This window comes from Oncorhynchus nerka, linkage group LG25 (assembly GCF_034236695.1).
Source record: "Oncorhynchus nerka isolate Pitt River linkage group LG25, Oner_Uvic_2.0, whole genome shotgun sequence".
Lineage (NCBI taxonomy): Eukaryota > Metazoa > Chordata > Actinopteri > Salmoniformes > Salmonidae > Oncorhynchus > Oncorhynchus nerka.
Genome location: NC_088420.1, coordinates 19,403,205 through 19,475,293, shown reverse-complemented (window position 1 = coordinate 19,475,293; position 72,089 = coordinate 19,403,205). Strand labels below are relative to the sequence as shown.

The 72,089-nt window shown below is 41.0% G+C and overlaps 4 protein-coding genes and 1 long non-coding RNA gene across 6 annotated transcripts in view; 1 reads left to right on the top strand and 4 right to left on the bottom strand.

Annotated features, from left to right (window-relative positions):
* Positions 1-11,329, bottom strand: part of pde4cb (phosphodiesterase 4C, cAMP-specific b) — a 154,867-nt gene extending 143,538 nt beyond the window's left edge. Inside the window, exons 1-2 of one of the 2 annotated variants that reach the window (XM_029633768.2) lie at positions 11,168-11,329; positions 2,445-2,513 (exon numbers count right to left, since the gene is read on the bottom strand). In XM_029633768.2, coding sequence (XP_029489628.2) covers positions 2,445-2,465 — 21 coding nt within the window. In that variant the 5' untranslated portion in view covers positions 2,466-2,513; positions 11,168-11,329. Of the gene's footprint in view, positions 1-2,444; positions 2,514-11,167 lie in introns of those variants that run through there. The other variant, XM_065009642.1, reaches the window with a different exon arrangement.
* Positions 11,330-12,948: 1,619 nt separating this feature from the next.
* Positions 12,949-16,919, bottom strand: LOC115108867 (uncharacterized). The gene is made up of 4 exons (XR_003860409.1): positions 16,807-16,919; positions 14,316-14,732; positions 13,903-14,063; positions 12,949-13,559 (listed from the first exon to the last, which is right to left on the bottom strand). It is a non-coding gene; the product is annotated as an uncharacterized LOC115108867 (long non-coding RNA).
* A 10,103-nt stretch (positions 16,920-27,022) lies between these two features.
* On the bottom strand, positions 27,023-30,652 carry LOC115108866 (mpv17-like protein 2). The gene is made up of 5 exons (XM_029633432.2): positions 30,229-30,652; positions 29,696-29,857; positions 29,095-29,171; positions 28,818-28,946; positions 27,023-28,255 (listed from the first exon to the last, which is right to left on the bottom strand). Exons 1-5 carry the CDS (start codon positions 30,416-30,418, stop codon positions 28,154-28,156), a joined length of 660 nt encoding a protein of 219 aa, XP_029489292.2. The 5' UTR covers positions 30,419-30,652; the 3' UTR covers positions 27,023-28,153.
* A 1,608-nt stretch (positions 30,653-32,260) lies between these two features.
* rab3ab (RAB3A, member RAS oncogene family, b) lies at positions 32,261-52,200 on the top strand. The gene is made up of 5 exons (XM_029633431.2): positions 32,261-32,358; positions 40,405-40,629; positions 42,419-42,537; positions 45,650-45,774; positions 46,235-52,200. The coding sequence occupies exons 2-5, from the start codon at positions 40,405-40,407 to the stop codon at positions 46,423-46,425; spliced, it is 660 nt and encodes a 219-aa protein (XP_029489291.1). The 5' UTR covers positions 32,261-32,358; the 3' UTR covers positions 46,426-52,200.
* Positions 52,201-54,829: 2,629 nt separating this feature from the next.
* On the bottom strand, positions 54,830-57,308 carry LOC115109145 (transcription factor JunD-like). Its single transcript, XM_029633767.2, has one exon. The coding sequence runs from the start codon at positions 56,161-56,163 to the stop codon at positions 55,348-55,350; it is 816 nt and encodes a 271-aa protein (XP_029489627.1). The 5' UTR covers positions 56,164-57,308; the 3' UTR covers positions 54,830-55,347.
* Between the last annotated feature and the right edge of the window lie 14,781 nt (positions 57,309-72,089).

The window sequence follows — 72,089 nt, the reverse complement described above, 5'->3', positions numbered from 1 at the left end:
GTTATACTGGTATCGTGACAACACTACAGCCACCCACATGCAAAAAGAGAGGTTGAGACCGAGATAGGCCGAGAGTCAAATAACCCACACCCACCCCAATTATTATCAAAACCAAAAACCTTAAAGCAAAGTCATTGACTTTATTAGGTTGTTTTCCCCCAGCTGAATTTCTGATGACATTACCACAGGAGTAATAGAGTGTGAAACTGACTTTTTATTCAGAAAATAAATATTGATTCATAAAGTCATCACACGTTACGAGAGATAAGATCACCTGTGGGCTCCACAATAATTACCTCCAGCCACTAGTGAGGTTGATAAGAACCATTTGCTTACCGTACTGTTCAGAAGGATGCAAGCACCTTCACCTGCATTTGTAACCACTGTTGCATTCTGAGGGTAGCTATGTTTCGAATGGCAGGATTTACATACAGTGCCTTGAGAAAGTATTATTCACTTATTCCACATTGTTGTGTTACAGCCTGAATTCAAAATGTATTCAATTGATTCTCTCACCCATCTACACACAATACCCCATAATAACAAAGTGAAAATGTATATAAAAAAATGCAAATCTATCGAAATGTAAAAAATGTAATACATAAATAAGTACTCAAACCCGAGTCAATATTTGTATTAGCACCTTACACAGAAAGACTCACATCCGTAATTGCTGGCTAAGTCTCTAATAGCTTTCCACAACTGGATTGTGCAGCATTTGTCCATTATTCTTTCCAAAATTCTTCAAGCACTGTCAATTTGGTTGTTGATCTTTGCTAGACAACCATGTTCTGGATTTTCAAGTAGATTTAAGAAAAAAAATGGAACTTGGTATTGGATTTGCCCCAAACATAACACTTTGTATTCAGGACAAAAAGTTAATTGCTTTGTCACATTGTTACTTTTGTTGCAACAGGATACATGTTTTGGAATATTTTAACTATACAGGCTTTCCTTTCACTCTGTCAATTAGGCAAGTATTGTGCAGTAACTACAATGTTGTTGATCCATCCTCAGTTTACTCCTATCACAGCCATTAAACTCTTTTTAAGTCACGATTGGTCTAGGTGAAATTCCTGATCAGTTTCCTTCCTCTCCGGCAACTGAGTTAAGAAGGACGCCTGTATCTTTGTTGTGACTGGATGGTGTATCAATACACCCAAAGTGTAATTAATAACTTCACCATGCTCAAAGGGATATTCAAGGTCTGCTTTTTTGTAATTTTTCCCCATCTACCAATAGGTGCACTTCTTTGCGAGGCATTGGAAAACCCCCCTGGTCGTTGTGGTTGAAGCTGTGTTTGAAATTCACTGCTCGACTGAAGGACCTTACAGATAATTGTATGTGGGGTACAGAGATTAGTTAATGTTTTCATGAGTATGTTAAACACTATTATTACACACAGTAATTCCATGCAACTTATTAAGGAAATCTTTATTCCTGAACTTATTTAGGCTTGCCATAACAAAGGTTTTGAATACGGACTGACTCGAGACATTACAGCTTCTCATTTTTATTACATTTGTAAAAATTACCCAAAACATAATACCACTTTGACATTATGGGATTGCGTGTGGGTCAGGGACAATTTTTTTTCTTTCAATTTAATCCATTTTAAATTCAGGCTGTAACAACAAAATAGGTCAAATAAGTCAAGGGGAGTGAATACTTTCTAAAGGCACTGTAAATGATCATATACTGTTGCTATTTTAAGTGTGTGTTTGTATCACTCTTTCTTACAGCTCCACCTCCTGGGGAAATCAGCAGGAGGTCCCTTGACTAAATGTCATAATCAAAATAATTGATTCCATTAGCGGGAATGGAAAAACCCGACAGAATGAGAACATGAGCTGTGGCGTCAAGAGGTCTCATTAGTGTTACATGTGCAAACACCATTATTTACTTAAGGAAATTCAACTCTTAATGAATTCAACCTAATTAATTCACAGCTCTAATCCTCTCTTTTCCATTCAATTATGCAAGAATGAATAGAATAACTTAATTTTCCTCCATGGGAGGACACAAACCTCCTTGACACCTCAAAGATGACATAAGAGCCTTTTAGTCTCGTGAAATCATTTCACCCTGCACCCCAGAGGTTCAGAGGACTGTGTGTGCGCGTGGTTTGGAACCGCAGAGCCCTGTGTCACGAGTGAGGAATGCCCTGGAGGCACAGATAAGGCTTTATGACAGTGGCCTTTCATGTTCACCCACAATCACAAATCGCACACATACTTGAGCAAGACTTTTGACGGAGATAGTAATGCATTAACACATAGACAATTCACAGCCAGTGATGCAATAAAGAGCAAACAGCACAATCGGCTGTGATTCATGTTTTATGATTATCGCCCAAGATTATCGCACAAGGAGCTTCTCAGGGCGATAAGGTAGGGAAGGGGGGGGGGGGGTGGGATGGGAATACAGCTTTGACTCATAATTACCTCTGTCGACGGCCTAGCCATTGACGCAGAAGCTCTGGGACACCTTCACCCGGTGTGGTAGGACTGCAGCTGAGGGAGGCAAACAGAGTTGGGTTGCGATACATTTTCTAGTCCCATATTTCATGCTTTACTTATACAGCAACAAAAGAAAATCCATATTTTATAAAAGCGCAGAATATCTTTATTCTCAACATACCTCATGAAAAAAAGTTGAATATTCTCTTTCAATAGGACCTATGTGGCTTGTTTCCATAGCAGTGAATGATAATGATAATAATGTCTATGATTCATGATATGCATTGATTTGGTTGCTCCTTGGAATGTGAGTCAATATGTTATCCTGTAAATATTGTCCATGATTCATAATATGCAGTGATTTGATTACTCCTTGGAATGAGAGTCAATATGACAACCTGCAAATCCCATGTGGCTTGTGTGGTTCGGCGGTTACAGCCGCTGACCCCGGAACACATGTATGCCAGAGTTCGGTATGGGTTCAAATCCAGCCCACTGACGTTTGACTCATCCTCCCAGGTCTTTCCAACATTTTATTATCTCTTCAATAAAGCAAAAACAATTTACAAAAAAATGGGACTGCCCCACTCCTTAAAAAAAAATACATATATACTGTGAATTCAAAACACAGACCAACTTATTACAAGACATCTAGGCCTATCTATTTTGAAGGTCTGTCCTTGTCTTTTAAATAATACAATACAGTTAATGCCTAATACTGAACTAGGGAAGGGCATGACATTTTTTGACTGTTCCAGTACTCGCATGATTTATTTCAGAGTACTCACATTTTTTTTTTTACAACACAAAAAAGGTCCACACGCACTGGTTAAAAAATAAGTGCACATTTATCTAAAGGCCTATACCAACAGTGAGCAACAATGCCTAATTTATCATAGCATTACAGATAACAAACTGGCCATTGAGTGTATATGGGGAAATTTAGCATTTGTTAGGTACACCATCCAGTTCACGAAAATGGTTTGCTCCTCCAGAAAGTGAGTCACGTGGCCGTGGCCTGCTATAAAAAAAAAAAACAATGCACCAAATACAACACATACAAATACAACAGGTGTTACCGTGAAATGCTTACTTACAAGCCCTTCACTGTTATTTTTCTTAATTGCATTGTTGGTTAAGAAAATATTTACTAAATAAAGTTTTAAAAAGTTACAATAACAAGGCTATATAAAAGGGGGTACCGGTGCCTAGTCAATGTGCGGGGGTACAGGTTAGTTAAGGTCATATGTACATGTTGGTAGAGGGAAAGTGACTATGCATAGATAAAAATAAAAAACACAGCAAGTAGCAACTGCGGGAATACTTTTTTTTTTTTAAAGCTAATAGTAGGGGTTTGATTAATTGTTCAGCAGTCTAATGACTTATGGTGGAAGCTGTTAAGGAGCCTTTTGGACCCAGACTTGGCGCTCCGGTACCGTCTTCCGTGTGGTAGAAGAGGCTTGGGTGGCTATAATGCCAAATGCCGAGCAGTTGCCATACCAGGAGGTGATGCAACAAGTCAGGATGCCCGCGATGGTGCAGCTGTAGAACTTTGAGGATCTGGGGACCCATGCAAAATCTTTTCAGTCTCCTGAGAGGGAAATAGGCATTGTCGTGCCCTCTTCACAACTGTCTTTGTGTTTTCGGACCATGATAGTATGTTGGTGATGTGGACACCAAGGAACTTGAAGCTCTCAACCAATTCCACTACAGCCCAGTCGATGTGAATAGGGGCGTGTTAGGCCCTCCTTTTCCTGTAGTCCACGATCAGCTCCTTTACCTTGCTCACATTGAGGGAGAGGTTGTTGTCCCGGAACCACACGGCCAGGTCTCCGACCTCCTCCCTATAGTCTCTCATCGTTGTCGGTGATCAGGCCTACCACTGTTGTGTCGTTGGCAAACTTAATGGTGGGTGTTGGAGTCATGCTTGGCCACACAGTCGTGGCTGAACAGGGAGTACAGGAGAGGACTAAGCATACATCCCTGAGGGGAACCAGTGTTGAGAATCAGCATGGCAGATGTGTTATTGCCTACCCTTACAACCTGGGAGCAGTCCAGGATCCAGTTGCAGAGGGAGGTGTTTAGTCCCAAGGTCCTTAGCTTAGTGATGAGCTTTGTGGGCACTATGGTGCTGAATGCTGGGCTGTAGTAAATTAATAACATTCTCACATAGGTGTTCCTTTTGCCCAGGTGTGAAAGGGCAGTGTTGAGTACGACAGGGTGATATGCGAATTGGAATGAGTCTAGAGTTTCTGGGATGATGGTGTTGATGTGAGCCATGACCAGCCTTTCAAAGCACTTCATGGCTAAAGACATGGTGAGAGTCATTTAGGCAGGTTACCTTAGCGTTCTTGGGCACAGGAACTGTGGTGGTTTGCTTGAAACGTACAATACTGTTCAAATGTTTGGGGTCCTTAGAAATGTCCTTGTTTTTGAAAGGAAAATGAGCTTTTGTCCATTAAAATAGCATAAAATTGATCAGAAATACCGTGTAGACACTGTTAATGTTGTAAATGACTATTGAAGCTGGAAAATTTCTGATTTTTAATGGAATATCTACATAGACGTACAGAGGCTTATTATCAGCAACCATCTCTCCTGTGTTCCAATGGCACGTTGTGTTAGCTGATTCTAGTATAATTTAAAAAGGCTAATTGATCATTAGAAAACCCATTTGCAATTATGTTAGCACAGCTGAAAACTGTTGTTCTGATTAAAGAAGGAATACAACTGTTCTTTTTTTACACTAGTTGAGTATCTGGAGCATCAGCATTTGTAAGTTTGATTACAGGCTCAAAATGGCCAGAAACAAAGATCTTTCTTCTGAAATTCGTCAGTATATTCTTGTTCTGAGAAATGAAGGCTATTCCATGTGAGAAATTGCCAAGAAACTGAAGATCTCGTACAACGCAGTGTACTACTCCCTTCACAGAACAGCGCAAACTGGCACTAACCGGAATAGAAAGAGTGGGAGGCCCCGGTGCACAACTGAGCAAGAGGACAAGTACATTAAATTGTCTAGTTTGAGAAACAGATGGCTCACAAGTCCTCAACTGGCAGCTTCATTAAATAGCACCCGCAAACCACCAGTCTCAACATCAACAGTGAAGAGGTGACTCCGGGATACTGGCCTTCTAGGCAGAGTTCCCCTGTACAGTGTCTGTGCGCTTTTGCCCATCTTAATATTACATTTTTATTGGCCAGTCTGAGATAAGGCTTTTTCTTTGCAACCCTGCCTATTAGGCCAACATCCCGGAGTCGCCTCTTGCCTGAAACGGGGCTCAATTTGGCAAGTTGAAAGAAAAAATAATAAGAAAAAAAATTCAGGGTTACAAACTAAAATCATTCTTCTTTTCGATATAGAGACTTTGAATTGAGTTTATTCTGCCAGTTCTTTGGAATTTTCTAAATGGATTAACAATTCCACATTGCATGATGATGAATTACGGCCATGACATCGAAAAATAGACTTCCCGCAATTATTCAAAGACTGCAGTTTGTTGTTGGAAGACATTTTCCTACTTCAATCAACCAGTCCATTTTGAATTTCTGATAAAACTGTTGTCATTTAGCAAAGAATGTAGCTTGTGTATCCCATCAGTTTGATACTTTTTTATAGACATTTATTTCTGTAGGCCTAACAGGAGCTTGTGTGTGCGCAGTCGGAACACAATTGAGTAAATGAGACATGGAGGGGAAAGCGATTTTAGGGAGAGGATCTGTGTGATGCTTGGCTTCTTTTGTTGTGACCCGCAAATCAACAAGTACAAATGGAACACTAGAGTCAAAGCAAATAAATGTTGTCTTCAAAAAAAAATTTCACTTACCAGGTCAGGCAGCCACAAAGCACATTTCACCAAATAGTAGTACAGTATTAAAGATGGTTAAAGATCGAGCTTTGACGTCCGTTCGAGTACTCGTGCCCATCCCTTCACTGAACACACTCTTAAATATTAACCATGCTCTCTCCTTACCCCTTATAACAACTGCACAGGCCCCATATTAACATCCACAATCAGGTGTCATAAAAATACACAAAGGAACTCTTTTGAAGTTCTCTGCGTAGTGACGCACACCACTGTTTCATAGCAGATATGTTTGTTAATTCCTAACAGGGCTAACCTCAGCATGTCAAACCTTTAGAAGAAGGTGATAAGAACTGCAAAACATGCACAATGTCTTGACTTATAAGCAGGACAAACATTCACATCCTTTTTTGGATACTGTACGACTACTAAGGATAGATACAAATGTTGGTTGAACTAAGTTAGCCAAGCCAATCCCAATATCATTAAGGTTTAAAGTCAAATAGAATTGTCCCTAAGCAAAAGATGCATGTGTATCATAAAGTTTGGGCTGTGAAAGATAGTGATAAGACAACATAAGCAGCAACACCCTAAGATTGGCACTGAAATTACCATGTTCTAAACAGTGCCCTCCATACTATGCCACGGAAGTTATGTAAAATAAAGTTATCGTACCTAGCATTTATAGTGCCTTCACAAAGTATTCATACCCCTTGACTTATTCCACATTTGTTGTGTTACAGCCTCAATTCAAAATGAGTTTTTTCCCCCTCTCCCATCATCTACACACACAATACCCATAATGACAGTGAAAACATGTTTTTAGGAATTTGTAATATATAGAAAAATAAATACCTAATTGACATAAGTATTCACACCCTTGGCAGCAACTACAGCTGTGAGTCTTTCTGGGTAAGTCTAAGAGCTTTGCACACCTGGGTTTGCACATTATTATTTTAAAAAAATGTCAAGCTCTGTCAAGTTGGATGTTGATCATTCCTCGACAGCCATAGATTTTAAAGCCGATTTAGGTCAAAACTGTATTCAATATCGTCCTGGTAAGCAACTCCAGTGTATATTTGGCTTTGTGTTTTAGGTTATTGTCCCGTGAAAAGTTCATTTGTCTCCCAGTATGTTGGATAGCAGACAATGAGGTTTTCCTCTAGGATTTTGCCTGTGTTTAGCTCAATTTAGTTTATTTTTATCCTAAAAAAAACTCCCTTGCCGATGACAAGCATACCCATAACATGATGCAGCCACCACCTGCATGAAAATATGAAGAGCGGTACTAAGTGATGTGTTGTTTTTGCCCCAAACATAACACTTTGTATTCAGGACATAAAATGAATTTATTTGCCACATTTTTGGACAGTTTTACTTTAGTGCCTTGTTGCAAACAGGATGGATGTTTTGGAATATTTGTATTCTGTACAGGCTTCCTTCTTTTCACTCTCTCATTTAGGTTAGTATTGTGGAGTAACTACATTGTTGTTTTTTCCTATCACAGCCATTAAACTCTATAAATGTTTTAATGTCCTCATTGGCCTCATGGTGTAATCCCTGAGCGGTTTACTTCATTTCTGGCAACTGAGTTAGGAAGGACACCTGTATCTTTGTTGTGAATAGATGTATTGATACACCATCCAAAGTGTAATTAATAACTTCACCATGCTCAAATGGATATTCAATGTCTGTTTTTTAAAATCCATCTACCAATTGGTGCCTTCTTTGCGAGGCATTGGAAAACCTCCCTGGTTGTTGAATCTGTGTTTGAAATTCACTACTTGACTGAGGGAGTTTACAGATAATTGTATGTGTGGGGTACAGAGATTAGGTATTGATTAAAAAAACAATGTTAAACACTATGTGTCTATGCAACTTATTATGTGACTTGTTAAGCAAATGTTTACTCCTGAACTTATTTAGGCGTGCCATAACAAAGGGGTTTGAATACTTATTGACCTAAGACATTTCAGCTTTTCATTTTATATTCATTTGTAAAACTTTCTAAAAACACAAATCCACTGTAATTATGGGGTACTGTGTGTAGGCCCAGTGACACAATCTAAATGTAATACATTTTCAATTCAGGCTGTAATACAACTCAATTTTGAAAAAGGGGTGTGAATACTTTCTGTAGTCACTGTATATTGTTTAGTTTCCCACATTTACATCTCTGTATCAAATTAAAGCCTGCAGTTTTGTGTTTGACATCAATTTCCAAGTAGTGTCTGTCTGCTAACGTCATCTGATACTGTAGCTCCAATGATGGTGAAACCAAATACATTTCTCTCTTCATTAAACATCAAGACTGTCACACAGGTTGCGAAACTACAAACAGCGCATATTTGGGCATCAGTTTTGCAAATATCCACTAAGCAAGCAGTTAAGCTCAGACTGCATCTTTTGTTTGACGGTTAATGGGAAAATCTGTTGAAAAGTAGTAGTAGCCCCCCATCTAAAGGACACACAGGTAATCTTTCAAATCAAGGAGTGCTGGTACCGAGTCAATGTCAGTAGTCTTTCTCAGAAGACTACCATATACTGTGCATCCTTTACTGAACAAAAATATAGAACAAACATGCAACAATTTCAAAGATTATACTGAGTTACAGTTCACATAATGAAATCAGTCATTTGAAATAAATTGATTAGGCCTTAATCTATGGATTTCACATGACTGGGCAGGGGTGCAGCCATGGGTGGTCCTGGGAGGGCATCGGGGAACCCACGTAGCAGCCAGGCCCCACACACTGGGGAGCCAGTCCCTGCCAATCAGAATGAGTTGTTTTTCCCACAAAAGGGATTTATTACAGACAGAAATACCAACCCCCCTCAGATGATCCCACAGGTGAAGAAGACAGATGTGGAGGTCCCTGGGCTGGCGTAGTTACAAGTGGTCAGCGGTTGTAAGGCTGGTTGGACGTACTGCCAAATTCTCTAAAATGACGTTGGAGGCAGCTTATGGTGGAGAAATGAACATTCAATTCTCTGGCAACAGCTCTGGTGGACATTCCTGCAGTCAGCATGCCAATTTCACACTCCCTCAAAACTTGAGACATTTGTGGCATTGTACTGTGTGACAAAACTGCACATTTTAGTGGCCTTTTGTACTGAGCACAAGGTGAATCTGTGCACAATTTTTTTTGTTGTACTTCCAAAGTTGTGGCAAAATGGCTTATAGAGTCAAGGTTTTGGAGTGTCCCTCACAAAGCCCTGACCTCATACCTATAGAAAATTTGTGGGCAGAACTGAAAAAGCGTGTGCGAGCAAGGAGGCCTGCAAACCTGACTCGGTAACACCAGCCCTGTCAGGAGGAATGTGACAAAATTCACCCAACTTATTGTGGGAAGCTTGTGGAAGGCTACCCGAAACGTTTGACCCAAGTTAAACAATTTAAAGGCAATGCTACCAAATACTAATTGAATGCATGTAAACTTCTGACCCACTGGGAATGTGATGAAAGAAATAAAAGCTGAAATATAATCACTCTCTCTACTATTATTCTGACATTTCACATTCTTAAAATAAAGTGGTGATCCTAACTGACCTAAGACAGGGAATTTTTATGTCAGGAATTGTGAAAAACTGAGTTTAAATGTATTTGGCTAAGGTGTGTGTAAACGTCCAACTTCAACTGTATGTGAACCAATGTGAAATGTTTCTACGGGATGCACAGGGACATACCATAGACCATGCTGCCCACACTGCATACCCATCACAAAATGATCAGAATAGCTACAATAAAATATCCTGAATGGGACACAGGGTTACAATAGGTTACAAATGTTGGCTTTAGTTTCTTTGCACTGCATACAAACTCCAGCAGAGGCTGAGGACCTTCTGTTTATACTCAATCCGCAGAAATTTTGTGAACTAACACTCGCCCCCTAGCTCTGACTTTGCTGGTCGTAAGTACATTTTTCCTCAATAAAGTATATTAAGATGAATGCAGCACTAACTAAGTCGCTCTCGATAAGATACTACAATGTGAGTGAGTGAGTGAGTGAGGACAAGATGGAGCAAGAGAACGACAGAGGGAAATAGAGATCAAAAGGAAGCAGACAGTTGAACAGAAAGACAGGGAGATAAAGAGTGGGAGAGGGGGAATGTATAAATGTTTTTGAGAAATGCATTCCAAATTCATATGATAATGTCTGATTTCAAAAAAGCACTTATGAGCTGTTCATAAAAATGTATTACGTTCAGTACACAATCTAAACAGTCTTCAAACAAACATATTGCCAAATATAATCATCCATGTTAATTATGCTAGCACAATCTAAAGTCTCTGAATTTAACAGAATCTCTTAAATTAAAGTAGCCTGGCCAATAATGTGGCCTAAGTTACATGGAAGGGACAGATATGAAAGGATAAGTTTTCTGAAGACTAGTTTCGAAATAAATTAGATTTCACTAGGCTGCTATAAATATACGACAACTGATGCGTAATTAATGTATAACTAGCCGTACACCAAGAAATAATCGTGTATATATATAAAAAAATAAAGATACGAATGAATTATTGGACCTATATATCTATATTACAATCGTATTTAAATACCATGAGAATGTTGATTAAATATAAACAACTGGATAAAGAAAACAAGACACATAAGTGACTCCACCTGCCAGAATTGATTAAGGCAAGTAGGCTAATCTTCACAGTGAGTGAAAGACATATTTTGAAATGAAAAGTGTTGAAAAACAGCCATTGTGGAGCTAATTCCCCATACACATGGAGTAAAAACATTTAAATAAAAAGTATATTCAATACCCATTTGATTTAGTTCCTTGTCGAATACAAATCACACATTTCACTGCCTGTTTTCGAAATGTAGGTGTTACTTTTTAAAGTCTCGCGCCGTCGAGAAACATCTTTGAAAAGTTTCACTTTCTTACCTTTGGTCGCTCGACTTCTTGAGTATTTAGAGAAGAAACCCACGGCAATTGCAGGTTATGAAGGAATATTTAGTTCTGGTCTCGTCATTGAAGGTCGTTGTCTTTATCATACATTTTATTGCTTTTACTTAGACTTCAAACTCCGTGAATGCTGATTTCGTTGCGAATGACGTTGATTTAGTCACATGCCAGGAAATGTTTGTGGATGTAAACAATGTAAGCGTGCAACCAATGATTTATATATATACTAGATAACTATTTTGGGGCGCTGGGTTGAGGCCACTGCGCCTCCATCTTGGCACTCCCCCACCGGTATAAAAAAATATATTTTTGAAGCTACAGAAATGCACGTATTAATGTCTACATTCGTTTTTTACACATGTATTATATTACAGACAACTTAATGCATACTTTTAAAGTATATTATGTGAGCTAAACATTTAAACAAATTAAATCCTTAAAGTATAATTGTATGTACATTACTAATGTTACTGTCCCCAATTCAACAAAAAAGATAGTTACTTAAATACATTTAATTTAAATACTGTAGAATTCCATTCATTCCTATGGAGGACTGCTCCTACTGGGGAGTGGCAATATGGCCGACTGGCGGCTTCAGAGCCTGTTAATGGCCAACATATATCGACAGCAAGGCAGGGTTTATATGTCATTGCGTGCAACCAAGCCGGACACGCTGTTCAACCAAATGATGGGAGGCTGGGAGGGCAACTTTGTTGCTTCTGAAAAGTGAGAACTTTGTTGCGTAGTGACGAGTTCAACTAATTATTTTATCTCTTTAATTTCACTGTCTTGTCAATGACAAGCCTGGAGTTTATTGAGAAAGTGGTCTATTATTGTCAATTTTCCCGGCTGGCATCCGACCTACTTTAGTTTACAGGTAAACAAGTCTAAAAATAAGCCTACTGCCTGGCTGTTTATGTGGTTCACTAAAAATTATCTTGAAATAATATAACCCTACCACTAATCATAAGAGAATATACATAGAGCGCTTTGTGACGTCAGCTGATATTTAACTAGGCAAGTCAGTTTAAGAACAAATCCTTATTTACTATGGTGGCCTACTCAGGCCAAACCTGGACAACGCTGGGCCAATTGTGCGCTGCCCTATGGAACTCCCAATCACGCCAGATGTGATACAGCCTGGATTCGAACCAGGTACTATACTGACGCCTCTTGTACTGAGATGCAGTGCCTTAGACCGCTGTGACAATCCGGATAACTAATTTACTAGCTGACATACACTGAGTATACCAAACATTATGAACACACTTTTTGCCCTCAGAACAGCATGGACTCCACAAGGTGTCGAAAGTGTTCCACAGGGATGCTGGCCCATGTTTACTCCAATGCTTCCCACAGTTGTCAAGTTGGCTGGGTGTCCTTTGGGTGGTGGACCTTTCTTGATACACATGGGAAACTGTTAAGCATGAAAAACCCAGCAACATTGCAGTTCTTGACACAAACCGGTGAGCCTAGCAGCTTCTACCGTACCCCATTCAAAGACACAAATCTTTTGTCTTCCTCATTCACCCTCACACATACACAATCCATGTCTCTAGTGTCTCAAGACTTTAAAAATCATTCTTTAACTTGTCTCCTCCCCTTCATCTACACTGACAAGTGACATCAATAATAGCTTTCACCTGGATTCGCCTGGTCAGTCTATGTCATGGAAAGAGCAGGTGTTCTTAATGTTTTTATACTCAGTGTATCTTGATCCAATATATAACACATCTCATCTGGAGAAAAAGAGAACACAATTCAATGCAATCATTTATTTATTTCAACCCATACAAAAATTAGGCCTGTTTGTCATAGTCTTTTCAAGAAACAGAGAATTTGGCTTTATTATAGCTTTTTTCATAGCTTTATTTCTAGTGATACCTGACACATTGGCTGTGTTTATAAAGGCAGACCAATTCTGATATTGTGCCAATAATTGGTATTTTTGACAAATCAGATCTTTCGCTAAAAATTTGTCAAAAGATCAGAATTGGGCTACCTGTGTAAACGCAAACATTGTCTGTGCATCTTCTGTATTCAGTTCCTTGATGCATCCATCCACCTGTGAATGAACAGTACCAACGATCGACTTCAGTATGCTGCTGACCAACCTGGGAGGAGATATTCTTTACCACATCACAGGATTGCTTTTAGTGCCTATACTGACTTCCTTCAAACACACGTCACTTTCCAGCAGCCAGACAAAATAAACAAACAAAAACAGGAACATAAACATGATGGTGGGTGACACGTCCTCATGAACAACATTGTCTGAACCCCAAATAGAATACCTTCTCTCATGATGTGTTTTCTTTCAGAATTGTTTTTCAGGGTAACGGGCAAATGGAGACTCTTCATTTATTTTGCCCTGAAAATAGGAATTAAAAGGAAGATTTACAATTAATTTGGATTCAAAGATTTGTACCTTTTGAATGCATTGCATTTGAGACAAAAGACTGGAGCACAAAGTGTGTAAAGCACATAATTTAAAAAAGAAACCATCTTTGCATAGAATTGATCATCAATGTCAATTATCTGATAAACTGGCCTAATTCTCATGTGTTAAAGAATACATGTTGGCTTACATGACTTTGGTTTCCTGTGTGTTAAACAGCTTTTCTTCTGTCACTTCTATATCCGAATGTCCTGTTCATTGAACAGGAAGCTCTTTTGCATGCAATATCTATACCACGAATACAAAATCAATTCACCAATGGCACATCTTCAAGCCTCTGAAATGTTGAACCTCTGGGAGTAATGAGCTTTGCAATTCCAACAGCCAGCAGAAGACCCAGACAGATGCAGAATATGCAGAGGACTGCTACGAGGCCCGGACTCCTTGATAAGACATGTCTCCCATCACTTTCTAAGGCTAAAGAATGAATAACAGTGATAAAGTATGGTTACAAAAATATATAAATCAGTTCTCTTAAAAGTAAATTTAATCTATTAAATCAGGTGGCATTTCAAACATGAACATGCTGTTCTCTTGAAAGCTTAATTACAACAGAACCTATGTGTCCACTGGTAACAGTTTGCTTTACCACTAAGACTCATTGTCTGCAAGGATTATTAATTTGATTAATTCAATAATATATAAATTATTTTCATGTGAAACACACACCTGTGCTTGAGCTCATGTTCCCTGTCGTAAAATCAGAGCTTGGCGACAAAGTTGATGAGAAGATTGAGGATGTTGAGTCATAACCAACTATTCCAGTTAGGGTCTGATTCATAGTAGTGTCAGCTGTAAAACCTGTAGAGGTTTGTGTGGTGGTGCTGCCATTGGATGATTGTGATGGAGTTAGTGGCTGAGAGTATTGGGAAGGCTCAGTTGCAGGTGATGAAGTTGATGATTCCATTGGGACTCTAGTGTCACCAGTAGGATCTGTATTAGGTGCTTCACTGACTGATGAACTTGTCCTACTGGTTGGCATGGCAGGGGCCACTGTGGGGATGGTGACAGACAATGTTGGGGTATTCCTGGTGGTTGCCTTCATTGGAGTCACTGTCAAGGTTGATGATGGGGCTCCAGAGGACCCTGCATTAAAGGAGTGTTAGTATTGGATCATTTCATATTTACATACAGGCATATTCATATTTTGTTATGATCTGAAACTGGGTCATCCCCGATAACAAATCTGCATCTGAGTCCAATGTTTTGAGACAATTTGTTTGTGGTAAAACAAATTGAGCCAAAACCTGGTATGCATTTGGGTAGTCTATTGTGATAAACCAGGGATGGGAAGGGGGGTCTCAACTTACTGTTGAGAGTTAGAATAGTAGAATACACAAGGTGCAATTTTGAAATTTGGTTGTGCATCAGCAGTTTCTCTTTTTATGTCAGTCAATATTTTTTAGATCGATAAGTTAGCTCGCTGCTAAACTATCTAAGCTTGTTATCAGTCTCACTCTGATACACTAAATGACCAAAAGTATGTGGACACTTGCTCGTCAAACATCTCATTCCAAAATCATGGGCTTAAATATGGAGTTGGTCCCCACTTTGCTGTAGTAACAGCCTCCAATCTTCTGGGAAGGCTTTCCACTAGATGTTGGAACATTGCTGCAGGGACTTGCTTCCATTCAGCCACAAGAGCATTAATGAGGTCGGGCGCTGATGTTGGGCGGTTAGGCCTGGCCCGCAGTCGGCCTTCCAATTCATCCCAATGGTGTTCAATGTAGTTGAGTTCAAGGCTCTGTGGAGGCCAGTCAATTTCTTCCACATCAATCTCGACAAACCATTTCTGTATGGACCTCGCTTTGTGCACGGGGACATTGTCATCCGCCAAACTCAGATTTGTCCGTTGGACTGCCAGATGGTGAAGAGTGATTCATCACTCCAGATAACGCATTTCCACTGCTCCGGAGTCCAATTGCGGCGAGCTTTACACCATTCCAGCCGATGCTTGGCATTGCGCATGGTGATCTATTTCATGAAGCTCCCAACAAACAGTTATTGTGCTGACGTTGCTTCGAGAGGCAGTTTGGAACGCAGTAGTGAGTGTTGCAACCGAGGACAGACAAGGACAGCACTCGGCGGTCCCGTTCAGTGAGCTTGTGTGGCTTACCACTTCGCTGCTGAGCCGTTGATGCTCTTAGATGTTTCCACTTCACAATAACAGTACTGACAGTTGACCGGCTGTGTGCTCGATTTCATACACCTGTCAGCAACGGGTGTGGCTGAAATAGCCATATCCACTAATTTGAAGCGGTGTCCACATACTTTTGTATATATAGTGTATCATATTAAAAACTGCAAACATTTCTCTCCCTTCCATAGAAAACTTGCTTTAAAGCTGTGACATTTTCTCTACACCCCAAATGTGTAGAATTGCACAAAATGAACCCTTTTTTTTTTTTAATTGTCAAGATTGCCAATAAAACGTTTGGCTTGTAATGTGGTGGTGAGGGAAGCACTCATGATGAGTTCAGATTTTTTGTGGCCCCCCACCCCCATCAAAGTTGCTCATCCCTGTGATAGACTGTTACTGGCCAGTGCACACGCAACATTTGGTTCTGTACTGGGTGCTGAGATTAGCATTTGGGTAGCACAACTGGGTCGATTGACAAGGTTACATGTAGAGCTGGAGTGTAAAAGAGAAACGTAATGTCTGTTTTGCTGATGAAGAACAAGACTTCACATGATTTGCATATTATGTAAGTAATACTACATTTTGCAATATCTAAAATGGTAGATGTAAATAACCCAGATGGTGCCATTATATTAACAGACTACTACAGATTCAACTCATCCCAAACTCATATTTGCTTGGAGGCATGCCCCTGGCCTTTTAGGTTTCACTGGAACGTTCTTCATTAGTAACCTAATGCCCTATGACCTTAGAAAACCCTGGATTAAATTCAGACCTTTTTATAGAATACTTTGTAGCTGCTTGTATGTATTATACAAAAATAAACCTATATAACTTGACCTGAAACCATGTCCTGTATTGTGTTAAACAGGTATTTCCTAGGCACGTTTTATGTTTACGGTATGACCCTAACCTCAATTGTTGCATAATTTGCATATACAATGAGCCCTCCATCCAGTTTAGGTAAATTATTCTCCAAGTAAACAGGTTTCACGAAGAAAATGTAAAATATTGACTTACCAAGAGCGACGGCTACCGAAACAAATGATATAAATATAGTGACACCCATTATACCTAACATGTTGCCCTAGAGGTAAAGACACTCAACTCAACAACACGTCCACATCATTACATCCTTGAAAGCAGGATGTTGGTAAATGGCCAGGGAGGTGTGCTTATTTTTTCAGTGCAAATTCAATGGCTGGGGCTGGCGAGTCATTGTTTGAACAAGTATGTTAGCTCAATAATAAAATGCGCCGCTCAAATTTACCACCTTCAAAGTGTCGGGAATTGAATGGCAGGCAACAGTCTCGAGGCTTTAGGTGGGATTCATTTGTCACGCCCTGGCCATAGAGAGGCTTTTTATTCTCTATTTTGGTGAGGCCAGGGTGTGACTAGGGTGGGCATTCTATGTTCTTTTTTCTATGTTTTTGTATTTCTTTGTTTTTGGCCGGGTATGGTTCTCAATCAGGGACAGCTGTCTGTCATTGTCTCTGATTGAGAACTATACTTAGGTAGCCTTTTCCCACCTGTGTTTTGTGGGTAATTATTTTTCTGTGTGTGTTTGTGTGCACCTCGGTTGCGTCACGTTCTTTGCTGTTTACCTGTTTGTTTTTTGGTTGTTCCGGTTTCACTTTCATTAAAAGGGTGCCATTAAAAGGGCGCCAGAGCCGCCCTCCTGTCCGGAGCCGCCCTCCTGTCCGGAGCCGCCCGTCAGCCCGGAGCTGCCGGACAGGAGGGCGGGTCTGGAGCCCTTTTAATGGCACCCTTTTAATGGCACCCTTTTAATGAGTGAAACCAAAAAACAAAGAGGTAAACAGCAAAGAACGTGACGCAACCGAGGTGCACACAAACACACACAGAAAAATAATTACCCACAAAACACAGGTGGGAAAAGGCTACCTAAGTCAGTCCAGAGCCGCCAGAGCCGTCCTTCACACCGGAGCCGCCCTTCACTCCGGAGCTGCCAGAATCGCAGCCCCTCAGTCCAGAGGCGCCCCTCAGTCCAGAGGCATCCTGGACTGAGGCCGCCGCCGTAAAGAAGGCCCACCCGGACCCTCCCCTTTAGAGTCAAGTTTTGCGTTCTGGGTCCGCACCTTTGGGGGGGTACTGTCACACCCTGGCCATAGAGAGGCTTTTTATTCTCTATTTTGGTTAGGCGTTGGTTGTGACTAGGGCATTCTATGTTCTTTTTTCTATGTTTTTGTATTTCTTTGTTTTTGGCCGGGTATGGTTCTCAATCAGGGACAGCTGTCTGTCGTTGTCTCTGATTGAGAACCATACTTAGGTAGCCTTTTCCCACCTGTGTTTTGTGGGTAATTATTTTTCCGTTTGTGTGCACCTTGGTTACGTCACGTTCTTTGCTGTTTACCTGTTTGTTTTTTGGTTGTTTCGGTTTCACTTTCATTAAAAGATGTGGAACTACATGCACGCTGCGCCTTGGTCGATTTATGACAGGGAGTTTGAGGATAGCGAGTGTGACATAATTATTCTACAAAACAATTAAAATCCTTCAAACATCCATTCACATAACTTTCTTAATGCGTCAGCTATTGTTTAGTATCTACTGTTTAAAATTATTTGAAAAACATCAATTGAATTCCTAAAAATACAGACAACATACCTAAATAAAGCAGCATTGTCTGAGAAAATAATCACTAGCTAGGTTTCCATCCAATTGGCGACAGATTCTCATGCGACTATTAAAAAATCTGCATAAAGAATACATTTTCATGTACGGAATAAAAAACAGTTCAGTGTATTTTCAACCCTAACGAACTCTACAAAAACTGTTGCGTTAAATAGCAAACGTGCCCAGTGGCGAACCGTCATTCAGAGCCCCACCTGTTTTGAGCCCCATATTTTTAACAAAAAATAAAATATATGTTATTGTTTTGGGTGGGGGCATGCCTGTTTTGCATGTTATTTTGGCATTAAAACATGTCACAAATCAGTTTGGAAACAATGTAAAAAATATATAATTGAGTTAACAAAGCCGCATACAAACATGGTTTCTTTTTTGTTTTCTTGAGTAAGGCAGCTTCTAAATGCAGGTGTTTCAGCCTAGCTCTGTGCTTTCTGTGGTGGTGGGGCAAGCCAGCAGAAACTATGAACCGATTTGGCCATTATTGGCTCAGTGTTTTGTCAATCATGGGGACACTACATTCCCATGAGTTAGACCTTGACAGTGGCGATTTTAGCATGTAAATCTTGGTGCGGCAAACTCAACAAAGAAAATGTTTTGGGATGCATGCCAGCAAAGCCACTAAACAATACATTAATTGTATTATAACGGCATCAAGCGGAGCCCACCAATTGTTAGGGCCTACATAAAGCTGTCCAAACAGCAGAGATTTCTTTCCAGCACAATGGAGTGAATCCTTACCACGCTACACCTGGCTATCAGCGGAGCCTTGTCTGGCAACGAAACAATTCATTCAGCCTCGTTTACTGCCTTTTTAAAAAACATAGCTGATATGGCTGACCATATCTCCCTGGCATATTACATCATTTATGCAGCAGCATATAAGACATTTTTGGACTCACCATGTTGTGTGCGGCAGTCCTTCAGTTGGCAAATTTTGTCATCAAAGAAAGAGATTTACAATTCCGAGTTGGATGACTGTTCAAAACGTATTTTCCCAGTCTGACATCCCAGTTGCAATGCTTGCGGTTTGCCACTGTCACCGATTCCTTCCTTACAACTCATTGTTGAATTTGCGATTTCCAACTTATTGTGTAATATTTATGTCCAATGGAGGTTGAGCACTGATACGTTTGATCTATTATTTATCATCATTATTTCTCTTCACATGAAAAGGATTTGCCAGTAGATTGTCTACTTGGTTTATCATGATGACTGCTAGCTAAGATTTTGAAAGTAAGATGTTGACATGATCAGTCTAATCAAAGCTACTGTAGATATAATGTGATTTGACGTCATTTTATATGTGGCCAATGATCTTGAGCCTTATTGGAAGGGCACTTCTAATGTAACTCCATGGCAGCACCCAAAGGGCTCATATTCTTGATGTCTATCCTTACTAAAGGCGGGTGATGTAGTGTCCCCATGAGTGACAGAACAGTGAGCCAATCACGGTGCAATGCTGAGCCAATCATGGTGCAATGCTCCCATTTTCTGCTAGCCTGCCCCACCACAGAAAGCACTGAGCTAGGCTGAAACACCTGCATTCTGGAGCTGCCTGTTTGTATGCGGCTTTATTAACTCAATGATATATATATTTTTTACATTGTTTGCAAACTGATATGTGACACGTATTAATGCCAAAATAACATGTAAACAGGCAAGCCCCCCCCAAAACAACATATATACCTTCCCCCCCCACCTGCCATGAATGACGGGTCACCACTGGACCTTGAAAATTCTCACCCCTTGGGTGCTTCCATAGAGTTACATTAGAAGTGCCCTTCCAAGAAGGATCAAAGTCATTGGCCACAAATAAAATGACGTTATATGTACAGTAGCTTTGATAGGACTGATCATGTCAACGTTATACTTTCTAAATATTAGCTAGCAGTCATCATCATGAATCAAGTCGACAATCTTTTTTTATTGTTTTTAAAAATGTATTTCACCTTTATTTAACCAGGTAAGCTAGTTGAGAACAAGTTCTCATTTACAACTGTGACCTGGCCAAGATAAAGCAAAGTAGTGCAACAGAAACAAAAACACAGAGTTACACATGGAATAAACAAAAGTACAATAACACAATAGAAAAAAAAGAAAGTCTATATACATTGTGTGCAAATGGCATGAGGAGGTAAGGCAATAAATAGGCCATAGTAGCAAAGTAATTACAATTTAGCAGATTAACAATGGAGTGATAGAGGAGCAGATGATGATGAGCAGATGATGGTGTGTAAGTAGTGATACTGGTGTGCAAAAGAGCAGCAAAGTAAATTAAAACAATATGGGGGATGAGGTAGGTAGATTGGGTGGGCTATTTACAGATGGACTGTGTACAGCGATTGGTTAGCTTCTCAGATAGCTGATGTTTAAAGTTAGTGCGGGAAATGTAAGTCTCCAACTTCAGCAATTTTTGTAATTCGTTCCAGTCACTGGCAGCAGAGAACTAGAAGGAAAGGTGGCCAAACAGGTGTTGGCTTTGGGGATGACCAGGGAGATATACCTGCTGGAGCGCGTGCTACGGGTGGGTGTTGTTATCGTGAACAGTGAGCTGAGATAAGGCGGAGCTTTACCTAGCATACACTTATAGATGACCTGGAGCCAGTGGGTCTGGCGATGAATATGAAGCGAGGGCCAGCCTACTAGAGCATACAGGTCGTAGTGGTGGGTGGTATAAGGCGCTTTGGTAACAAAAGAGATGGCACTGTGATAGACTACATCCAATTTGCTGAGTGTTGGAAGCTATTTTGTAGATGACATCGCTGAAGTCGAGGATCGGTAGGATAGTCAGTTTTACTAGGGTAAGTTTGGTGGCGTGAGTGAAAGAGGCTTTGTTGCGAAATAGAAAGCCAATTCTAGATTTGATTTTGGATTGGAGATGTTTGATATGATTCTGGAAGGAGAGTTTACAGTCTAGCCAGACACCTAATTATTTGTAGTTCTCCGCGTATTTTAGGTCAGAACCGTCCATTGTAGTGCTAGTTGGGTGGGCGGGTGCGGGCAGCAAACGGATGAAAAGCATGCTTTTAGTTTTACTAGCATTTAAGAGCAGTTGGAGGCCACGGAAGGAGTGTTGTATGACATTGAAGCTCGTTTGGAGGTTAGTTAACACAGTGTCCAAAGAAGGGCCAGATGTATACAGAATGGTGTCATCTGCGTAGAGGTGGATCACGGAATCACCCGCAGCAAGAGCGACACTGTTGATATATACAGAGAAAAGAGTCGGCCCAAGAATTTAACCTTGTGGTACCCCCATAGAGACGGTCTGGACACACTGAACTCTGTCTGTGAAGTAGTTAGTGAACCACGCTATGCAGTCATTTGAGAAACCAAGGCTATTGAGTCTGCCGATACGAATACAGTGATAGGACAGAGTCGAAAGCCTTGGCCCAGGTCGATGAAGACGGCTGCACAGTACTGTCTTTTATCGATGGCGGTTATGATATTGTTTAGTACCTTGAGCGTGGCTGAGGTGCACCCATGACCAGCTTGGAAACCGGATTGCACAGAGGAGAAGGTACGGTGGGATTCTAAATGGTCAGTGATCTGTTTATTAACTTGGCTTTCGAGGACTTTAGAAAGGCAGGGCAGGATGGATATAGGTCTATAACAGTTTGGGTCTAGAGTGTCACCCCCTTTGAAGAGGGGGATGACCGCTGCAGCGTTCCAATCTTTAGGGATCTCGGATAATACAATAGAGAGTTTGAACAGACTGGTAATAGGGATTGCAACAACGGTGGAGGATAATTTTAGAAAGAGAGGTTCCAGATTGTCTAGCCCAGCTGATTTGTACCGGTCCAGGTTTTGCAGCTCTTTCAGAACATCTGCTATCTGGTTGGGTGAAGGAGAAGCTGGGGAGGCTCGGGCAAGTAGCTGCGGGGAGTGCAGAGCTGTTGGCCGGGGTTGGGGTAGCCAGGAGGAAAACATGGCCAGTCGTAGAGAAATGCTTATTGAAATTTTCGATTATCATGGATTTATCGGTGGTGACCGTGTTACCTAGCCTCAGTACAGTGGGCAGCTGGGAGGAGGTGCTCTTGTTCCCCATGGACTTTACAGTGTCCCAAAACTTTTTGGAGTTAGAGCTATAGGATGCAAATTTCTGTTTGAAAAAGCTAATCTTTGCTTTCCTGACTGACTGTGTGTATTGGTTCCTGACTTCCCTGAACAGTTGCATATCGCGGGACTATTCGATGCTATTGCAGTCCACCACAGGATGTTTTTGTGCTGATCAAGGGCAGTCAGGTCTGGAGTGAACCAAGGGCTATATCTGTTCTTAGTTTTACATTTTTTGAAAGTGGCATGCTTATATAAGTTGGTGAGGAAATTACTTTTAAAGAACGACCAGGCATCCCCGACTGACTGGATGAGGTCTATATCCTTCCAGGATACCCGGGACAGGTCGATTAGAAAGGCCTGTTCGCAGAAGTGTTATAGGGAGCGTTTGACAGTGATGAGGGGTGGTCGTTTGACTGCGGACCCATAGCGGATGCAGGCAATGAGGCAGTGATTGCTGAGATCCTGATTGAAAACAGCAGAGGTGTATTTGGAGGGCAAGTTGGTCAGGATAATATCTATGAGGTTGCCCATGTTTACAGATTTCAGGATGTACCTGGTGGTTTCCTTGATAATTTGTGTGATATTGAGGGCATCTACCTTAGATTGTAGGACTGCTGGGGGTGTTAAGCATATCCCAGTGTAGGTCACCTAACAGAACGAACTCTGAAGATAGATATGGGTCAATCAAATCACATATGATGTCCAGGGCATAGCTGGGAGCTGAGGGGGGTCTATAACAGGTGGCAACAGTGAGAGACTTATTTCTGGAGAGATTAATTTTTTAAATTAGAAGCTCGAACTGTTTTGGCAGTAGATTGCAACTCCTCCCCCTTTGGCAGTTCTATCTTGACGGAAAATGTTGTAGTTGGGTATGAACATTTCAGAATTTTTGGTGGCCTTCCTAAGCCAGGATTCAGACACGGCAAGGACATCAGGGTTGGCGGAGTGGGCTAAAGCAGTGAGTAAAACAAACTTAGGGAGGAGGCTTCTGATGTTAACATGCATGAAACCAAGGCTTTTTTGATTATAGAAGTCAACTAATGAGAGTGCCTGGGGACACACAGGGTCTGGGTTAGCCTCCACATCACCCGAGGAACAGAGGAGGGGTAGGATTAGGGTACGGCTAAAGGCTAGCAAAACTGGTTGTCTAGTGCGTTGGGGACAGAGAATAAAAGGAGCAGATTTCTGGGTGTGGTAGAATAGATTCATGGTATAATGTGCAGACAGGGGTATGGTGGGGTGTGGCTACAGTGGAGGTAAGCCCAGGCACTGAGTGATGATAAGAGAGGTTGCATCTCTGGCAAATCCTTGTCATATGAAGAAAAATAATGAAGAGAAATTATAGATAAAACATATCCGTGCTCAAGTTGGAAATCGGAAATTCAACAATGAGTGGTTTGGAAGGAATCAGTGACAATGGCTGTGTGGTCCCAAAACTGGGATTAAGGGGCTCTTTTCCAAGTTTAAAATTATAAACATTCAACATTGGCCATGTTGCCAATGAAGCATGATTTGTGCCGCACTCAAAACAACTGTTAACTCGGAACAGCGAAAACTTGTCTTCAGTGAGTTCAAGACAATTGGGAAGTCGGGAATAAACGAGGTAAGACCTGAAGATCAATGATGTCATCATGATTTGACCTTGATGTTTTCCGAGTTCCCGGTTATTTTGAAAGTACCATAAATCCAGAGAATGCCAGACTTTGATGACAAAATTTGTCCACGAAGGACCGCGGCACCACCTTCCTGTTGAAGTGAGCACAGCACAACAATGTGAGTCCAAAAATGTATTGTATGTTCAAATAAAATAAAATTGTAATTGTCACATGCACCGAATACAAAAGTGCTAAACAAATAATTATATTGACTACGTCCGTCCTAGCTCACTCATTAACGTCTTAAAAGAAATTACGGATTGCCTCTTATTCGTTTATCGTCCCTTTATGCCATAGTTTTTACATCTCAATTGTCATTAGAAACCACATACAGTATTGAATTCGGACATTTACATACACTTAGGTTGTATTCCAACACTCTACCTAAAACTCGTATTTCAATCACTCCACAAATTTATTGTTAACAAACTATAGTTCTGGCAAGTCGGTTAGGATATCTACTTTGTGCATGACACAAGTAATTTTTCCAACAATTGTTTACAGACAGATTATTTCACTTATAATTCACTGTATCACAATTCCAGTGAGTCAGAAGTTTACATACAGAAGGTTGACTGTGCATTTAAACCGTTTGGAAATTTTCTGAAAATTATGTCATGGCTTTAGAAGCTTCTGATAGGCTAATTGACATAATTTGAGTCAATTGGAGGTGTATCTGTGGATGTATTTCAAGGCCTACCTTCAAACTCAGTGCCTCTTTGCTTGACATCACAGTAAAATCAAAAGAAATCAGCCAAGAGAAAAAAATTTGTAGACCTCCACAAGTCTGGTTCATCCTTGGGAGTAATTTCCAAACACCTGAAAGTACCACGTTCAACTGTACAAACAATAGTACGCAAGTGTAAACACCATGGGACCAGGCAACCATCATACCGCTCAGGAAGGAGACGCGTTCTGTCTCCTAGAGATGAACGTACTTTGGTGCGAAAAGTGCAAATCAATTCCAGAACAACAGCAAAGGACCTTGCAAAGATGCTGGAGGAAAAAGGTACAAAAGTATCTATATCCGGGCCTCCCGAGTGGCGCAGTGGTCTGAGGCACTACATCGCAGTGCTAGTTGTGCCACTAGGAATTCTGGGAGTCCGGACTCTGTTGCAGCCGGCCGCGACTGGGAGGCCCATGGGGCGGCGCACAATTGGCCCAGCGTCGTCCTGGTTAGGGCGGGTTTGGCCGGCAGGGATATCCATGTCTCATCGCACACTAGCGACTCCTAGCGACTCCTGTGGCGAACCTCCCTGTCAGCCAAAACAGTCGCGTACGCAATATCTTTCGTCCACAGTGACTATGACAAACAAGCCAACTGTCTGGATGGGCGTTTCAGACAGCGGGGTTACCCAGAGGAATGGCTTCATGACGCAAGGGACCGTTACAAGAATATGAACCAGGATGACAGCCTCAAGCCCAAATCACCCTGCCCCCTAACCAACGAGTTTAATGCTTCCTTCAATACTCCCCACTTGGCAAACAGTTCGACCATATCATTAAAAAACACTGGCACATCTTGAGCACTGATCCACAACTGGAAAAGACGTTGAAAGAAGCCCGCGTGAAGTCTTCAGACGCCCCCCAACATCAGTCAAATGGTCTGATCTTCCAGCAGTGCCACATAGCACCTTTCTAGACAATGTGACCTACGGTAATTACAGATGTGGCCGATGTATCCAGTGTCACTTTACGAACAAATGCACAATGTTCAATCGCCCTATCACGGGCAAGGCCATTAAGATTAAGGCCACCATTGTGTGAGCCACAAAAAAATGTACTATTCCTGCCTGATCATTTGTATTTGTGGTCTACGCTATGTAGGAAAAACGAAACGAGCTCTGAAAACAAGGATAGCAGAACACAGGAGTAATATCAGGACTCTTGACCATAGAAACCCTGTGGCTGCGCATGTCATGGCGGCTCGTCACAACATCAACTTTCTGAGATACATTCTACTGAGCATAGAATTGTATTGGATTCACCGTTTGTCCACAGTGTTTCCTAAAGGTCTGAACCGAGTTTGATACCAGACCATATCTTACATTCATATGTTAAGTTGATTTGTCCTGCCATCCAGGTCTCCACATTAGATTTTCTGTAACTACTAGGCCCTACATGTGTCCATCTCATTGATATCAATTACAAGTTGTTTTTGTAATTGTATCTATGACCACCGCGTAATTGTCTTTTGGACAGGTATTCCAACAGTTTCCAATGTAATCTTTTTTTTTATAGTTACCTAGGACTATTTGTATGTATATAACCCTTTATGACCATATGTACCTCTGTGATTAATTATGATTGACTATGCAAAAGTGAATTGAATTGTTTCCACACCAACCATGCGTCATGTGCATAATGGTCATGTGAGGTGAAATATTTTAACATTTAATGTGCATAACCAGTGTGCGGGCCTTCCTGTTCTTTACACTTCAACACGCGCAGCCTTTCATGCACAATAAGCCTGTTTAATGGAAACATCTCTGGTGGGAAAATGTCCATATTGTTTTATGTAGATTTTAAAATATTCACATTAAAATCTGATGCAAATTGGATGCAAAGTTAAGGCTCTGTCGGTATTCTTAAATCAACAGTGGGAGGAATTCCTCACTATACACAAGTGTTTATGGGTAATATTTTATAATACTGAATGTATAACCACTTTCCTACCAAAAAAGCAATAGTGGAAAAAGTATGACAATGGGGTACCCCATTGTCATACTTGACTAAAAGTAAAGATGCCTTAATAGAAAATGACTCAAGTAAAATACTTGAGTAAAAGTCTAAAAGCATTTGGTTTTAAATATACTTTAGTATCAAAACTAAAATAATAATTTTAAATTCCTTATATTAAGCAAACCAGTAGCCACAATGTTCTTATATTTTTATTTACAGATCGCTAGGGGCACATTCCAAAACTCAAGACATTTACAAATGAAGCATTTGTGTTTAGTGAGTCCACTAGATCAGAGGCAGTAGGGAAGACCAGAATGTTCTCTGGATAAATGTGTGAATTGGACCATTTTCTGTCCTGCTAAGCATTCAAAATGTACTTTTGCGTGTCAGGGGAAATGTATGGAGCAAAAAAGGACATTTATTTTCTTTAGGAATGTAGTGACGGAAAAGTAAAAGTTGTCAAAAATATAAATAGTATAGTAGAGACCCAAAAAACTACTTAAGTTGTACATGAAAGTATTTTTACTCAAGTACTTTGCACTACTGCAAAAATGTCATTAAAAAAACCTGTGTCACATCCTTTGATCCCTTTCATAATAAAAAAATAAAAAAATCAGAAGCACAGTTGCAATGTATTATTTAAGAGTAATCAGGTCAGACAACTACAAACATCTTTAAAATGTTGTATTAAAAATAAGTAAAAAACATGTTAATCACAGCATTTTACAGATTTTTTTCCACCCACCTATGCAAATAAGAGATCATAGATTGATATGTATTATGAACGGACTGTGCATAATCTATCGTTTCCATTCAACACATTTGCCATAACTTACCAACTATGTAAATAAATACATAGCATATTTCAATTAACTGTTGAATATGTAAATCCTTTCAAAAGTAATAGAACATGTATTTAACCATCATTGCTTCAAGTTTTAAATTGTTGTGAAAAAAATCTACATCACTGTGACTAACCATAGAGGTCACTAGATCATCTTGCAGTAAAACATTGAATACTGGAGTAATTGATATCTTTCATTATTCAGATAAACTTATTGGTCCATTTGAAATCCTGAGACAAATATTAGGCAGTAGTGAATCACTTTTAAGGCAAGATTGGTATCTTAAACAGTAGGATAACAGAATTTGATTATAGTTACTGTGGCTGGAAATAATTAAACCAGAAAAGTTACATGACACATAACTAATTATACACGCATGAAATTATACACCTTCCAGTGCGCAAGAGACAACTGTTCCAAGAATGAAACATTGATCTTCAACTATTTGGAGTTCAGTATTGAATTCAGTACTAGGGCTAAACCTACTCCTCAAACCGTTTAACTGGAGCGATGGGCCCAACAGCCTCCTGGGTCACCTCTATGACACCACTGTCAAGAACGAGCTCTCCTGGTTGATCATCTTCCTGTCAAAAGACCAATAGAATGGATTAAAAATATATACGCAGGATGTACTAGAATTCTATCAGTGCATTGTCCTTATGTGTTAGTGTATTTGACAGAGAAGTTAATGAAGGGGGTTTTGCCTGACGAGTCAAACTGAATTGTTCCGCTGCTCTATTGTTCGCTACATATTTCGGTCTGAGACTGCCATCATTGAAGTCGTTTGTAGTGACGTCAATGAGGGGGTGGGTTGTATAAAACAAAGGTCATCAGCAATTAGATTATCTCTAACCAATCAGTGTGTCAAAGCTAAAAACACATTTTCGAAATGCTGCTTTACATGTGTTCTGGCTCTAGTCCAACCCATCGGTTTCTGGGACCAATCAGATGGTCTAAAATGGATTTCCATTATAGAAATTGTCTGGGAGGTACTCAGATCTAGACTCATTGCAGAGAAGAAACTATCTTCCGGGTATTCCGTGGGCACAGGCTGGAGGCCCGGAGCAAGGAGTTTGGGTAGCCAGGCAAAAGGGAGCTATGTTTCCCTATTGATTCCAATATCTCTCTGACTACAGTCCAACTTACTCTGTGTCTGAGGTAAGACAGGTAGGTGTCCCAACCCAGGGTTATTGTGTTCACATAAAGGACCCGGTATTGGGGTGAAAGGAAATAGAAGTTGATCAGCTGTGCGGCAGGCCAGACACACCAATCAGCCTACGGTAAGAAACACAATAATAAAAAACCTCAGTCAAATCAACCCTCTGTATTCTCTAGTGTCATCATAGATACATCAGCATAACATATAATATGGTAAAATTGAACAAGGAATACATTCTACATCATTCAGGACTGTAGTACTTACCTTATAGAACTCCCAGAACTTCTCTTTGAATTCCAGCGCGCCTTTGGATAGACCGTGTCCCTCCATTACTCCCATACCTGCAATAAACAAAGGTGAAGGATGGGTGCATTGACTGTATGAAAGTCTGGGATATCTACCAAATGATTAAACAGTATAAAAATGGAAACACATAGGCTACAGATAACATCCAATCATAATAGTAAGGGTTTGGTACCCATATCAATTGTTTGTTACCTTAATGCCATTTGTCATATTCTTGGCAAACTTTGAACAACTCTTTAACATCTAGTATTGACGTACGGTACACAAACCCTTATACCTCACTAGTGGCTTGATGCAATTAAACTGACTCCACACACACTTAACGTAAACACACACAATGCTTTCACATTCAGAACATTTCACCCCCGAGCCCATCCTAATCCCAATGTGAAAAGTCCTATAGATACACAAAACTAGGGAAGGCTGAAGGCCTATTTGTTCTTGCACTAAGACAATCAAATATTGCATATGAGAACGTTATTTGCAGTTATTTTAATGCAAAAATAAATTATACCCTGTATAAATGTAAACCAAAAGAGCTTTTGCATTTCATTCTCACCTAAAAAGTACCAAGCTCCAAGGATTGGTGAGCAAACTAGCTGATCCAGTAGGACTTTCTTGCCTACAGTGTGCAAGGCTTTGCCAATGTAGATTTTATCCAGCCATGAATACCAGTAGTGGAGGACAGGTCCCATAGAGCAACCCACTCCAAACATGTGCCCTAGGGAATATAGAAAAACTATTGACAGAAGTACCTCAAATAATTTTCTACATGCATCTATCAAGGATGGGGTATGATGTCAGCTCTAGTATAAAAATAAACATTGTGCCAAGAGCCCAATGCTTAATGGAACAGGTGGTAGCTGCACTCGGCCTACTGATGCAGCCAAATATATTGGCACCACTTGAATTTCATAATGCAAAGGGAGAAGAACGCAGTTTTTTGGGGGTTGAATTGCCATTTTATTTATTTTCAAAACAAACACACGTGTGAACGAACACCAAAAGTTTTAAATTTCAACTTTCTTTATAATAAACAGTGAATGGTGCCAATATATTTGACCGCAACTGTACCCAATTGGATATTCTCACCTGTGCGACTCCAGTCACGAATTTTCTGAGGATCTTTCATTTTTTCCCTGGTTTGCTGTATGATATCTCCCAGAGACAACATAACACCTCCACTGAGGGTGTTTGTTAAAATGAGCAATCTTCCTTGTAACAGTGGTTTCCAATAGAATGAAATCCGCACAAGAAAAGTTTTACCTCGAGGAATTACCATGATTAATATACAGGATACCAGTCATCTGCAACGCATTAACTAGCTAACTCTGGCTCGTGCATGCCTAGCAAATGTTGATCACACGCTAATCAATATCTACTTTTGAAAGTATCGAAATCGAACCCATCTGATGTAGCAGTTTAGCTGACACACTAGTTGAGTTAAAATAGTAAGTAAAGTGAATGAGAACTGACTCACTTCCGCATCAGCACATGTAACTTTATACCTCAGTGGTGTAACTACCACAGAGTTTCCCTGTGTTCCAGGCAGATTTGATGTCCTGAAATCACACACTGCCACCGCTACTGCCACCTAGTGTTGACAGTTACATTTGTTGTTTTCAGGCCCTACTGCACTTGCAGCTAGCTAGTGGTCAGCTCAACGATACAATAATATTTTAAATCTGTGAATTAGCTTGACTTACTGTGCACGAAGGTCTATTGATATAGATTAGCGTCTTTATATAGGTTGGGGTGGGACAGAGGGCCTAAAGTAAAATCATTTTTATATGTAAAACGTGTTTTGAGAGCACATTTGAATGTGTTGTGGTGTTAAATGAAGTATAGCATCATCATATGGCAAAAACATTTTTTAACTGTCAAAGGCCTTGTTCTGTCTCCCCGAAGAGTTTTATACAGACGGCAGAAGAGCCAGACTGCTCCTGGACCTCTATGATAGTGGGCATAGAGTGTTCTCCGATATGTCACCATGGGAAGCTACAAATCAACTACTCTATTGGCACCCCTACTGTAGGCTGTGGCAGCCAGTGGCTGTCACCAGTGAGGTAATCAATCATGTCTGAAATGTAACAGGCCCTTTCGGTCTCCGTATGAGATATCGTATTGAAAAATGGGATCGCAAGAGAAAATCGAATGAACCTATTCTATTGGGTTCTATTTGACGTGAGCTCTAGTGTAATAGTAAAGGGTAACGTTCTGCAATGTAGTAAAGCAAATTCATCCATTACCTACCATCCTTGGGTTTAATCCAATGATTTAACCACAGGCTGGAAGGGTTTGTGGTCAAACATATCTACAATTCAGCAATTACATTGCCAATTTGTTCCCAGATTGGGTTTGCAAAGCCACAGCTGTCCTTCACTCTGCTCCTCATCCATTCAGAGGCAGACACTCTCCCAGTCCCAAATCAAATCCCTGCTATCATTGTTCAGAGGAGTTATGGAATCAGAGATACAGCACCACCGGTTTCTCTCCTCATCACCACTCAGAATAATTATTAATGTTTGACATTTTAGTAGACACTCTTATCCAGAGGAATTTACAGGAGCAATTAGGGTTAAGTGCCTTGTTCAAGTGCATATCAACAGATTTTTCACTTAGTTGGCTCAGGGATTCAAACCAGCGACCTTTCAGTGACTGGCCCAATCCAATGCTCTTAACCACTACGCTACCTGTAGCCCTATCCAATCCATAGCCATTACAACACAGTAAACAGTGAAGGCTACAATCAATTATTGCAATCTGTGGTAGACTCTACATGATCCAAATAGATAATAAGTAATAATAAGAACCAACCAACACCTAAAGCTATTTACACCAGAGACATCATTATTCAAATAATTGAAAGAGAGATAACAAAAAGCTTTCGTTATTATCAACTGATGTTGTTGAAGATCATGGCTATGTAGTCATTCGATTGATGATTTCCTGACACTCTTTTGAAATAAATTATAGAGAAGGTCAAGCTAGGAGGATAAATAATAAATAGGTCTGGGTTTAACGTATCTTGAATATTTTAGGACGTTTCAGTGAACGTGGTCCAGGATTAGTGGCTTGAAATATCAATCAACCCACACCAAAATTGAGGTCCGGCCCACCTCAGTCATCAACTGTCAGTCAGTCATATAACGTCGGTGTTTCTGCAGGTGCTAGACGCGGTGGTGCATTGGTGTAATAAGAGTCTAAAATAAATATTTAAAGGTAAGGAAATTCTGTTATTCTCCGTTAACATTATATCGTCATACCTGGTGTAGAGTTACGTGTGTTAAGGATTTCATGTGGAAATAGCTGACAAAATAGAATAAAGGAGGAACAATATCCTTCATTTGACATAATATGCTTGCTTTAGAGAGAAATGTAATTGCAGTAGCATAGAAATATAATATTCCATATGGGTTGCTTACAATTATGCCGTAATACATGACACTTCAAGCCTAGAAAAATAAAAGCATCCGCATTCCTAAAATAGCCCAGCGGTTACAGTAGCATGTCTGGTTCTCGATATTGTATCTGTATCCTTAATTTGTAGTGCGAGAGAATTCTTACATCAAGGAAACAATGTATAGTTTACGTGAATTGATATCAAGCATGCCATATGGAAAATCCAATGCGCTGTCGATAGGTAGGACACGGGTCGCTCTGTGCTCAGAAAGGGAACGAACCATGCAGGAACGAACATGGTCGTCTTTGATCGTACAGGCTGAATGGCATTACAATGTTATTTCTGTAGGCTATTTAAATCCTTGATGTCTTTATATAACCACAGCTTTGACAGCACAAAACCTATAGAGAGAATCATAATGCTGTGTGTGTGAATGCGACCACATCAGCAAGCAGCGGTGGGGCCTCTTTGTCAGTTACCTATTGAATGTTATCTCAGGACAGCTCACTCACCCAAGTCACCGTTGTTGATTTTTCGGATGATGATGATGCAATGTACATTTTTTCCTAAATGTTATAGGAATTGTCAACATAGGACTGCAGGCTATGTTAAATTTGACAGTTAATAAGAGATACTGATTTAAAACAGGCTACTTGAGTATTTTGCATGTTAGATTGGGTCAATTTGAAATAATCATACATTGAATGCCAGAAAGTAGATATACCACACTATATGATAAGAAACCTGTGAGCATTTAGGCTACTAGCCCTACTATACAGATTGTATGACAGATATGATGTGGCTGGCCTATATTATTGCAAATATGATTTATTGAGTCTCATGGCATTATTATATACAGGCATGTCTAAATTGGTGTGAGCATTTCCCTTGTATATACTTTAAATAGATTATACTCCAATGTTATTGCTGGACTCTGTGGGAAAGGCATCCCAGAAAAAGTCTTAAGGAATCTTCAATGTTCAATGTTTTAATAGTGGCCGCAATTGCCTGTCCTACAATATCCATTAGATTACACTGCATCCATTTTTGTTTCCTCCCATCCCATGAAAAGAAAAACAACTCCCAGCCCCACTCTCATAATTGCAGGCTTACATTGTGATTCTGGCAGGTTTATAATATCTTCTGCTCTAAAAAGAGTATGCTATATTTAGCTCCTATTCTTCTTAGAAAAGGGGAAATGTGATTGGATGGGGGAAAATGCCATCTTAGACAATCTTCTATCAGGATGTTTTGGTACCCTGGTTTGTGCCTCACTATGAATTATCATGTTATTTGATTCAGTCCAATTCAGTCCACTGTCAATAAAAAAAAAATCCCTCTTATGCTTAGTTTTCCAATACAAGTAATGAAGCATCACTTTTTGTTTCATTAATTCAACTCATCCTTGAAGCAGAATGCAGGGAGTTGACTTGGAAATGTCTGCTGTGTGTGTCTGTTGTGGAGTATAATTTCTTAGTTTGAGCAATATGTTGACTGTAGAGCAGTGGTCCACAACCTTTTCCATTCCGAGGACCACCATTAATTCGCATTATCTTGGAGATTAAATGTAGAATTTTTTTGAAGTGAATGTAACAAATTAAAGGTTTATAATTATGAACAATTTGTATCATGAAAAGTAATGTAAAATTGCTTATAATACCATTAAATACTCCCAAATGTTATTCATTTTGGAAGAAAATAAATGTAATCAAAATAAATTAAATCCAAATGCCTAGCTGGGAAAATCAATTAAAGTATCTCACTTCAATAGATTAATTGTTTTTAGTAGACGGGTTCTAAAAATATTATGGACATTCTAAAGTCCTAACATTTAAGTCGATTATATATTGCCTCACATTACATAGGCCTCATATCAGAACCACTTTTTTATATAAACACTACATGACCAAAAGTATGTGTACACCTGCTCGTCGAACATCTCATTCCAAAATCATGGGCATTAATATGCTGCTATAACAGCCTCCACTCTTCTGGGACGGCTTTCCACTAGATGCTGGAACATTGCTGTGGACACTTGCTTCCATTCAGCCACAAGAGCATAAAAATCTTGTTTTGTTTAATTTGGGCCAGATTAAGCTGAGGTAAACTGCAGCTGCCTTTCTCATTAGCTTGCCTAATCTCAAGGTGTTTGGATCAGGGCCTGTATTCATAAAGAGTCTCAGAGTAAGAGTAATGAATAAGATTACACGGACAAGGAGGACCTGATCATAGATCAGCACACCTACTCTGAGACGCTATATGAATACATGCCCAGGTCTGACTCTCAGGTTTTCTGGGATCATCCTGGAATAAAACTGGATTAACGAGCTGCCACCGGGAACCTATCCAAAAGACTAATCAATGGTGTTTGACTCATAGTGCACCGCCACAGTCTAGGCCCGGCTGACATTACACAACAGTTTTTTATTTTTTATAATCTGTTTATTATTTTCCAATACGAAAAGACAGAGACAAACATTAACATTCATTGTAGTGTTTTAATGGAATCCCAAATTTAGAGGACAAAAAAACAACTTAACTCGCATATACAAAAATGAAAAAATATAATATGGTACATATTATAAGAAGACAGCGTATAGTCATTACAAGCAATGTAGTTCAAACAAAATAAATATTGAGTGGAGTACAGCACAGAGTAGCCACAGAGCATCATCCCAGTTGTACACCTGTTGTTATGTTGTCAATCTCTTTAGGCTGATAAGACAAGTGACACAAGTTGATGCCACAGATACTCCTCTTCCCGTCAGACACGGGTCGCTCTGTGTTCTCAAAGACAAGGGAACAAACCATGTAGGAACAAACATGATTGTCTTTAGTCGGGCAGCTACTCCTCTTCCTGTCCTCAGTTGGTAGAGGTTGAAAAGTATATGGTTAATGGTGTTGGTTGGAGTTATTTTGAATCTGCATCTCTCATCTAACATACAGTACGATCATCATGATGAATATCATCATTTTGTGTCAAAGTTGTGTGATTAGTTCTCCTGGTCAACCAGACTTGTGTCCTTAGAAAGGCATAGGGAGTCTAGGGAGCATTAAGTCCTGGCATGACATTGCAATAAGCATATTTCAGTCAATAGTTGATTAGAAAGCATTTGTTAATTACATTTAGACTAATTGCTCAATCTTTTGAAAGGTAGGCTTCAATAACGATGATTGGGTTTACACACCTCCAATAAGGCCTTTGTAAAATCGAGAAATTATGGCCTACTGGTCGGTCTAGGCCTATCATCCTGTCATCTAAATCATGTTTCTCAGAAATAAAAGTTAAAACCACATGGCTTGAATGTTGTGGACACTAGTGTTCAGTCTACAAGTCCAAACGCAAGCTTGTTTCACTCATAACCAAGGTGTTCAAAGATAAACGTGTTTGATTACACTTGAACCAGAACCTGTCAGGGATTACATTTAAAGCTGAACGTGTCAGGGATTACATTTAAACCAGAACCTGTCAGGGATTATATTTGAACCAGAACCTGTCAGGGATTACATTTAAACCAGAACCTGTCAGGGATTACACTTGAACCAGAACCTGTCAGGGATTACATTTAAACCAGAACCTGTCAGGGATTATATTTGAACCAGAACCTGTCAGGGATTACATTTAAACCAGAACCTGTCAGGGATTACATTTAAACCAGAACCTGTCAGGGATTACACTTAAACCAAAACCTGTCAGGGATTACACTTAAACCAGAACCTGTCAGGGATTACATTTAAACCAGAACCTGTCAGGGATTACACTTAAACCAGAACCTGTCAGGGATTACACTTGAACCAGAACCTGTCAGGGATTACATTTAAACCAGAACCTGTCAGGGATTATATTTGAACCAGAACCTGTCAGGGATTACATTTAAACCAGAACCTGTCAGGGATTACACTTGAACCAGAACCTGTCAGGGATTACATTTAAACCAGAACCTGTCAGGGATTACATTTGAACCAGAACCTGTCAGGGATTACATTTAAACCAGAACCTGTCAGGGATTACACTTGAACCAGAACCTGTCAGGGATTACATTTAAACCAGAACCTGTCAGGAATTACACTTAAACCAAAACCTGTCAGGGATTACACTTAAACCAGAACCTGTCAGGGATTACATTTAAACCAGAATCTATCGGGTTCCGGCCATTTGTGATGTATTATACTGAAGGTTGGATAGTCCATTTTGTCAGTTTATTTATCAATACTTATTTAGATTGTATTCTGTGTTTGCAGTATTGATCAGGTTGCATATAAATATCTGGCATGCTTTTGCTATTGACCTTATTTGTGCTTCCTTTTTTCATTACAAGAGTCCTGTCTTGAAAAGCTGAATCTGTTTTCCATGAGACCCTTGTTGAATATGAACAGTGCCTCAGTAGATCTTCAAAACAAGAGTATTATTGCCTTTTTGTTTTAATGACATTATGGGGACAGGTGCACTAAGGTTAAAAATGTGCAGTGTGCTCGCCCTGATACAGTGAAACAGGGAAGAAGAATGTGGAGGACGTTCTTCTTGTCCTTTGCCTGTTTCCCTGTAACGTGTATCAAATTTAACACATGGCAAGTATGATGAATGCCAAGTCCTTATTAGGTACTTAGATCCAAATCAAGTACTATTACCAGCAGCTCAGGGTTCTTGTGTAAAAAATAGAATCATGACTCATGAAAAATAACATGTTCCATTATTAAAGAGAGCATCCCTGTGTTTTCTGTAAACCGATCTGTCGGAGCACCTATTATACGGGGCATGTCTTGTTTACACGTTATCTCAGGGAGTTTTAGTGTTCCAATGCAGCAGCCAAGTAGAGATAGCAGTCCAAATATAGACAGAGCCTTAGGGACCTCGACTCCTGATGGGCTGCCCTAAAGATTAGAAGTGACCCCGCCAAACGTTCTTACAGAGTAACCTTCTGCTCAGATATGACCAATCCCAGTCCCACTACTGTTCTACCATAGGGGAAGATGTCCTGAGAGGACGAGTGACCTGTCAGTCAATCCGTCTGCCCCAGTCACATTCATTTGAAGTCATTTTTGTTGCATGTGGCACAGACTTCTCTATCTTTCTAGAATGCACTGTTGAGAGCTGAATAAATTATAGACAATGGCTCACATCTTTTGAGAGACAGAATGATTGGTATGTAAAACCAGCAACCCATCATTAAATAGCTGTTGTAAGTATAAGGGAGTTCCGAATGTTCCACTTTGTGTAAAAAGCTTTGATACCTGTCAGGTGCCAGAGAATCGTCAGTGGACTATTTCCTCGCCAAGGAATATCTTGTTGTCACATTGAACCGATGCTGACCATCCGGCAAGTGTCTATACTGACATTTTCAACGTCTCCCTGACCCAGTCTGTAATACCTATATGTTTCAAGCAGACGACCATAGTCCCTGTGCCCAAGAACACCAAGGTAACCTGTCTAAATTAATATCGCCCCACAGCACTCACATCTGTAGCAATGAAATGCTTTGAAAGGCTGTTCATGGCTCACATCAACACCATCATCCCAGACACCCTGGATCCACTCCAATTTGCATACCACCCCAACAGATCCACAGATGATGCAATCTCTATTCCACACCACACTTCCCTTTCCCACCAAGACAAAAGGAACACCTACGTTAGAATGCTGTTCATTGACTACAGCTCAGCGTTCAACACCATTGTGCCCTCCAAACCCATCACTAAGCTAAGGATCCTGGAATTAAACACTTCCCTCTGCAACTGGATCCTGGACTTCCTGGCGCTCCGCACCCAGGTGGAAAGGGTAGGCAACAACACATCCGCCCTCAACATGTGGGCCCCTCAGGGGTGCGTGTTTAGTCCCCTCCTGTACTCCCTGTTCACCCACAACTGCGTGGCAGTGCACGACTCCAACACCATCATTAAGTTTGTAGACGACATGACGGTGGTAGGCCTGACCACCGACGATGATGAGACAGCCTATGGGGAGGTGGTCAGAGACCTGGCAGTGTGGTGCCAGGACAACAACCTCTCCCTCAACTTCAGCAAGACAAAGGAGCTGATCGTGGACTACAGGAAAAGGAGGGCTGAGCACGCCAGCATCCATATCAACGGGGCTGTTGTGGAGCAGGTCGAGAGGTTCAAGTTCCTCTGTCCACATCACTAAGGAACTATCATGGTCCACACACATCAACACAATCGTGAAGAGGGCACAACAACACCTCTTTCCCCTCAGTTGGATGAAAAGATTCGACATGAGCCCTCAGAACCTCAAAAAGTTATACAGCTGCACTATTGAGACCATCTTGACTGGCTGCATCATCGCTTGGTATGGCAATTGCATGGTGTCCGACCTCAAGGCGCTACAGAGGGTTTTGCGTACTGGCCAGTACATCACTGGGGCCTAGCTCCCTGCCATCCTGGACCTCTATACCAGGCAGTGTCAGAGGAAAGTTCAAAAAATTGTCAAAGACTCCAGCCACCCAAGTCATAGACTATTCTCTCTGCTACCGCACAGCAAGCGGTACTGATGCACCAAGTCTAGAACAAACAAGACCCTGAACAGCTTCTACCCCCAAGCTATAATACTGCTAAATAGTTTGTTAAATAGTTAACTGATAGCTACCCAGAATTGCTGCATTGAGCCTTTTTGCACTAAGTCTTTTGATTAATCACATTTGCTGCTGTTACTGTTTATTATCTCTCCCTTTTGCTTAGTCCCTTTATCCCTACCTATATGTACATATATACCTCAATTACCTCGTACCCCTGCACATCGGCTCGGTACTGGTATGCTGTGTATATAGCCAAGTTATCGTTACTCATTGTGTATTTATTCCTTGTGTTATTATTAGACTATTTATTTTTTCTCACTGCATTGTTGGGAAGGCCCCGTAAGTAAGTTAGTTAGCCTAAACCTGTTGTTTACGAAGCATGTGACAAATAACATTTGATTTGATGGGAACTGATGAAATGGTTATTGATGCAATGCAGTCTTCTTGTGCCTCTGGTTTATCGATGTTCCAGAGTTTAGTTTCTGATCAATTAATTCCACTCCTCCTTGGTGAACACTGATGAATTGCACTTGGTAATGGATGAGGTTGCTCCCTTTTTTGTACTAGTTGTTAGTGGTGTAAAGTACTTAAGTAAAAATACTTTAAAGTACTACATAAGTAGTTTTTTGGGGTATCTGGACTTTAATTTACTATTTATATTTTTGACAACTTTTACTTCACTACATTCCTAAAGAAAATTATGTATTTTTTACTCCATACGTATTCTCTGACACCCAAACGTACTCGTTACATTTTGAATGCTTAGCAGGACAGTAAAATTGTTAAACTCATGCACAGTCTTTTTCTATTAATATACCTTTACTTTTACTGAAGTACGATGATTAGGTACTTCTCCCACTAATGCTAGTTGTGTTTGGCAAGGGCTTAAGCAGGCCTTGATGGTGCTAAATCAAATGGGTGGATATTTGGCATTCTGTATCATTTCATCTGTACTTCTAACATGGCCTTCACTGCTTATCCTAGGTTATAACTTTTGAAGTATGCCTTTTTGATGTGCCAGAGGCCATTTATAGAAACCAAAGAATGGTGGCACCTTAATTGTGGAGAACAGGCTCGTGGTGATGACTGGAGCGGAATCAGTGGAATGGTATCAAATACAAACACATGGTTTCCAAGTGTATGAAGCCATTCCATTTGCTTCGTTCGGGCCATTTTTATGAGCCGTTTTCCCCTCAGCAGCCTCCACTGATAGAAACACAATGTAATAATATTACTGCTCTGTGATCACCCAAGAATCAATATCGGAACTGTTTCCATGATATTTCCAATTACAAGGGATAATTTCAGTTATTTGACAAACTCTCTCTACTCTTTCAGATGGCTTCAGCTACAGCTACCTATGGACAGAAGGAGTCCTCAGACCAGAACTTTGACTACATGTTCAAGATCCTCATCATTGGAAACAGCAGCGTGGGCAAGACCAGCTTTCTGTTCCGCTACGCTGACGACTCCTTCACGCCGGCCTTCGTCAGCACGGTGGGTATCGACTTCAAGGTGAAGACGATCTACAGGAATGACAAGAGGATCAAGCTACAGATCTGGGTGAGATTTGGAGATGGCTCCTTTCATATGGTTGATATGTCCGTCTAACAAGACCCCTGCCAAAAACGGCACTTTTGGTAACCATTACCAAAACCATGGTAAGGCTCACCTGGTAATTATGTAATTATACCCCTAGGTCAGGGATGGGCAACTCCATTCCTTGAGGGCCTGTTTAGTGTAACACTTTTGCCCCAGCCCCAGCTAACACACCTGACTCCAATAGTCAACTAATCATGATCTTCAGTTAAAAATGCAATTAGTTTAATCAGCTGTGTATCTCTAGGATGGGGAAAAAGTGTGACACCACTCCGGCCACCGAGGACTAGAGTTGCCCATCACTGCTCTAGAGCTTGAATATAGTACATTCCGAGAGGCATGAGGATGAAATACATCATTGCTTAGATCTCTTACTCTACCTTGAGTTGACAAAATATTAGGAACACCTGCTCTTTCCATGACACAGACTGACCAGGTGAATCCAGGTGAAAGCTATGATCCCTTATTGATGTCATGTGTTAAATCCAATCAGTGTGTCAAGAACTGCAATGCTGCTGGGTTTTTCACGCTCAACAGTTTCCCATGTGTATTAAGAATGGTCCGCCACCCAAAGAACATCCAGCCAACTTAACACAAATGTGGGAATCATTAGAGTCAACATAGGCCAGCATTCCAACATGGGCCAGCATCCCTGTGGAATGCTGGCCTACTCAATATTGGGAAAATGTTCCTAATGTTGTGTGCATTCAGTGTATGTGTTGGAGTACATCATTGCGGGCATGTACAGTACAGTAGAGTTTGCATTTACGTCAACATGAACAGTCTCTACTGTACATCAGACAGTGCTATAGTGGGTTGGTGTGTGTGTCTGTGACGAGGGAAGGCTTGTTCTGTTGTCAGCCTTTCCCAGGCCATCAGTGAGAGGCTGCTGGCCAATCAAAACACAGAGGTCGATGACTGATTGTGCACCCTTCCCCATTACTACACATTCCCCTTGAGTGCATAACCCTCACCTCCTACATATACACACTCACTGCTCCCCATCCCTTTCTTCACAGAACAGCATACAGTCAGCTCAGCACACACACACGTGTAGTAAAATTGAAAAAGCTGGTTATGCTGACGTTGCTGGGACCCGTGGTCCATATTGACCCCATTCTGGGTCCGGATCCAGACCGTGATTCGCCTATAGAGTACGGCTGACCTAAAACATAAAAGCATTTGTTTCACACAATATACTGTGCATATTTAACCCAATTTACATATTTACATGTGCATTCCGATTCATTATGCACGCTAGAAATAAACAAAGCAGAAATGTGATTTTTTTAACAGATAATGTGCAGCCTAAACCTAACATACAGCCTAACCAGCCAAGTTTTGTCATCTGTAATGGGGATAGAGGCTGATATTGCGCCACAGCTCAGAGAGGTGTAGTATTGGGTATCAGGGAGGCCTAATTCATTCCATGAGCATTCATTAGAGCTTAGGTCGTAACTCAATCTGCCCCTTCTGACGTGCCAACCAAGGAGGGGAATAGATATTTGGCAAGTCACAGCGGAAATGCGAAAGGGTCTCTAAAAGCTACTGATGTGCAATCATCATCAATTGGCAGCAAAAGTAGTCTGCCGCTAGACTGTTTGATATCACTGGAGGGTTTTAATGTTCTGTCGTTATCGGTGTGCAAGATGATTGGTGTGCATGTCAATTTAACTGTGGTGTTCATTGTAATGCAACGTGTGTGTGTGTTTGTGTGTGTGTGTGTGTGTGTGTGTGCGTGTCATGTTTCTAGGATACGGCAGGGCAGGAGAGGTACAGGACTATCACCACCGCTTACTACCGCGGAGCCATGGGCTTCATCCTCATGTATGACATCACCAATGAGGAGTCTTTTAACGCTGTGCAGGACTGGTAAGTGATTGCGCAGGAATGTGGTCATGTGACCATATGGCAAATTAATAGTAGGCTACAACAGTGGTGGACAAAAATAGATCAGTATTCCTTGATACAGTACAGGCCTGACTCTAGGAGGTTCAATTGGTTTGTCAACCTTTTCTTCAGAAAGAACAGAGTGATAACAATTTGTTGACCTTTTCTAAATAAAAACAAGTGAACTTGAGCCACATAGATATTTCTAGTTTGTTTAAGATTCATGATTGTAACAGGGACCCTGTTGACACCAATCGGCATTTTCCACTCCTAATCACTATCCCCAATCCTATGCAAAAACACTATTACTCACAATAACCCAAAATGAACGTATCGCAAGCTGCAGTATTCCAAACTCATTTTGGATAACCCTTGAAAGGTGAATCAGTGCTGTGAAAATGTCACCCAAGTTATCTATGGCTCTACAGTGGTCATATCTCTGTTTCTGTGTGGTTGCTGAAAACAAAAGAAGACTGCATACTGGATCTATGCTCTTAATAGTAGTTCTATGAATCTTACCCAGTTGATTAACTCACCCACTCGCCCAAATCTTAAATACCCAGATAAATCTACCCTGATTGATTTGATATTGACAAATGTTCCACATAAATATTCTGTGGTTGGTGTTTTTTGTAATGATTTAAGTGACCATTGTGTTGTTGTTGCTGTTAGAAATACTAAGGTTCCTAAGACAAACCCACGTTTCCAAGAGAAATTTGAAGTGTTTTAATGAGCAGGCTTTCTTTTATGATTTGTTTTATTTTGACTGGAGCAAGATTGAGTTTATCCCTGATGTGGAAACTGCCTGGAAATTATTTCATGATGGTTTTTCCCAAATAGTAAACAAACATGTCCCATTCTGCAGGTTCAGGGTTAAAGGGCCGGATAATCCATGGTTTTCTTCTGAGCTGTCTTGTATTATTCACGACCGTATTCTAGCCTGGGCTAAAGCCAGGAAATTATGTTCTGATGCTGATTGGCTTATTTTTAGGCAGTTATGAAACAAGTGTTCTTTTCTTCTCAGGAAGGCCAAGTCTGAATATTTTATGTCTGTTACCACTGATAACCTGAATGACCCTAGAAAGTTTGGAAGGCTATTAAGTCTATGTCTGGTAACAGTAATGTTAATGAATTACCGTCATGTGTTTTGAAGGACTCTGTTGCTATATATGACAAAACTGAAATGCTGAATTGTTTCAATGAGCACTTTGTATCATCTGGTAGGCTGTTTGATTCAGTGTCCTCTGTCTCTGTACAACCCCGTGTGGATGAACCAGTGAGAGCTGGTCAAACTTTTAGCTTTTTGCCATTCTCAGTGCAGGTGGTGCATAAAGCCCTGAAATCCTTAGATCAGAGAAAGCCTGCAGGTCTTGATCTTTTGGATCCCTGCTTTTTAAATCTGGCAGCTGATTTCATAGCTGAACCACTTACATATCTGTTCAATCTAACCCTGGAATTAAATGAGATTCTGAAAATCTGGAAATCAGCATTTGTCCTACCACTTTTAAAAGGGGGAGATCCAACTATTTTAAATAATTATAGGCCCATCTCAAAGCTGTCACTCCTGGTGAAAATACTTGAAACCCTTGTGAGTGAACAGCTAAAATAGTTTTTATTTACTAACTCTATTTTATCAATGTACCAATCGGGCTTCAGGAAGAAGCATAGCACAATTACAGCAGCCATGAAGGTTTTAAATGATATCACTGAAGCCCTTGACAAAAAACAGCACTGTGTCTCACTTTTTATGGATCTCTCTAAGGCTTTTGATACAGTTGATCATGCTATACTAAGGCAGAGATTGTCGAGTGGAGGTCTTTCAGAGCATGCAGTTGCATGGTTTGCTAACTATCTGTCTGATAGAACTCAGTGCACTCAATTTGATGGGCTTAGGTCTGTTAAATTGTCTGTCTTTAATGGTGTGCCCCAAGGCTCTGTACTTGGTCCTCCTCTCTTATTCACTATTTATATAAATGATTTAGACAAAAATGTCCAAAATGCGCAACTTCATTTTTATGCTGATGATACTGTTATTTACTGTTGTGCCTCGTCTCTTACAAAAGCTTTCCAGAACTTGCAAACTGCTTTTTATACTGTTCAACATACCTTGTGTCAATTGAAGCTTATCCTCAATACTGACAAAACTAAACTAATGGTGTTTTCAAAAGCAAGAAATAGACCTCTGAACCTTTCGCCTATTACTACCTGTCAGGGCAGGGAGATTGAGGTTGTAACCTCATATAAATATCTTGGAATTTTAATTGATGACGGCCTCTCTTTTAAATTGCATATTCAACAACTTACAAAATAATTTAAGCTGAAATTGGGATTTTATTTTAGGAATAAGGCCTGCTTTTCTTTTGAAGCCAGAAGGAGGCTAGTATCAGCTACATGTATGCCTTTACTACACTATGGGGATATTTTATATATGAATGCTTCCGCTCAGTGTTTAAGATCAATTGACATCCTTTAACATGGCACTTTGACATTTATTTTAAACTGCAAAACCCTTACGCACCACTGCACTTTGTGTACCAGGGTTGGCTGGCCTTCTCTAGTCACTCGTAGGCTCAGGCACGGGTATACTTTTATTTACAAAGCCATTTTGGGTTTACTACCTTTTTATTTGGGCATTTTTATTGTTCAGAAATGTGGTGGGTACTCTCTTTGTTCGCTGGACTTTATCCTGCTAACTGTTCCAAATGTCCAAACTGAATTTGGTAAAAGGGCTTTTATGCACTCTGCGCTATCGTCTTGGAACGCCTTACAAAATAATTTTAAACTGGAAGAACTTGTCCCGATTGGTGTTTTTAAATCACTGATGAAGGATTTTGAGGCTGATTCCCTGACCCGTCGATGTTTTTAATTTGCTGTTTTTGATTTTGTTATTCTCTTGTGAATTCTATGGTTTTTACAAGATTACTTGTAGTTTTTCATGTTGTTTGTCTGTAATTTTTGTAATGACTTGGTGCTGCCTATCTTGGCCAGGACGCTCTTGAAAAATAGATTTTAAATCTCAAAGAGCCCTTCCTGGTTAAATAAAGGTTAAATAAAATTAAAATTAAAATTAAAAAAAATTGTATGGCTGCCACAGGTCAACCCAGATCAAGACTTACTCTTGGGACAACGCGCAGGTCCTGCTGGTGGGAAACAAGTGTGACATGGAGGACGAGAGGGTGGTGGCAGCAGACCGGGGTAGGCAGCTCTCTGAACACTTGGGTGAGTTTACATCACACAACACCAACTCACAGGTCTCACCACAACTACATTAGCTATGTATGGATATTACATGAGGTACATTCAATAATACTGGTGATGTTAATGCTGCTACTTATCTGATGATTTGATTATATCGTCTGAGTTGTCAGCTAAACAATAACATGTATAATTTGGTTGCAATCGCTTAGTAGAAGTTGCTTTTATCCAGAGTGCATGCCGGAGCAGCGGCATAAGCAAACAAACAAATATAATTGTGCCTAATTGTCTGTTGAACACAGATCTCACAGCTGACACCAAATGTCATACAGGGATGACACAATGGCAATACAAAGTTATCTTGTTTAGCTTAATCCCAGACATTAGCGATAGAAGCCAATGGGCAAGATTACATAAGACATGAGGCTAGCTTGACAAACTACCTCCACCACATTATGATCCAAATTCTAACACCATGTTCCAGGGTTCGAGTTCTTTGAGGCCAGTGCCAAGGACAACATCAATGTGAAGCAGACGTTCGAGCGGTTGGTGGACATCATCTGCGAAAAGATGTCTGAGAGCTTGGACGCCGCCGACCCAGCCATCACAGGGGCCAAACAAGGGCCCCAGCTTACCGAGCAGCCCGCAGCCCCCCAACAGGACTGTGCATGCTAAAGCTTAACGATCCCCCACATCAACCCATCCTCAGGTCCCCTCACCCTCACCCTCACAATCCCCACTCACCCATCTCACCCCAAATGAACCTATCACTCCATACGGGTGAATGGGTGAAGTTCACTCTGTTTTTCCCATGATCCTCTTGTGCCCTCTGCACCCTTTACTCTGGTTGTCACTAGTTACCACAGACACAAAGTCATAATTATGGCTAAACCCCACTTATTTCTACAATGTAAATTCTTCAAATCTGATTTTTAACCTAACCTTAATCACACTGCTAACCTTATGCTTAACTCAAACCTTAAATTAAGACCAAAAAGCTTCTTTTTTAAAATCATACATTTTATTAGCCAATTTTGTCTTTGTGACTGTGGTAACTAAATCAAATCTAATTTTATTTGTCACATGCGCCGAAAACGGGTGTAGACCTTATAGTAAATGCTTACTTACAAGCCCTGTATAGCGAGGCTGTATACAGGGGGTACCGGTACAGAGTCAATGTGCCGGTTGACTCTGTACCGCCCCCTGTAGGTAGGGGCGGCAGGGTAGCCTAGTGGTTAGAGCGTTGGACTAGTAACCGGAAGGTTGCAAGTTCAAACCCCCGAGCTGACAAGGTACAAATCTGTCGTTCTGCCCCTGAACAGGCAGTTAACCCGCTGTTCCTAGGCCGTCATTGAAAATAAGAATTTGTTCTTAACTGACTTGCCTGGTTAAATAAAGGTTAAATAAAGGTAAAATAAATAAAAAATTAAAGTGAATATGCATGGATAATAACAAAGAGTAGCAGCAGCGTATGGGGGGGCAATGCAAATAGTCTGGATAGCCATTTGATTAGATGTTCTGGGATATTATGGCTTTGGGGTAGAAGCTGTTTAGAAGCCTCTTGGACCTAGACTTGACACTCCAGTACCGCTTGCTATGCGGTAGCAGAGAGAACAGTCTGTAGCAGAGAGAACATTTACATTTACATTTAAGTCATTTAGCAGACGCTCTTATCCAGAGCGACTTACAAATTGGTGCATTCAGGGTGGCTGGAGTCTTTGACAATTTTTAGGGTCTGCCTCTGACACCGCCTGGTATAGAGGTCCTGGATGGCAGGAAGCTTGGCCTCAGTGATGTACTGGGACGTACGCACTACCCTCTGTAGTGCCTTGCGGTCGCAGGCCGAGCAGTTGCCATACCAGGCCGTGATGCTCTCGATGGTGCAGCTATAAAACCTTTTGAGGATCTGAGGACCCATGCCAAATATTTTCAGTCTCCTGAGGGGAATAGGTTTTGTTGTGCCCTGTTCACAACTGTCTTGGTATGCTTGGACCATGTTAGTTTGTTGTTGATGTGGACACCAAAGAACTTGAAGCTCTCAACCTGCTCCACTACAGCCCCTGAGAATGAGGGTGTGCTCAGTCCTCCTTTTCCTGTAGTCCACAATCATCTCCTTTGTCTTGATCACGTTGAGGGAGAGGTTGTTGTCCTGGCACCACACGGTCAGGTCTCTGACCTCCTCCCTATAGGCTGTCTCGTTGTTGTCAGTGATCAGGCCTACCACTGTTGTGTCATCTGCAAACTTAATGATGGTGTTGGAGTCGTGTCTGGCCGTGCAGTCATGAGTGAACAGGGAGTACAGGAGGGGATTGAGCACACACCCCTGAGAGGCTCCCGTGTTGAGGATCAGCGAGGCAGATGTGTTGTTACCTACCCTTACCACCTGGGGGTGGCCCATCAAGAAGTCCAGGATCCAGTTGTAGAGGGAGGTGTTTAGTCCCAGGCCCCTTAGCTTAGTGTTGAGCTTTGAGAGCACTATGGTGTTGAACGCTGAGCTGTAGTCAATGAATAGCATTCTCACATAGGTGATCCTTTTGTCCAGGTGGGAAAGGGCAGTATGGAGTGCAATAGAGATTGCATCATCTGTGGATCTGTTAGGGTGGTATGCAAATTGGAGTGGGTCTAGGGTTTCTGGGATAATGGTGTTGATGTGAGCCATGAACAGCCTTTCAAAGCACTTCATGGCTACAGACGTGAGCACTACGGGTCGGTTGTCATTTAGGCAGGTTACCTTAGTGTTCGTGGGCACAGGGACTATTGTGGTCTGCTTGAAACATGTTGGTATTACAGACTCCGACAGGGAGAGGTTGAAAATGTCGGTAAAGACACTTGCCAGTTGGTCAGCGCATGCTCTGAGTACATGTCTTGGTAATCCGCCTGGCCCTGCGGCCTTATGAATGTTAACCTGTTTAAAGGTCTTACTCACATTGGCTGCGGAGAGCATGATCACACATTCGTCCGGAACAGCTGATGATCTCATGCATGTTTCAGTGCCACATCTGATGAGCATCGGAGCCGGTGTAGTACGATTCGATCTTTGTCCTGTATTGACGCTTTGCCTGTTTGATGGTTCGTCGGAGGGCATAGCGGGATTTCTTATAAGCTTCCAGCTCCTTGAAAGTGGCAGCTCTAACCTTTAGCTCAGTGCGGATGTTCCCTGTAATCCATGGCTTCTGGTTGGGGTATGTACGCACAGTCACTGTGGGGACGACGTCATCGATGCACTTATTGATGAAGCCAGTGTCTGATGTGGTGTACTCCTCAATCCCGGAACATATTCCAGTCTGTGCTAGCAAAACAGCTTAACTCTGCTTCATCTGACCACTTTTTTATTGACTGGGTCACTAGTGCTTCCTGCTTTAATTTTTGCTTGTAAGCAGGAGTCAGGAGGATATAATTATGGTCAGATTTGCCAAATGGAGGTCGAGGGAGAGCTTTGTACGCATCTCTGTTTGTGGAGTAAAGGTGGTCTAGAGTTTTTTCCCTCTGGTTGCACATTTAACATGCTGGTAGAAATTTGGTCAAACGGATTTAAGTTTCACTGCATTAAAATCCCCGGCCACTAGCAGCGCCGCCTCTGGATGAGCGTTTTCCTGTTTGCTTATGGCGGTATACAGCTCTTTGAGTGTGGTCTTAGTGCCATCATTTGTCTGTGGTGGTATGTAGACAGCTATGAACAATTCAGATGAAAACTCTAGGTAGATAGTGTTGTCCACAGCTTATCATGAGATACTCTACCTCAGGCGAGCAAAACCTTAAGATTTTCTTAGATATTGTGCACCAGCTGTTGTTTACAAATATACATACATCGCCACCCCTTGTCTTACCAGATGCTGCTGTTCTATCCTGCTGATACAGTGTAAAATCCGCCAGCTGTATGTTATTTATGTCGTCGTTCAGCCACGACTCGGTGAAACATAAGATATTACCATTTTTAATGTCCCGTTGGTAGTTTAATCTTGCTCGTAGGTCATCAATTTTATTTTCCAATGATTGCATGTTGGCCAATAGAATGGATGACAGTGACAACTAGTGACAACTCTTTACTCTTCTCCTGATTGTGGTCATGATGGAGTTCTCTATCCAGAGTCTGTCCCAAATCCTTATCATTGTTTACCTTTTTTTCTCTCAGATTAATGCTTTTCTGATATCAGCCTTTGTTGGGGACTGATGGGAATGCCATATTAAACTATGTGTTGTCATAAAAAGGTCAATAATTTTGAAAGATTGTGTTGATATTGAAGCCTAGTACATATATACTGGTCTTGTCCCTCCTCTCTGTGCGAAATATAAGTAAACATATTTAATTTACATCAGTCATTGTTTTCTGTTGTCGTGTGTATTTATTAGAATCCCCAAATAGCTGCTGAGGCAGAGGCTCCTCTTCCTTGCCTCCAAAAAGGAGACAACATAGATTTTTTAACACCATTTCTTATTCCAGTCTCAAATTTTTGTCCAATCAGCTTTTATTTTTGTATACTGGTACCTCTTTCTTTTTTAAAGCTTTTCGTACATAAAAAAAAACCTGTAAGGGAATAACGAACACATTATAGATGAGTTAAAAAAACACAGAGACACCTCTTTATTTATTTTTGTTTTACATTTTTCTGTAAATAATATGCAGTACAAGATATATATGGTATACATTTTTTTTTAAATGTATTTTTCTTTTAGTATAAAGAAAATATCTATGAAGATGTATCAAAAATGAGAGATCAATGTTGTATATTTTCTCTGGATCCATTTATATATTGTTTAATTAATTTAATTGTCACCCCCCTTTAGCCCATTTAGACATAACTTCTCAGCTCCTACTAGCCCCTCAGATATGTACTAATACACTCACTAATAGCAGTAAAGATGAATGCTAGTTTGCATGGAAAAAGGCTGAAGCCACAAAAGCAGAGCATACTATAGCTGCAGTGTGTCAGCATCGTTCACCGTTTACATCTGTTTCAATTATCTTGTTTCAAATATTTGGGAGAAATAATGAATTGCAGTGTGCATGTTACATCAGGGGCAATACTTACCTCAATATGACTTGAAATAGGCTAAATGAGACTGCACAAGTGAGATAAGATTAAAAAGAGAAATCATACTATCACACATCCTGTACAATAACATAGGTTTAAAAAAAAAGCTATTTAGTAAACTTTCATTTAGGGACGAAAAATATGAATGACCTTTTGCCTCTTGTCTGTGAATTGGTTATTCAGTCCAAGGTCTCACTCCAGGCACGTTTCCATCTAAATGAGAGAATATTTTACTAATTGTATGTGATCGAAACCACTATCTCCCTTAAGCCTTTCATTATATTATACCAATGGTTGTTTCAATGGCCTTTACTAGAGAACGGATGAGTGCGAAACAGTCACACAGGTAGATCAGTCTTTCAATCATCTTCAATAGATGAAGAGGTCAAATTTATACTTCATTGAGTCCCACCAAAGTTTTGATGTGGTACGATAATGATAATTGTGTAACACTAATAATAGAATAATACTACTGTAGTAACAATTACAATAACAACAGTATCGGATCATCGTGAACTTGAGTACCTTGCAGTTCAGTATACATTTTCAACATTATTTTCTATACCACATGGCTGTGAGTTCTCAGTAGTATCCAGAGATCCCCCTCTGTAAACTGTCCTCCTCCTTTCCGATGCGGTCTTCCTTTCTATGAAACAAACTGTAAATACATTTTAGTTACAGTATATATGTTTAATGTGTGGATTGCATTGTATTGACTCCAGGCTTGCAAAACAAAAAGGGGAAAAAAAGCTGTAACTTTCGTTATTACAAAGCAATACAATACAAATAGCAATTCTGTACTTGATGATTAATATATTTATTATTTTTAAAGGTTTAGTACCTCATGTTCATTTGGAAAGTGTCGGGTCAGTTTGTTCTCACTGCTATTTCTAGGTAGTATAGAATTGAATTAGTGGATTTATTGCGTTTGTGGTGAGAAATGTTGTATCAGAGATGGCACCAAAGTTTTAAAAAAAACAACTACAAACATTTGACTCAAGTGTACATTTTGAAAAGTACTATAAGAGTATTTTTGAGCTGATGTTTTTATTCTTTGCTTAGAAGGCAACCTTGTGTTTCCAAACCGACCAATAAGGTTTGCGTTGTCATGAAGGTATTGTAATTTTAGAAAAAGACCCAAAGTGTTGCTTGTTTTTGGAATTTATTTAATCGTTTTGTTTGTGTTCTTTTTTTAAATTATGCATCCACCAAACACTGTTCTGGAAAGTACTGTTGACTTGGTTTACATGTACTTTTACTTTGTTTTTCAATTGTGAGAATACAACAACTATTATGCAGTAGTTTGTGTAATATAACAAAAAGGGAATATAGTGTCAATGTTAAATTGTGAACATTACCAAATCTACTGAACATGTGGAATTCAATGACAAAAATACAAGTTTGTGCTGTTACAATATTGAAGTGTTCTTTATTTCATGACTACCGTAATGTAGTGTGCATCTCATATACAAACACAGAAGACACAAACAGCAGTTGCACCATCTCATTTGGCTCGTAACATTGCTTCCAGGAGCCTGCCACTCGCCGAAACATCACATATTGTATAGCCCCTGTCTATGATGCTGCATTTGAAGCACGTTGAGACCATCTGCTATTCACTATCTCATAGGTGTCTGGCTCATAGGCGCCTACGCTACCCTATACTATCTATAGAGTGGTCTCTGATGCTGCATTCATAGCAAACTCGGACCTTCTGATAGCTACTATCTCATAAGTGTCTGGCTGTCTATACTATGGTGTCTACACTTGTCATAAAATTATCCATGAAGCATCCAGGCTTGATTTAAATGGGGGGGACAACGATCTGTGCTACCACAACTTGGTCCTATGCAAACGCTTTTATACTGTACAAAGTAGTCTTGTTTTTCATGTTTTGGACTTAATTATAATATGTAGACTTACCAAATAGCCTGATAAGGCAGCATAGCCAGCACTCAGTTGAACTTAAGACATCAGAGCAAAGAATTGTGTTGATACAATTAATTGTGTTGAATTCCTATACTCAGAATTCATGCAATCATATTATACCAGTAGAGGGCACAAGACCCCATGATAATACAAATGTTACTGACTGACATCACAGTCAACAGAATTCCTGTGATGAATGGACAGATTTGGATCCAATATGTTGATGGTAAATGCTACAATTTCACGATGGAATGCATTCTCCGGATGCGATGCCAGGAATAAGAATAACAAAGCATGTTATCAAACAATTTACACTACTGAGTCAGCAAAGACCCAATAATGTTGGCTAAAATACCAACTTTTAAAATTCACATAAATTAGTGGAAAAGTGTGCCATTGGCATACAGAACCAGTCAAAAGTTTGGACACAGCTACTCATAGAAGGTGCTTTTCTTTATTTGTACTATTTCTACATTGTAGAATAATAGTGAAGACATCAAAACTATGAAATAACATGTGGAATCATGTAGTAGCCAAAAAAGTGTTAAACAAATCTAAATATATTTTTATATTTTATATTCTTCAAAGTAGCCACCCTTTGCCTTGATGACAGCTTTACACAATTTTGCCATTCTCTCAACCAGCTTCACCTGGAATGCTTTTCCAACAGTCTTGAAGGAGTTCCCACATATGCTGAGCACTTGTTGGCTGCTTTTCCTTCACTCTGCGGTCCAACTCAGCCCAGACCATCTCAATTGGGTTGAGATCAGGTGATTGCGGAGGCCAGGTCATCTGATGCAGGTCTAAGGCACTGCATCTCGGGGATAGAGGCATCACTACAGGCCCTGGTTCAATTCCAGGCTGTATCACAACCGGCCGTGATTGGGAGTCCAAGAGGGCGGTGCATAATTGGCCCAGCGTTGTCCAGGTTAGGGTTTGGCTGGGGTAGGACGTCATTGTAATTTGTTGTTAACTGACTTGCCTAGTTTAATAAAAATGTCTACTGTTCTTGTTTCTTGGCCCAAGCAAGTCTCTTCTTCTTATTGGTGTTCTTTAGTAGTGGTTTCTTTGCAGCAATTCGACAATGAAGGCCTGATTCACGCAGTCTCCTCTGAACAGATGATGTTGAGATAACAGTTGATGTTGATGTTACTTGAACTCTGTGAAGCATTTATTTGGGCTGCAATTTCTGAGGCTGGTAACTCTAATAAATCTATCCTCTGTAGCAGAGGTAACTCTAGGTCTTCCTTTCCTATGACGGTCCTCATGAGTGCCAGTTTCATCATAGCGCTTTATGGTTTTTGCGAATGCACTTGAAAAAACGTTCAAAGTTTTTGACATTTTCCAAATTGACTGATCTTCATGTCTTAAAGTATTGGTGGACTGTAATTTCTATTTGCTTATTTGAGCTGTTCTTGCCATAATATGGACTTGGTCTTTTACCAAATAGTGCTTCCACCCTTACCTTGTCACAACACAACTGATTGACTCACATTAAGAAGGAAATCAATTCCACAATTATTTTTTTTTTTTACAAGGGACACCTGTAAATTGAAATGCATTCCAGGTGACTACTTCATGAAGCTGGTTGAGAGAATGCCAAGTAAGCAAAGCTGGCATCAAGGCAAAGGGTGGCAAGAATCTCAAATATAAAATATATTTTGATTTAACACTTTTTTTAGTTACTACATGATTCCATATGTGTTATGTCATAGTTATGTCTTCACTATTATTCTACAATGTAGAAAATAGTAAAAATAAAGAAAAATGTGTGTCCAAACTATTGACTGGTACTGTATGTGTTGTGCAACTCCATAAACAAACTGTTGTACAAAAAAAAACATGTTTTCATTCATATGAAATCATTTATGATTTGAATAAGCTACAAATGTAGGTACATCATTGGATTTTAATTTTGGGTTGGACACAAGTTTTAACTTATTGGAATTCCCAAATATGTATTGAGCAATACCTTACTGTGCCCCACCCATTAATTTAGTCTATTGTGCAAACGCAACTGGTATAAAGGCCTACAGTGGAGACATTGGGTACAGGATCTTGCTCTGTTGTTGCATCAAAATTTATCAGAAAATTAACACAACAGACAGCAAAACATGTGACTTGTATTATCAAGCAAAGTTTATTTGATATCAGAATCCAAGTAAAAATAGGAATGTGAAATAAACTATTCAGTGCAACAAAAGATGACGGCTTCACATTAATATAAGAAAACACTGAAATAAGACACTGTGGAGCATTGAATATAAAATGTACATGTAATCTGTTCATAAATTCTTGCTTAAAAACGTTAAAATGCATAAGAAATGGCATGTGCCCAACCCTGTTAGGTAACATTCCGAGTTTGTCAATAAACATGCAAATACTTTTTACTTTCAGTATAAGGCTATGATATAGTAATACAATGACGGTATGCTGGTTTGGTCAAGTCTTGGGACTGTCTATGTAAAGTACACCCATGAGAAATAATGTGTAAACAGTATACAAAAACGTACATTAGTGAAGTCCTTTCAGTCTGTAACGTCGTTGGCTCCATGCACATAGTGGAAATATTTGAGAGCCAACAAAAAAAGGTTAATGAGCTTATTTATGCTGGTTGACAAATGTCATCCTGCTACTAGTACACTTGAACTTGATGTGGTGATAACTGGCATCCGCTGTTCACATGATTCAAAACCTTTTGTTTTAGCTGAGCCACTTGTTCCCGGAGTACATTTGCCGTTGAGGCTAGGTCAGTGTTTTGAGTTTTTAGGTTCTTAACTTTGTCCTCGAGTCTGGATATCCTCTCCAGTTTCCTCTTTCTACACTTGGACGCAGCAATTCTATTCCGCAGCTTTTTCCTCTCGGCTTTAATGCGCTCCTGCGTGTCCATGTTGATAGGCGACAGTGGCGGACTGTCGCCGAAGCTGTGCACGTCAGGGACTGTCTGCGGCTCATCCTTCAAGGATTGCAGCCGGGAATGCGCTTGCTGTTGTGTGGAGCCTAAATGATGAGAGGGAGGTGGTGGGAAGGGGACAGTGTCTGTGGAGTAATTGACAGTGGTGCCCAAAGGCCCATTGCCGTAACTGTTCAAGTTCGTATAGACGGGTAGGTCCAGGTGTATGGTGACAGGAGCAACGTTGGTGCTTAAGTCCATACTGTTCGTTTGAGCGCACGTTCCGCCGTTCAGCTGGTTCTGTTTGTGTAAATCCTCGAGAGCCTTGACGAATCCCTCTGCAAACTCCTGTTCGTCGGTTACCGACTTGGGGTAGAGGAACTGAGAGGTCTGTGTTGTTGTGACCATTCCGTTGGACTGAATGATGAGTCTCTCTAGCTCCGGGGAGGCCAGTTTCAGCAGGCCAAGGTCCGGGGAGAGGATGCTCTCGGTGTCGCGGAGATTGGGCTTTAAATTTGTGGAAGTTGCCAGGTTTAAAATCATGTCCTTCTTCATCATATTATTATTATTATTTTTTTAAATCTTAGACGACAGCAGCTGTAAAAATTCAGCAAACCCTCACAACAGAAAGAGGGGTTCCCATAACAGCTCAGTTGTTGAAGAGAAAACGATGCGTAATTTGCGCACAATCAAATCAAATACGCGTTTAAAGTTTTCCTACCCTTGTCCACGTTCAGTGTATTGAACTTATTTTCCTTCATTAGTGATGTCCTTTTTTTGTTTTTCCTTAATAAGAAACAATGAATAAGAAACAATAGATGACCAGCCTCCAGCTAGAGAGGTAGAAGTTTCTATGCGTGCGCTCGCGCGCTGCCTCCATCTTTTCTATCCTCGTAGGTTCCATTGTGTCACTTCAGAGCGCGGAGATTGGACAGAAATGACGTTTTTCCAGTATTTTATTTGAATAAGGGGACGTACCATTCATATTACCATGGAAAAGGCGGATAAACTGCAAACAGTGCGGTGCATTGTGGTTTGATGTCATAGCAAACCTTTGGATCGAGGCGTGGGGGTTGGTCAGTGCTTGTTTTCTTCCCTATTCTATTTATTTTGCATTTTATACAGTAAAACAAGTCACTATTAAGTGTCCCATAACATTATTTGGACTTTATCTAAGAAGTGTGGTGCAGAGCTAGTTATAATTCCAATGTCATCCCCCTGAAAATATATAACAAATATTACAACAAATATTATGGTAGAACTCAAATGTGCTGGTTGATAAAAGACAGGTGGCCGCGTGACGATGTGGCGAACTGGTCTGTCTGCCCAATATAAATGATCAAAACTGTTGGAGGAATAAAAATACCATAAATAGGAAAGTATACCAGTTTCATTTGAGGACCAGGATGTTGACTGCTGTGCTATACAGATTAGCTGGGAACAGATTTTTGGTGTACCGATGCCATGGCACAGGGTGTATGAGTTGATATATAAAACGATTCAAGATTATGATTTTTCGGCAGGAGTGTGAGGCGATCTTGGAGGGTTGGTGGCCTGGCGGTTGGGAGCTTGGGCCAGTGGCCAATAGGTCACTGGTTTGGGTCCCCGTTTTGACCTGGTGAGAGACCTGTCGACATGCTCCTGGGCAGGGCGTTGACCCTGGTTGCTTCTGTGGGTTGCTCTGGATGGGAGTCTGTTAGATGACAATGTAATGTAAATGTTGAGCAACTTCACTGAAGGTAGATTGTATGTTTTAATATATAAAAAAACAACAACATTTAAATAAAAAGTGTGGTGAAAGTCAGACAAAGAAAAAAACTAATGGAGAAAAGATGTTGGGCCAGTAACTAAAAAGTAAACAAACCCAAACCGACTGGGTGACAAATCTGTCAATGTGTCCTTGAGCAAGGTACTTAACCCACATTGCTCCTATATGTCGCTGTCTGCTAAACTGTCACAATGAGTATGGTTTTTATGTGTTTTTATAATTAGTTTCATGAAAACATACATAAAATGACTGTCAGTGGATTCAAGGTCACACAACAACTGATTGACACAGGAAAGGCACACTCACATGTAAAAGTGCTTGATTTGCCAGAATCCCATTACTACTACAGAAACATCAGATATCAAATTACCCTCAATCAGCCTCACTGGTGTATATCTGTGTTGTCACTGTAAGGGGATATACAGTTCCTGCTGCCATTGCCTACCTTTGTGCTAAAGCAAGGCACTTAACCCCCCACAACAACTGATCCACAGGCACCCTGCTCAATACTTATGTAAATAAGGTATTTATGTTTTTATTTTTAATAAATGTGCAAAACATTTCTAAAAACCTGTTTTCGCTTTGTCATTATGGGGTATTGTGTGTAGATTGATGAGGGAAAGAAATGACTTAATACATTTTAGAATAAGGCTGTATACTTCCCCAGCATGCTAAACTGTTCCTGTAGATGTCTAGTCATTGTGCTAATGCTAGTTTGTATTAGTTTGCGAAACTACATTTAACTTCCTTCATACTGGACGCAGAGACATAAAAATGGTATCCACCAGTTCATCTGACTCTGGAGAAGTAGCTTCATTGCCAAAATCTTGAACTATTCCTTTAAATACCTGTCCCATAGGCCATACTAAATCAACATATTGTTTCTACACGCAGATGTTATAGAAGATCATTTTCCACTGCTGTTATTAGACACAATCCGATTTGTCTCCTGTGAATGGAGCTGCTCAATTTCTAGAACAAAACATTGAAGTGCATGCACTTTTAATCTTATTTTTTAAACTGAGCCTTATCTGGCTCCCCCAGTCTTCATACTGGCATGGTAAGGGTTACACGAGGAGGCGTGTGTGCGTCATAGGTAGGCCCATCTCTGCAAGGCATCGTGGGGGCGTACCCACTCAGTGGGCGGACCACGTCTGTCTGTGATGTAAGAGAGAGAGCAGCAATGGAACTCTCAGTGGCGGAAGTAAGGGGTGAAAAGGGGGAGGGGGTGAACACTGTTCACTGAACAGGCAAGATATTTATGTTAGAAAGAGCTGAATCAACAGTGCAAAGCATGCGGGGGTGGTCCTGTGAGAAAAAAACTGTCAGTTGAGGATAAAAAGAGGCAGTAACGTCTCCTATTTTTTGTTGTTGCAATGTGATCAGGGCTGTTGTAGCCTGCTCATTCTATAATACACATGCTGTTGCTATATATGGTATTGGGGCATGACGAAAAAGGCCATGCAGGGGTATGTATTCAGATCATTAACATTGTTTTATGACATCATTTCAAGGCTGAATGCTCTAATGATGATCTATTTTCAGTGAATAACCCAACAAGTCATAGATTTAATGAATACGACAAGGTGGTTATATCAGTTGCTGAGAAAGTATATTATGTACAGGGCAAGACCCTATATTTGTTACTGTCAAGGAAGAATGACATCACCAATGTACAGAAGAGTTCAAAAGGAAGACAGGAGAGATGTAAAGAGGGGCGTCATGCACCCCGAAAATCTGAGGGAGCACAAAGTACATGAGGATGGCTGGCGGGTGGTCCGGAGAGGGGCTAGGTCCTCCGACCATACATTTGAGAATTTCGCATTTTTCAAACACGTGAAACAGCTCATTATGCTTAATTCTATGTCAAAAGTATGTACAGTTGAAGTCGGAAGTTTACATACACTTAGGTTGGAGTCATTAAAACTCGTTTTTCAACCATTCCACAAATATCTTGTTAACAAACTATAGTTTTGGCAAGTCGGTTAGGACATCTACTTTTTGCATGACACAAGTAATTTTTCCAACAATTGTTACCAGACAGATTATTTAACTTATAATTCACTGTATTACAATTCCAGTGGGTCAGAAGTTTACATACACTAAGTTGACTGTGCCTTTAAACAGCTTGGAACATTCCAGAAATGGCTTTAGAAGCTTCTGATAGACTAATGGACATAATTTGAGTCAACTGGAGGTGTACTTGTGGATGTATTTCAAGGCCTACCTTCATACTCAGTGCCTCTTTGCTTGACATCATAGGAAAAAAAAGAAATCAGCCAAGACCTCAGAAAAAAATTGTAGACCTCCACAAGTCTGGTTCATCCTTGGGAGCAATTTCCAAATGCCTGAAGGTACCACGTTCATCTGTACAAACAATAGTACGCAAGTATAAACACCATGGGACCACGCAGCCTTCATACCAGCTCTGTCAGGAGGAATGAGCAAAAATTGACACAACTTATAATGGGAAGCGTGTGGAAGGCTACCCGAAACGTTTAACCCAAGTTAAACAATTTAAAGGCAATGCTACCAAATACTAATTGAGTGTATGTAAACTTCTGACCCACTGGGAATGTGATGAAATAAATAAAAGCTGAAATAAATAATTCTCTCAGCTATTACTCTGACATTTCACATTCTTAAAATAAAGTGGTGATCCTAACTGACGGAATTTTTTACTAGGATTAAATGTCAGGAATTGTGAAAAACTGTGTTTAAATGTATTTGGCTAAGGTGTATGTAAACGTCCGACTTCAACTGTATATTTTGCTGCATATCTAAGCATTCCTCTTGAGCTGAACTGTTTTTTAAATATTTTTTTATAAACTAAATCCTTCTCTGTATCTCTGTTTAAATTAAAGATTGAAAGGAATGTGAGACTTTTTCAGTATATTTAGTTATTTATTGGTTTTCTAAAGTCTACCAACCTTGCCAGCAGGCATGCCAGCGAAGATAGTTAGACAAGCTAGCTACTCTAACTTGATTCAAAGCCTGAAAAGGCTTCATGGTAACTGTTTTTACCAATGCTAGTATTTACACACGAGCGTGACTAGAAATTAACTTAAAACGGAATAGTCCGCTGGAAGCCAGAAGTTAAATACATTGTGTGTAGGCTGTAGGCTTGGTCCTTATGCAGGAGGGAATTTGACAGAAAAACATTAATGGAACGTATAATAAAACAACATTTCCAAACATGGGTCTGCTGTAGGCCCATTTCCTTAGCGAGGTCAGTTCCTCTCTGTTTACCTCATGTCAAAATAAAAGTCCCGACATGTTCTTGCTTTAAAAAAAAAAATCAAAAAAATATTTTACCTTTATTTAACTAGACAAGTCAGTTAAGAACAAATTCTTGTTTTCAATGACGGCCTAGGAACAGTGGGTTAACTGCCTGTTCAGGGGCAGAACGACAGATTTGTACCTTGTCAGCTCAGGGATTTGAACTTGCAACCTTCCGGTTACTAGTCCAATGCTCTAACAACTAGGCTACCCTGTGGTTAATTTTTTAAATTTTTTTAAACAAAAAATACAAGGAAGGGGTAACATTAAAGTATTCGAACATGAAGGACAAACAATACAGCATCAAGACACTATCAAACATGTATCAGTCTTTCCGCAACAGAGCCATCCTTATGTGTGAGGGTGCGTGTGCATTATAGTGATATAAAATATATGTCATAGTTTCCTTTTTCATGATCACAATCTTGTGAAACCCGAACCCTTCAAGATCCCCCGACAGTTCCCCAATAGCTGTCCCTCAACCATTCGAGACCCCTCCCACAGTCCCCCCCCCCGGAAGAAAAAATAAATACAAATACAACTAATTCTATTCCCCACCCCCAAGAACCCCCCAATGCACCAACAACCAAGACAATGAACTAAAGAGAAAAAAGGAAAAGACAGAAGAAAACAGCAAACAACAATGCCAAAAAAATAAAACAAAAAAATACATTTAAAACAAAGGACCTTGCCACCTTGCCTGACGAGGATTCATTCTCCTAGCTGATCGGATATACTCCAGGTTACGATGGTCAGTCCAGATAAGGAAAGGGTGCTTAGCCCCCTCAAGCCAGTGTCTCCACACCTTCAGGGCCTCAACCATAGCCAACAACTCCCTATCCCCCACATCATAATTCCGCTCCGCTGGCCCGAGTTTCTTTGAAAAAAAGGCACAGGGGCGGAGTTTCGGAGGCACACCCGAACGCTGTGAGAGCACCGCTCCAACCCCAGCCTCGGATGCGTCCACCTCTACTATAAACGCCAAAGAAGGGTCCGGATGTGCCAACACCGGCGCCTCAGTAAACATCGCCTTCAACTTATGAAAAGCCCGTTCGCCTCTGCTGACCACTGCAAACGCGCCGGCCCCCCCTTCAGCAGTGAGGTAATAGGGGCAGCTACCTGACCAAAACCCCGGATAAACCTCCGGTAGTAATTGGCAAATCCCAAAAACCACTGCACCTCCTTTACCGTGGTCGGAGTCGGCCAATTACGCACAGCCTTTATGCGGTCACCCTCCATTACCAAACCAGAGCTGGAAATGCGATAACCCAGGAAGGAAACTGATTGTTTGGAAAACTCACATTTCTCCGCCTTCACATACAGGTCATTCTCCAGCAGTCGTCTAAGAACCTTGCGCACAAGAGATACATGCTCAGTGCGTGTAGCGGAGTAGATCAAAATATCGTCAATATACACCACTACACCCTGTCCGTGCAGGTCTCTGAGTATTTCATCCACAAAGGATTGAAATATAGCTGGAGCATTCTTTAAACCGTATGGCATGACGAGGTACTCATAATGGCCCGACGTAGTGCTAAATGCAGTTTTCCACTCATCTCCTCCCGAATACGCACCAAATTATAAGCACTCCTGAGATCCAGTTTAGTGAAGAACTGCGCTCCGTGAAATGATTCCACTGCTGTAGCAATGAGAGGTAGTGGGTAACTAAAACCCACTGTGATGGAATTTAGACCTCTATAATCAATACACGGACGTAACCCACCATCTTTTTCTTCACAAAAAAAGAAACTCGAAGAGACAGGTGACATGGAGGGCTGAATGTACCCCTGTCCCAGAGCCTCGGTGATATAAGTTTCCATAGCCACCTTCTCCTCCTGGGACAAAGGATACACATGACTCCTGGGAGTGCAGCGTTACCCTGAGATTTATTACGCAATCCCCTGCCTATGGGGTGGTAATTGGGTCGCTTTCTTTTTACTGAAAACGATAGCCAAATCGTCATACTCAGCTGGAATGCGCACGGTGGAAACCTGGTCTGGACTCTCCACCGTTGTCGCACCGATGGAAACCCCTACACACCTGCCTGAACACTCATCAGACCACCCCTGTAGAGTTCCCTGTTTCCACGAAATCGTAGGATTATGAATAGCTAGCCAGGGAATCCCCAGAACAACTGGAAATGCAGGTGAATCGATAAGGAACAAACTAATTCGCTCCTTGTGATTCCCCTGCGTAATCATCTCCAACGAAATTGTGGCTTTCTTTACCAGCCCTGACCCTAATGGTCGACTATCTAAAGAGTGCACGGGAAAAGGGGGGTCTACTTTTACTAACGGAATCCTCAACCTCTGAGCGAGTCCGCGATCTATAAAGTTTCCAGCTGCGCCTGAATCTACCAGTGCCTTATGCTGAGAGAAGGAGAATAATTAAGGAAACAAATTAATAGGAACATGTGACCAACAGGAAACTCTGGGAGAGTGTGGTGCTTACTCACCTGGGGTGACCGATGAGTGTTCTGCCTGCCCTCACGATTCCCAGATGAATTCCTCCAGCACCGACCAGACGTGTGCCCTCTCCGGCCACAACTGGTACAGGAGGAGCTTCCTCCTCCGATCTCCTTGACGCAGTCCCTCCTAGCTCCATCGGGATAGGGGCAGGATGATCAGGAGGTAGAACTGACAGGACCCTTTCGGAACGTCCACGAGCAGCTAGCAGATGGTCCAACCGGATCGACAGGTCTATCAGTCCATCCAGGCTAAGTGTAGTATCCCGACAGGCCAGCTCCCTACGGACGTCCTCTCTCAGGCTACACCTGTAATGGTCTATCAGGGCCCTGTCGTTCCAGCCTGCTCCCGCAGCCAAGGTCCGGAACTCCAGCGCGAAGTCCTGCGCGCTCTTCGTCCCCTGTCTAAGATGGAACAATCTCTCACCCGCCGCTCGACCCTCTGGAGGGTGATCGAACACGGCCCTGAAACGGCTGATGAACTCCGGGTAGTTGTCCTTCGCTGAGTCGGGCCCGTTCCAGACCGCATTAGCCCACTCCAGGGCTCTACCGGTCAGGCAGGTGATGATGACCCCTACTCTCTCCTCCTCCGAGGGGGCCGGCCGAACGGTGGCCAGGTAGAGGTCTAATTGCAGCAGGAATCCCTGGCACCCCGTCGCTGCTCCATCGTAATTCCTCGGAGGCGTCATGTGCAGAGCGCTGGAACCGGATCCAGATGGGGGAGATGGTAGAGTTGCTGGTAGGAGGGTCGGTGGGGTAGTAGTAGGGAAACCATTCCTCTCCCAACGATCCATCCTCTCCATCATCTGATCCATTGCTGATCCTAGGCGATGGAGGATGGACGTGTGATGTTGAACTCGCTCTTCCATAGTGGGAAGAGGAGTGGTCGCTGCTCCTGCTGACTCCATAGAAGGTGCGGGCTTCTGTTACGTGTAAATGAGTGAAGAGGTGTGGAGTCAGGCGCAGAGAGCAAAGAATGTGGGAAAAACAACACGCTTTAATGTCCTGGAAACATAACATGTACAAAAGTGGAAACACAAATGAACAGAAATATAAACGGACAGCGTGAAACCCAAATGCCAACAAAATACACTCAAACAAAGAAACAGGAGAACAAGCCCGCACGAAACAGAAGCGGGCTGAACAGACTATATATAACCCTATCCTAACAACCAAACAAGAAACAGGTGATACCAATTAGACAGAACTAAACGAACACAGAACAACGGATCAGCGATAGCTAGTAGACCGGCGACGACGACCGCCGAGCGCCACCCGAACAAGAAGGGGAGTCACCTTCGGTAATATTCGTGACACTTCCCAATTATTTTGCAATGTGTATGGCACAGTTGTCAACATCCTGGTCCTCAAATGAAACTGGTATACTTTCCTACTTATGCTATTTTTATTCCCCCGCCAGTTTTGATCCTTTATATTGGGCAGACAGACCAGTTCCCTATCTCCTCCCACCTCCTCCATTTTTGGGGCAATGCTGTAATCAATTGGTTGTACTCTTGGATTGAGCAGCCCTTCCCGTACAATTCTGATAACTCCATGAAGGACATAACTCTACCATTATAATTTACACTATCATTTAAGAACAAAATACAATTTTCAAACATCTTTCCCATAAATACAGGTATTTTATCAACCAGCACATTTGAGTTCAGCCATAATATTTGTTGTAATATTTGATATTTTCAGGGGGATGAAATCGAAATTTTAGCCAGCTCTGCAATGCTTGTTTGAAAAAGACAGATACTTTGAAAAAAGTATCATTTTCAAATAATCGAAAATGAGACATGGCAATCTGCACAAAGGCAAAAAGGCAATTTTTAAACTATGGATGAGCTTTTCTTATTAATCTACTTGAGAAACATTTAGAGTTCAAATAAAACTTTTGAATGAGTGAAGCTTTTAGAGAGAGGTTTAGTGCTTTATATTTCATAATCTCAACCCACCCAATTCATATTCATATTTTGTCCCAGATAAAGCTAAATATTTTTTGCTCATATGATTTGAAAAATTAATCATCAGGAGTAGGCAGCGCTATAAGTAAGCGAGTAAACTGAGATATGACTAAGGAGTTAATCAGGGCAATTTTTCCATAAATAGACAGGTATTTACCTCTCCATGGTTGCAGGATCTTGTCTATTTTTTACAAGTTTTCTATTGAAATTCATTGTGGAGAGCTTATTTATATCTTTTGTGATATGAATGCCAAGTATGTCTACTTCACCATCAGCCCATTTTATAGGTAAGCTGCAGGGTAATGTAAACGTTGTATTTTTTTAAGGATCCAATACGTAATATTGTACACTTGTCATAATTAGGTTTTAGTCCAGAGAGTACAGAAAAGTTATCTAGATCTTTAATGAGACATTGCAGGGATCTAGCTTGCGGACTTAACATAGAACTTGCATCATCGGCATACATGGACACCTTTGTTTTTAAGCCTTGAATTTCTAATCCTCTAATGTTGTTATTGGATCTGATTTTAATAGCTAGCATTTCAATGTCCATAACGAATAGATATGGTGACAGCGGACACCCTTGTTTAACTCCTCTTGACAATTCAAAACTCTCTGAGAAGTAGCTGTTATTTACTATTTTACACCTGGGGCTGCTATACATTATTTTTACCCATTTTATAAGAGAATTACCGAAATTGAAAAAATCCAGGTATTTATAAATAAAATCCAGTCTTACTTTATTAAATGCCTTTTCAAAATCTGCTATAAATACAATTCCTGGCTTCTTATATGTTTCACGATGTTCTATTATTTCTAGTAGTAGTTGTATATTATCTCCAATGTATTGTCCATGTAAAAAACCTGTCTGCTCAGGATGAACAATAACTGGTAAAATCCTTTTAATTCTGAATGCCATGCATTTTGCTAGTATTTTTGCATCACAACATTGAAGTGTATGGGGCCTCCAGTGTTTTAGATAGACTGGGTCTTTATATTTGCCATCTGGGTCTTGTTTTAGTAATAGGGAAATCAGACCTTCCTGCTGAGTACCTGACAGACTACCATTTCTATAGGGGTAGTTAAAACAATCTAACAATGGAGCTTTTAGTATATAAAAAAATACTTGATATACAGTGCGGCAAAAAAGTATTTAGTCAGCCACCAATTGTGCAAGTTCTCCCACTTAAAAATATGAGAGAGGCCTGTCATTTTCATCATAGGTACACTTCAACTATGACAGACAAAATGAGGGAAAAAAATCCAGAAAATCACACTGTAGGATTTTTAATGAATTTATTTGCAAATTATGGTGGAAAATAAGTATTTGGTCTACAAACAAGCAAGATTTCTGGCTCTCACAGACCTGTAACTTCTTCTTTAAGAGGCTCCTCTGTCCTCCACTCGTTACCTGTATTAATGGCACCTGTTTGAACTTGTTATCAGTATAAAAGACACCTGTCCACAACCTTCAAACAGTCACACTCCAAAGAAAGACAAAGAATGCTGAGTTGCATCCAAAGAACACCATACCTACTGTGAAGCATGGGGGTGGAAACATCATGCTTTGGGGCTGTTTTTCTGCAAAGGGACCAGGATGACTGATCCGTGTAAAGGAAAGAATGAATGGGGCCATGTATCGTGAGATTTTGAGTGAAAACCTCCTTCCATCAGCAAGGGCATTGAAGATGAAACGTGGCTGGGTCTTTCAGCATGACAATGATCTCAAACACACCGCCTGGGCAACGAAGGAGTGGCTTTGTAATAAGCATTTCAAGGTCCTGGAGTGGCCCAGCCAGTCTCCAGATCTCAACCCCATAGAAAATCTTTGGAGGGAGTTTAAAGTCCGTGTTGCCCAGCAACAGCCCCAAAACATCACTGCTCTAGAGGAGATCTGCATGGAGGAATGGGCCAAAATACCAGCAACAGTGTGTGAAAACCTTGTGAAGACTTACAGAAAACGTTTGACCTCTGTCATTGCCAACAACGGGTATATAACAAAGTATTGAGATAAACTTTTGTTATTGACCAAATACTTATTTTCCACCATAATTTGCAAATAAATTCATTAAAAATCCTACAATGTGATTTTCTGGATTTTTTTTCTCATTCTGTCTGTCATAGTTGAAGTGTACCTATGATGAAAATTACAGGCCTCTCTCATATTTTTAAGTGGGAGAACTTGCACAATTGGTGGCGCCGACAGAGATGGCCGCCTCGCTTCGCGTTCCTAGGAAACTATGCAGTTTTTTTACGTGTTATTTCTTACATTGGTACCCCAGGTCATCTTAGGTTTCATTACATACAGTCGAGAAGAACTACTGAACATAAGAGCAGCGTCAACTCACCATCAGTAAGACCAAGAATATGACTTTCGCGAAGTGGATCCTGTGTTCTGCCTTTCACCCAGCCGGCGACCCCAAAAAACGACTTCGAAAAAGGGGAAAACGAAGCGGTCTTCTGGTCAGACTCCGGAGACGGGCACATCGTGCACCACTCCCTAGCATTCTCCTCGCCAATGTCCAGTCTCTTGACAACAAGGTTGATGAAATCCGAGCAAGGGTAGCATTCCAGAGGGACATCAGAGACCGTAACGTTCTTTGCTTCACGGAAACATGGCTCACTGGAGAGACGCTATCGGAAACGGTGCAGCCAGCTGGTTTCTCCACGCATCGCGCCGACAGAAACAAACATCTTTCTGGTAAGAAGAGGGGCGGGGGCGTATGCTTTATGGTTAACGTGACGTGGTGTGGCCACAACAACATACAGGAACTCAAGTCCTTCTGTTCATCTGATTTAGAATTCCTCACAATCAAATGTAGACCGCATTATCTACCAAGGGAATTATCTTCGATTATAATCACAGCCGTATATATTCCCCCCCAAGCAGACACATCGATGGCTCTGAACGAACTTTATTTGACTCTTTGCAAACTGGAATCCATATATCCGGAGGCTGCATTCATTGTAGCTGGGGATTTTAACAAGGCTAATCTGAAAACAAGACTCCCTAAATTTTATCAGCATATCGATTGCGCAACCAGGGTTGGAAAAACCTTTGATCATTGCTATTCCAACTTCTGCGACGCATATAAGGTCCTGCCCCGCCCTCCTTTCGGAAAAGCTGACCACGACTCCATTTTGTTGATCCCTGCCTACAGACAGAAACTAAAACAAGAAGCTCCCGCGCTGAGGTCTGTTCAACGCTGGTCCGACCAATCTGATTCCACACTCCAAGACTGCTTCCATCATGTGGACTGGGATATGTTCCGTATTGCGTCAGACAACAACATTGACGAATACGCTGATTCGGTGTGCGAGCTCATTAGACCGTGCGTTGAAGATGTCGTTCCCATAGCAACGATTAAAACATTCCCAAACCAGAAACCGTGGATTGATGGCAGCATTCGCGTGAAACTGAAAGCGCGAACCACTGCTTTTAATCAGGGCAAGGTGACTGGAAACATGACCGAATACAAACAGTGTAACTATTCCCTCCGCAAGGCAATCAAACAAGCTAAGCGTCAGTATAGAGACAAAGTAGAATCTCAATTCAACGGCTCAGACACAAGAGGTATGTGGCAGGGTCTACAGTCAATCACGGATTACAAAAAGAAAACCAGCACCGTCACGGACCAGGATGTCTTGCTCTCAGGCAGACTAAATAACTTTTTTGCCCGCTTTGAGGACAATACAGTGCCACTGACACTGCCCGCAACTAAAACATGCAGACTCTCCTTCACTGCAGCCAATGTGAGGAAAACATTTAAACGTGTCAACCCTCGCAAGGCTGCAGGTCCAGACGGCATCCCCAGCCGCGCCCTCAGAGCATGCGCAGACCAGCTGGCTGGTGTGTTTACGGACATATTCAATCAATCCCTATCCCAGTCGGTTGTTCCCACATGCTTCAAGAGGGCCACCATTGTTCCTGTTCCCAAGAAAGCTAAGGTAACTGAGCTAAACGACTACCGCCCCGTAGCACTCACTTCCGTCATCATGAAGTGCTTTGAGAGACTAGTCAAGGACCATATCACCTCCACCCTACCTGACACCCTAGACCCACTCCAATTTGCTTACCGCCCAAATAGGTCCACAGACGATGCAATCTCAACCACACTGCACACTGCCCTAACCCATCTGGACAAGAGGAATAGCTATGTGAGAATGCTGTTCATCGACTACAGCTCGGCATTTAACACCATAGTGCCCTCCAAGCTCGTCATCAAGCTCGAGACCCTGGGTCTCGACCCCGCCCTGTGCAACTGGGTACTGGACTTCCTGACGGGCCGCCCACAGGTGGTGAGGGTAGGCAACAACATCTCCACCCCGCTGATCCTCAACACTGGGGCCCCACAAGGGTGCGTTCTGAGCCCTCTCCTGTACTCCCTGTTCACCCACGACTGCGTGGCCACGCAAGCCTCCAACTCAATCATCAAGTTTGCGGACGACACAACAGTGGTAGGCTTGATTACCAACAACGACGAGACGGCCTACAGGGAGGAGGTGAGGGCCCTCGGAGTGTGGTGTCAGGAAAATAACCTCACACTCAACGTCAACAAAACTAAGGAGATGATTGTGGACTTCAGGAAACAGCAGAGGGAACACCCCCCTATCCACATCGATGGAACAGTAGTGGAGAGGGTAGTAAGTTTTAAGTTCCTCGGCGTACACACCACAGACAAACTGAATTGGTCCACCCACACAGACAGCATCGTGAAGAAGGCGCAGCAGCGCCTCTTCAACCTCAGGAGGCTGAAGAAATTTGGCTTGTCACCAAAAACACTCACAAACTTCTACAGATGCACAATCGAGAGCATCTTGTCGGGCTGTATCACCGCCTGGTACGGCAACTGCTCCGCCCACAACCGTAAGGCCCTCCAGAGGGTAGTGAGGTCTGCACAACGCATCACCGGGGGCAAACTACCTGCCCTCCAGGACACCTACACCACCCGATGTCACAGGAAGGCCATAAAGATCATCAAGGACAACAACCACCCGAGCTACTGCCTGTTCACCCCGCTATCATCCAGAAGGCGAGGTCAGTACAGGTGCATCAAAGCTGGGACCGAGAGACTGAAAAACAGCTTCTATCTCAAGGCCATCAGACTGTTAAACAGCCACCACTAACATTGAGTGGCTGCTGCCAACACACTGACTCAACTCCAGCCACTTTAATAATGGGAATTGATGGGAAATTATGTAAATTATATCACTAGCCACTTTAAACAATGCTACCTAATATAATGTTTATATACCCTACATTATTCATCTCATATATATACGTATATACTGTACTCTATATCATCTACTGCATCCTTATGTAATACATGTATCACTAGCCACTTTAACTATGCCACTTTGTTTACATACTCATCTCATATGTATATACTGCACTCAATACCATCTACTGTATCTTGCCTATGCCGCTCTGTACCATCACTCATTCATATATCTTTATGTACATATTCTTTATCCCCTTACACTTGTGTCTATAAGGTAGTAGTTTTGGAATTGTTAGCTAGATTACTTGTTGGTTATTACTGCATTGTCGGAACTAGAAGCACAAGCATTTCGCTACACTCGCACTAACATCTGCTAACCATGTGTATGTGACAAATGAAATTTGATTTGATTTGACTAAATACTTTTTTGCCCCACTGTACTTCTACCGGTATGCCATTAAGCCCTGAGATTTTTCCAGACTGAAAGGATTTAATAGCCTCAAAAAGTTCTTCCTCTGTAATTTGGCCTTCACACTGATCTTTCTGTACATTTGTTAATTTTCCATTTTTTATATTATTTGGAAAGAAAACCTTACCGTAATCTTCATTCAGTGGGAGATGATGAGACGGAAAAGAGGACATCTGCCTAAAATAATTAGCTTCTTCTTGTAAAATATAATTTGGAGAATCATAGATGACTCCGTCTTCAGTAACGAGTTTTTGCAAATTCTTTTTGTTAGCATTCCTGTATTGGAGATTCAGGAAGAATTTTGTGCATTGTTCTCCATATTCCATCCAGTTTGTTTTATTTTTGTAATAGATTACATTAGATCGTTCTTGAATAAGTTCCTCAAGTTCTTTTTGTTTTTCCTCTAACTTATTTTGTATCTCTGTAGTATTGTTTTTATTGCTGTCTACCTGTACTATTAGTTCATGGATTTCCCTTGTTAGTCTTGTTTCTTTAGCCAGAAACTGCTTTTTTATTATTGATGAATATTGAATTGAATGACCCCCGAAGGTAAATTTAAAGGTATCCCAAACAATAAGGGGATTTGCTGAACCTATATTATCCTGGAAGAATTCAGTTATGAATGATTTTGTCTTAGTTAAAAATGAATTGTTCTCCAGTAAACTTAGATTACATTTCCAATATCCCCGTCCACGTGGAAAATATATAGGAGTTATGTGAATGCCAATTAGATGATGATCCGATTGCATTCTGTCTCCTATTAAAACTTTCTTAACCTTTAATGCAAGAGAGAAAGAGACAAGAAAGTAGTCAAGACGACTAGCTTGATTAAGTCTCCTCCATGTATATCTCACTAGGTCAAGGTTTTTTAGTCTCCAAATATCCAGTATTTCTAATGTGTCCATAATATTTGTAATTTCCTTAAGGGCACGGTGATGATAGTTTGTAGAGTGATTACCTTTACGGTCCATTGAGATACTTAACACTGTGTTATAGTCTCCTACCATAATGATTAGATCATTTGTTGCCTGTAAGTTCAATAAATTGGTATAAATGTTTTCGAAGAAGTGTGGTGATTTGGACCATATAGATTAATGAGCCAAATCTCTTTTTTGTCCACTTTCATATTCAAAAGGATCCAACTTCCTTGCGAATCATTCCTGATTATTTGCACATTCAGATCAACATTTTTGTTAATTAATATCATCACACCCTTTGAGTTCCTTTGTCCATGACAGAAAATTATTTCACCACCCCATTCCTTTTCCCTCGCAACTTCATCTAAGGATGTAGAGTAAGTTTCCTGTACAGT

Coding starts and splice junctions, on each gene's coding strand:
- LOC115108866 (XM_029633432.2), bottom strand. CDS start 30,418: ATGGTAATTCCTCGAGGTAAAACTTTTCTTGTGCGGATTTCATTCTAT. Junction 29,858..30,228: donor TCGTGACTGGAGTCGCACAG/GTGAGAATATCC, acceptor TATATTCCCTAG/GGCACATGTTTGGAGTGGGT. Junction 28,947..29,094: donor AGTTCTGGGAGTTCTATAAG/GTAAGTACTACA, acceptor TTCTTACCGTAG/GCTGATTGGTGTGTCTGGCC.
- LOC115109145 (XM_029633767.2), bottom strand. CDS start 56,163: ATGATGAAGAAGGACATGATTTTAAACCTGGCAACTTCCACAAATTTA.
- rab3ab (XM_029633431.2), top strand. CDS start 40,405: ATGGCTTCAGCTACAGCTACCTATGGACAGAAGGAGTCCTCAGACCAG. Junction 40,630..42,418: donor GGATCAAGCTACAGATCTGG/GTGAGATTTGGA, acceptor TCATGTTTCTAG/GATACGGCAGGGCAGGAGAG. Junction 42,538..45,649: donor TTTAACGCTGTGCAGGACTG/GTAAGTGATTGC, acceptor TGGCTGCCACAG/GTCAACCCAGATCAAGACTT.